Below are 72089 nucleotides of genomic sequence, written 5' to 3' on the forward strand. Positions count from 1 at the left end.
CTCTAAGTAATAGGAGTGAAGTTGCAGCCCCATCCACTATATAGTGGTGGATGGGAACTGTTCAGGATTCCGGTGTCAAAGTAATAGGAGGGGAGCTGCAGCTCCATCCATTATATAGCAGCGGTGACAGGGAACTGTGTAGGATCCCAGTGTCAAAGTAATAGGAGGGGAGCTGCAGCTTCATCCACTATATAGCAGCGTTGGCAGGGAACTGTGCAGGATCCCAGTGTCAATGTAATAAGAGTGGAATTGCAGCCCCATCCACTATATAGCAGCGGTGGCAAGGGAACTGTGCAGGATCCCAGTGTCAAAGTAATAGCAGTGGAGCTGCCGCCACATCCGCTATATAGAGGTGGCAGGGAACTGTGGAGGATCCCAGTGTCAAAGTAATAGGAGGGAAGCTGCAGCCCCATCCCCTATATAGTGGTGGTCCCAAGGAACTGTTCAGGATCCTGGTGTCAAAGTAATAAGAGTGGAATTGCAGCCCCATGCACTATATAGCAGCGGTGGCAAGGGAGCTGTGCAGGATCCCAGTCTAAAAGTAATAGGAGGGGAGCTGCAGCCCCATCCACTATATAGCAGCGGTGGCAAGGGAACTGTGCAGGATCCCAGTGTCAAAGTAATAGCAGTGGAGCTGCTGCCACATCCACTATATAGTGGTGGTCCCAGGAAACTGTTTAAGATCCTAGTGTCAAAGTAATAAGAGTGTAATTGCAGCCCCCTGCACTATATAGCAGCGGTGGCAGGGAACTCTGCGGGATCCCAGTGTCAAAGTAATAGGAGGGGAGCTGCAGCCACGTCCACTATATAGCGGTGGCACCAGGGAACTTCTGCTCCCAGTTTACTGCAGCAGCGTCTGGTGTCTGGAGGCTGCTGCAAAAACTGTGATGGGTCTGGCTGTCGGACCCCAGGGATCAGATACCTGTATTGTATGAATAGGCATCAGTATGAAACATGTCTTAGGGGACGGACAACACCTTTAACCTCACGACCACTCTATGCGAAATGCATGACATACTGCAGAGAGTATCTTGAATAATGGAGGGAGAAGGAGGGACAATTTGTGGTTTCTGTCTTGGGCACCACTATACTGCAAATCCCTTGGTAAACGCATTGCTGTTATTGCAGTGCGCCCAGATATATCATAGATGTCTCCAGTCAGAATACTTCCAATGTATACATCTCACGAAAGCTAAAGTCTATATGTAAGTAGAGCCTTATTACCCTGTTAGGTGTCAAGTATATTAGACCTCCTTCCTTTCATGACATCTCAGAATAACCATCTTGCAATTCCGAATGTCAGCTTTAATATGCACCGGCGATATTTCCAGATTATTTATAGACCTGTCAGTGTAATCCATTTATGATTTCTAATAAAAATAGATTAGTGGTTTGTAATGTCACAATGTCCCAGATACATTATTATAAAATCAGGATCATTAAAAGAACAGGCAGACATGGAGGGCCGGGATGATCAAGCCCTCTCTACGCCGAGCAGTCTGGTTAAATATCTCATTAACTTTCTGGTTTCCTCTCGTTGTGTGGCATCTTACAAGCAAAGCCTGCAAACCCTATTATTTTACAGAATGACACGAACATAGTCTGGAACCTGTGATGAAGAACGCGTCTACCCTTGTGACCTTGCTGCCGTTCAGATCTGTAAAGCCCGATGTAGAACTTTCTGGTGCACTTTTTTGGTGCGCAGTAAACTCTTGTATCTGAGGAGGCTTTGTAAATAAGAACATTGTTATCGATGGTCTCCGATAGAACATACATTTTTTGAAACATGTAGATGATGTTTTTGAAAGTTTTTCAAAGGAAAGTTTAAGCAGAACTTACACAATGTAATTTTGTAAGAAACTCATCAATAAAAGGAAAGGAATAAAATGAGCGAAATGATTTGTATCGGTTTGGCCCAAGTTTTACAAAAGTTGCGGGTTCTACTTGGAACCAAAAATTAAGGTGTTCATCATACCCAAATTACTATTATGCTTTGGGGTCTTCTCAAATTACAGACTATAATAGGTGGAGGCCCAGGGAAGGTGAGTAAAACTAACAAATAGTTATACTCACCTCTCCTTGCTGCATCTGATAGTTCCCCAGTATATCCTATTCTGGCTTCTTGCCGACATCATGACATGGGCATACCCAGTTGGAGCCCAATCACAGGCCTCAGCATTGACCCTGGAATACATAGCATCAGCCACAGGCTGGAAGAGGCTGAAAAAGGACACCAGGAGACTGTTGGATATTGTGAGGATGCCAAGGAGAGATGAGGCAAGGTGAGTATAACAGTTTGCTGTGTTTACTCACCTCCTCTTGACCTCCACTAGTTATATTATGGGGTCTGAGGAGCCAACAAAGCACTTTCCAAGGGTGGGACTCAAATGTTATCATTTGACCAATGAGTCAAAGTCTGGTCAAAGTTAACAGATAAGGGGGGCAACACGGTGGCTCAGTGGTTAGCACTGCAGCCTTGCAGCGCTGGACTCCTGGGTTCAAATCCCACCAGGAACAACATCTGTAAGGAGTTTGTATGTTCTCCCCATGTTTGCATGGATTTCCTCACATTGTACAAAGACTTACTGATAGGGAAAAATGTACATTGTGATCCCTATTAGAGATGAGTGAATACCGTTCAATCAAATAGGTATTCAATCAAATACTAAGATATTCAAATGTAATCGAAAATGACACGATAAATGCAGTATAAATTTGATTCCCCTCCCACCTTCCCTGGTGCTTTTTTTGCACCAATAACTGTGCAGGGAAGGTGGGACAGGAAGCAGGAAAATGTAGGCATCGAAAAAAAATAGGAAAAAGTCATTGGCTGGCTAAATCAGGTGACCTCCGATTTATAAGAATCTCCAAACTGATGGCCCTGGAGATATTGTCGTTCATGCTTGTGGAGACTCAGGTCTTTCGTGACCTGATGGCAGCTGCGGCACCTCGCTATGCCATCCCTAGCTGTCACTACTTCTCCTGGTGTGCCGTCCCTGCCTTGCACCAGCACGTGTCCCATAACATCAGGAGGGCCCTGAGTCCCACGCTTTGCACTAAAGTCCACTTGACCACCGATGCGTGGACAAGCGCATGAGGACAGGAACGCTACATCTCGCTCATGGCACACTGGGTGAATGTAGTGGAGGCTGAGATCGGGTCGCTAACAGGGGCGGCCTACCTCCTTTTCCCGCCCAAGATTCCTGGTAGGGGTTCTAAATCACCCTCCTCTGACTTCCTCCGTCATAACATTGACCCCAGCTGCAATCTGGAAACGCTGCAGCACTGGCGTGGGGAGACGTCAGCAGGCCATGCTGAAGCTCATCAGCTCGGGCGACAGACAGCACACTGCCCCCGAGGTAAGGGATGCCATCCTCGAGGAGACGGCACTGTGGTTTTTGCGGCTGCACCTGGGCCCAGGCATGGTAGTGTGTGACAATGGCCGGAACCTGGTGGCCGCTCTGGAGCTTGCTAGCCTCCAACACGTTCCATGCCTGGCCCACGTTTTCAACTTGGTGGTGCAACATTTTTTATAAACCTACCCAAATGTGCCTGAGCTACTGGTGAAAGTGCGGCGCTTGTGAGGCCACTTTCGTAAGTCTACAGTAGCCGCTGCTAGCCTCAGAACCCTCCAGCAACACCTACATCTTCCCGAACACTGGATTTTGTACCCACATGCTGGATCTCAACACACCATATGTTGAGCAGAGTGGTTGAGCAGCAGAGACCTTTGATGGAGTACCATCTCCAAAACTCTAGAGTGCCACAAAGTCAGCTCCCTCAGTTTCTCAACCATGAGTGGCCATGGATGGAAGACCTATGTGAAATTCTACTGGTCTTTGAGGACTCCACCAAGAGGGTCAGCTGTGACAACACATTAGTGAGCGTAACCGTCCCACTCCTCTGTGTGATGTGAGAATCCCTCATCGCAATCAGGAATAACGCATTGCACGCTGAGGAGTTGGGGATAAAAGCAGACCCATCACAGCAGGATACTCAGAGCACACTCCTGTCTGCTTCTCAGCATGGGATGACGGAGGAAGAGGAGGAGAATGAAGCGGCAGAAAATGTGGTTGTCACACACGAGGCTAGCGGGGAAGTTCAGTACATCCCATTGCTTCAGCGCGGATGGGGCGAAGGGGAGGAGGAAATGAAGAGTGACCCTTCCGGTGGGGGCAGCGAAGTCATGCCAAATAACAGTCTGGCACACATGGCTGACTTCATGTTGGGCTGCTGTGCCAGTGACAAACTCATTGTACACATACTGGAATATCGGAATAAAAATAATATCTCTGCTTTCATTCCAGTAGAGGGGAGGACCAATCGCCTAAATGATTTCCAAAAGCTACTGGTGCAGAATATGATGGAATTGTTTCCATCAACTCTCGCTGGCAGCAGAGAGGAGAGTTCCTCCAAGAGGCTAACAACTGCCATCCAGTCCACACCCACCAGGGGCACACTCTGCAAGGTCTGGGACACGTTAATGGCACCCCCTCGCCAAATTACTGCCACTAAGGGGCCTAGTGTCACCAGGAGGGACAAGTATAGGCGCATGTTGCGTGAGTACCTGGCCGACCACAGCCCTATCCTCTCCGATCCCTCTGCGCCCTACACGTATTGGGTGTTGAAGTTGGACCTTCGGCTGGAACTGGGACTTTACGCCTTGGAGGTGCTGTCCTTCCCTGCCGCCAGCGTTCTATCTGAAAGGGTCTTCAGTGCATCCGGTGGAATCATCACTGATAAGCGCAGTCGTCTTTCAGCTGACAGTGCTGACCGGCTGACGCTGGTCAAAATGAACATCCACTGGATTGACCCTGGATTTGCATGTCCACCAGTGTCAAGCATCCCAACATGAAGTTCCATGTTTGTGCAGTAGCTCACCAGTTCATCCTCCTCCTCCTCCACCATCACCATTGAAAAACAACATTAAAAGTGCAAAGGCTCAACTCACATCAAGGGCCTAAAACTCTGCTGGTACAAGGCTCAACTCTCTTAAAGGGCCTAACACTCTGCTGGTGCAAGGCTCAACTCACTTTAAGGGCCTAGTACTCTGGTCCTACAAGGGCCTAACACTCTGCTCCTACAAGGCTCAACTCACCCAAAGGGCCAAAAACTCTGCTGGTGCAAGGCTCAACTCATGTCAAGGGCTTAACACTGCTCTTACAAAGCTCAAGTCACCCAAAGAGCCAAAAACTCTGCTGGTACAAGGCTCAACTCACGACAAGCGCCTGAAACTCTGCTGGTGTAAGGCTGAACTGACTTAAAGGGCCTGAAACTTTGCCAGTGCAAGGCTCAACTCACTTTAAGGGCTTGTTCACACGGTGTAACGTGCCGCGTGATGTTGCACGTGTACGCCGCGTGACCCTTTGCGTGCCATACACACTCCCATTCATTTCAATGGGAGTGGGGATCGTATGCGCCGCGCTAGTTTGCGGCCATGAATAAATGCACGGCCGCAAACTAGCGCGGCGCATACGATCCCCGCTCCCATTGAAATGAATGGGAGCGTGTACGGCATGCAAAGGGTCACGCGGCGTACACGTGCCACATCACGCGGCACATTACACCGTGTGAACGAGCCCTAAGGGGGAGTTCACACGGAGTAACATGCCGCATGACCTGGCACGTATACGCCGTGTGAGATTTTGCAGGCCGTATACGCTCCCATTGATTTCAATGGGAGCGTGGATCGTAAACTCCGTGTTATTTTGCGGCCGTGATTTTGCGTCAGCAAAATCACGGCCGCAAAATAACGCAGTGTATACGATCCAGGCTCCCATTGAAATCAGTGGGAGCGTATAAGACGCTCAAAATCTCACACGGCGTATACGTGCCAGGTCACACGGCACGTTGCTCCATGTGAATGCACCCTATAACACAATTTTTTAAAACATTTTTCAGTGTGAATTTGGGAGGTCTGTTCCAAGAGATTTCACTATTGCAAATTTCAACGTCTTTAGGGATTTTTTGCATTCATTGAAAAACTCATTCCCAGCAGCTTAAATATTTCCGATGATGGTCTATATGAAAATCCCATACTTACAGTCAGTCTCCAAAATCCCCGGGACTTCTTGCATTTAGCAGAAGAAACCTGAATGTCTATACACTGGCTGATCTATTTTTAGAGATCCTTATGTGATTTAATTTTAACATCTGTTACAAAAAGTCTTTTGTAATCCTAACTGGAAACGAAAACGCAATATCGGCGGAGTTTCAGAAGCGCTGCGGCCATATAATGACTTGTTACGGGAATCTGACCTGATTAGGCGGCACCTTTAAAGTCACTCTATTGCAGTCAGCATTTAGGATGTGTGGGCTCGAGGTTGACTGTGGTTATGTAGCGGTTCACTGAAGTTGCATAAAAGGAAGAAAAAAAAAAGCCGGGAAACTCCTAATAATTTTCTGTGAGATCCAAACTGAGTGGGAAAAACTGCTGCTATTACAGCTGGACTCATCAGCTTTCTCAGGCTTAGATTTCATCTTCACCGGGTCTAAAAAGAATCAAAAACACCAAACTGCACGAGTGCAGGTTCATGGACAGTATACGAGCCTACAGAGGGACGCGAATTTTGGAAGGAGGTTCAGAATTTTTGGCATTTTTACCAAAATAAATAAAAAAAAAAAAAAAAAATTCAGTTCAATAGTTTATTCGTTATATCTGTTTCAAAGAAAATAAGTGACAACTTTTCAGCTCAGAGGTTTGTTAGTCCAGTTTTGAGAGTCTTTAACCCTTAAATATAATATTCATTGTATAGATTGCAAAAAAAAAAAAAAACATTAAAAAAGTTTATTTACTGTATAGGCAGATTAAAGAAAGATACAGTAAAGAGTTAAGGCATTAGCTTATAAATATTGGCGCCACCTGGTGTTCAAAGTGTATAACAATGGACATGTCCACTTAATAAGCTGAGTGCTGGTGGACACACATGCTCAGTGTCCTCGTAGCCAGGCAGCCAATAGAAATATATTTGCTTGTTAGAAAGGAGCAGCCTCTGTAGTACATGGCAATAAAGCTATGATCTCCTTCATAGAAGTAAGAAGAGAATAACGAGGGGAAGAAACCTATAACCCAGCCTACTTGATTGGCAAGAGCAATGCTCCAGGGAGCTGTAGTCCCTCCCCCAGTGCACCAATTGCCAATTTCCATTTTTTTTTATTGATGACCCATCCTCAGGATAGTGCATTAATGAATGACCAGTAGGGTTCAGATAGCCAGGACTCTCACTGATCAGCTGTTTGAGGGCCACTGTGCTTGTGACCCTTTCACTGCTTACATCACACGCCATTGTTATCATAGTTAGAAATGAGCGAGTAGTACTCGATCGAGTAGGTATTCGATCAAATACTACGGTATTCAAAATACTCGTACTTGATCGAGTACCACTCGCTGTTCGAATGTAAAAGTTTGATGCAGAACCAGCATTGATTGGCCGAATGCTATACAGTCGGCCAATCAACGCTGGTTCTTCTCCTACCTTTAGAAGTCTTCTCCGTGCAGCTTCCCCGCGGCGTCTTCCGGCTCTTCATTCACTCTGCCAGGCATCGGGCCTGGGCAGAGCCGACTGCAAATGTCCGCTTCTAGTGTGGGCATGTGCAGTCGGCTCTGCCTAGGCCCGATGCCTGGCAGAGTGAATTCAGAGCCGGAAGACGCCGCGGGGACGCTGCAAGGAGAAGACTTCTTGGAGGATCCAGCCCGACCCTCACTCGTGGACTTGGTAAGTATAATTTGATCGAACGTTGCCTACCCCTGAAACGAGCATTTTCCCCCCCATAGACTATAACAGGGTTTGATATTTGATTCGAGTAGTCAAATATTGAGGGGCTACTCGAAACGAATATCGAACCTCGGACATTTTACTGTTCGCTCATCTCTAATCATAGTGGTCATGTAATATTATTTCAGCATTCCCTACCAGGAGGCAAGGCTGTAAATACTTTGCATGACTGCTATGAAGTAGGCGATATAAGCTGCAGGAAAGCTTCAGCCCTTTAACCCCTTCCCGCCGATGGCATTTTTTGATTTTCGTTTTTCGTTTTTGACTCCCCTCCTTCTAAACCCTATAACTTTTTTATTTCTCCGCTCCCAGAGTCATATGAGGTCTTAATTTTTGCGGGACAATTTTTTCTTCATGATGCCACCATTAATTATTCTATATAATGTACTGGGAAGCAGGAAAAAAATTCAGAATGGGGTGGATTTGAAGAAAAAATGCATTTCTGCGACATTCTTACGGGCTTTGGTTTTACGGCGTTCACTGTGCAGCCAAAATGACATGTCCCCTATATTCTGTGTTTCGGTACGGTTCCAGGGATACCAAATTTATATGGTTTTATTTACATTTTGACCCCTAAAAAAAATTCCAAAACGGTGTTAATTTTTTTTTTTTCTAAAAGTCGCCATATTCCGACGGCCGTAACTTTTTTATACATAGGTGTACGGGGATGCATAGGGCGTCTTTTTTTGCGGGGCCGGGTGTACTTTTTAGTTCTACCATTTTCGGGAAATGTTATTGCTTTGATCACTTTTTATTCAAATTTTTATCAGAATTAAAACAGTGAAAAAACGGCGGTTTGGCACTTTTGACTATTTTTCCTGCTACGGCGTTTACCGAACAGGAAAAATATTTTTATAGATTTGTAGAGCGGGCGATTTCGGACGCGGGGATACCTAACATGTATATGTTTCACAGTTTTTAACTACTTTTATATTTGTTCTAGGGAAAGGGGGGTGATTTGAACTTTTAATACTTTTTATATTTTTTTATATTTTTTTTACTTTTTTTTTTATTTTTTTTTTGCATTTATTAGACCCCCTAGGGGTGTTGAACCCCAGGGGGTCTGATCACTAATGCAATGCATTACAATGCTAATGCATTGCAATGCATTGCAAAAAATCATCATCTCTTTTGCAGGCTGCATAGACCAGCCTGCAAAAGAGAGAATTTGCAGACTGGCTGGGAGCCCTTAACAAGGCTCCCGGCTGTCATGGCAACGGGGGGTCGGCCCTGGAGCATGCTCCAGGAGCCGGCGATCCCTGCCAAAATGGCGGCGCCCATGCGCCGCCGGGAAGATGGCGCCTCCGGCGCCTTTGACAGCAGCGCTGGAGGGGTTAATGCCTCCGATCGGTCCGGGGACCGATCGGAGGCATTAGAGCCGGTTGTCTACTGCTTAAAGCAGTAGACACCCGGCGGCTATGACGGCCGCCCGGCTCCCGGGCGGTTGCCATAGTTACAGACCCGACACGCGCCGTACTATTACGGCGCATGTCGGGAAGGGGTTAAAAAGAAGCTGATCAGTGAGGGTCCTGGCTGTCAGATTCTCATTGATCTTCTATTAGTGAACTATCCTGAGCTATTCCAGAAAAAATTGAACAATCCAAGAGATAAGTGTGAGATATCCCGCAGATAGCGGCAACATTGGCCCATTCGATGTATTCTAATTACCATTGCATGTAATCGGGGCACTAGAGGTCTAAACTGGAAAGATTAGGGGAAAAATCTTTGTGGGAGCCTGGCGATACTGAGTTAGTAACCAATTCTATTAGAAAGTGAATCACCTACATGAAGTGGTGAATGCTGAGCTCTCTACTAGGGTTGAGCCAATCTTGAGATTTCAGGATCGTTTTTAAAATACGATTTTCGATCATTTTCCAGCCGATCCCGATCGGGAAATTTGCTCGATCGCCGATTGGGATCCGATCTTTCCCAATCCCAGTCTTTCAACCAAACCAATGGTCAGTAGTCAAGCATTGTGGGAACTAACGTGAGACCTCGATCCTGCCGAAAATCGTTCATCGTTCCACCATGACATACAACAATGTCCTGCAGTGCAAGATGCAGATCAGATTAAACATGTACTATTTGGGAAGCTATTGTGTTTGGCACTGATGGCTTGCAGCGCTGGAGTCCTGGATTCAAATCCTGCCAAGGACAACATCTGCAAGGAGTTTGTATGTTCTCCCCGTGTTTGTGTGGGTTTGCTCCCAATATTCCGGTTTCCTCCCAGGTTCCAAAGACATACTGATAAGGAATGTACATTGTGAGCCCTATATGGGACAGTGACTGTCAATGTCTGTAAAACGCTGCGGAATATGATTGTCAGTATATAAGCAGGAAAAATAAATAAGTCAGTAACTTTCCTAACCCCTTGCTTACTAATTTGTTTCAACACGTGTGTCTGCAACCTGCTAATCGAAATAAGCTCTTCATACCTTGACCTCCTACTGCACTTAATAGCCCCTGTCCTTTCAACAATCTTTGCATAAATGAACAATACAGGCAAATCTAAGAAACTTTGTAATATATCATATCTGAAACTATTTTTATTTTTTTTGCTCTTATCAGGTTGGTCCCTGCTCCTGCTCCCTTTGCTAAAACAACTTTCACTGTGAAAATCACTGCTACATCCATCACGAAGTGGAATGCAGGTCAGATGACTCATGTCTATTAGAGATGAGTGAGTAGTACTCGATTGAGTAGGTATTCGATCGAATACTACGGTATTCGAAATACTCATACTCGATCGAGTACCACTTGCTGTTCGAATGTAAAAGTTCGATGCAGAACCAGCATTGATTGGCCGAATGCTATACAGTCGGCCAATCAACGCTGGTTCTTCTCCTACCTTTAGAAGTCTTCTCCGTGCAGCTTCCCCGCGGCGTCTTCTGGCTCTTCATTCATTCTGCCAGGCATCGGGCCTGGGCACAGCCGACTGCGCATGTCAGCTTGTAGTGCGGGCATGTGCAGTCGGCTCTGCCAAGGCCCGATGCCTGGCAGAGTGAATTCAGAGCTGGAAGATGCCGCGGGGACACTGCACGGAGAAGACTTCTCGGAGGATCCAGCCCGACCCTCACTCGTGGACTTGGTAAGTATAAACGTTGCCTACCCCTGAAACGAGCATTTCCCCCCATAGACTATAATAGGATTTGATATTCGATTCGAGTAGTCGAATATTGAGGGGCTACTCGAAACGAATATCAAACCTCGAACATTTTACTGTTCGCTCATCTCTAATGTCTATAGAAGTCTGTTGGTAGGAGAGAATTATGCAGAAGATAAGGAAAGGAATACGCCTTCTATCACAACCAAAACACACCAGTACTTCTCTATGTATGTCCTGCATGGCCCTATGGTGAGATAGACAGTTATAGAGCAGATTCTCCTCTATGTACTGTGTGAAGTGAGCTAGCCTCCACCCACTAGAACTCGGTGGAGAGAAAAGTAAAGAGGCAGGAGGCAGGGAAAACTGCAAAATAATGCAAAATATGTCACATAGTATAGTAAAATAATGTTACTTCTCATGTACATACACAAAAAGTCTCCTGTAAAAGAGAAACACTTTATATATACAAAACAAGTAGCCCCAAACTCAGAAACTGCAAGCTATGCTGCAGTATAAAGCATGCAGGTTGATACAATGTATTCAAGCTGGAGCCACCAAAGATCACCCTAATAGATCGGTACTAGAAAGCTGCAACGTAGAATACTGTTAGCAGGTGAACATTACCCAAAGCTCCCAGTGAGAATTTCTAAGCTGAACATCTGCTTTGTACGTAACACAAATACTGCACGACCCCGAACAATGTTCAGGTTAAAAGAGCAAGCAGCGAATGTTTCTAAGAATGACTCCGATCTGGGTCAACGAATGATTCACTGGCGCTAATATTCCACTGGTAACGTTTCATAATGATTTTCTGGCAGGTGTTCGGATTTACGTAAACTCGCCTCAGCAGATGTTTTACTCATAACAAACTTTCTAATTAATTTTACTCCGTCAAAAACAAATCTTGCCGAGCATACTTATCGTGTTTAGATTATCCTCTCATCTGTGACATCGTGTTCCTGAAACCCTGACAGAACGAATCCCGAAAAATAATGAACGTCGACCCAAATAAAACAAAAAAATAAATAAACTCAACCACCGGGATGTAATTGTGGTCACATACCTTTAAGAAGAACACCTAAAAGCAAACTGGTCCGGGACCGGCTGTAGATTATAAAGCAGAAGAGGGGAAATATTCAGTTACAGATGTAGCAAATGTTATCTTGACATTTAAAGGGAGGGTTCCAAATCCATTTTTCTACCCCCTATCAAAGCTTAATATAACAAACACTATGTGTCAAACTTTCCATTTGGGTAGGGATTAGAGATGAGCGAGTAGTACTCGATCGAGTAGGTATTCGATCAAATACTACGGTGTTCGAAATACTCGTACTCGATCGAGTACCACTCACTGTTCGAATGTAAAATTTCGATGAAGAACCAGCATTGATTGGCCAAATGTTATACAGTCGGCCAATCAACGCTGGTTCTTCTCCTGCCTTTAGAAGTCTTCTCCGTGCAGCTTCCCTGCGGCATCTTCCAGCTCTTCATTCACTCTGCCAGGCATCGGGCCTGGGCAGAGCTGACTGCGCATGTCTGCTTGTAGTGCGGGCATGCGCAGTCGGCTCTGCCCAGGCCCGATGCCTGGCAGAGTGAATTCAGAGCCAGAAGACGCCGCGGGGACGCTGCAAGGAGTAGACTTCTCGGAGGATCCAGCCCAACCCTCACTCGTGGACTTGGTAAGTATAATTTGATGGAACATTGCCTACCCCTGAAACGAGCATTTCCCCCCCATAGACTATAATAGGGTTCGATATTCGATTCGAGTAGTCGAATACTGAGGGGCTACTTGAAATGAATCTCGAACCTCGAACATTTTACTGTTCACTCATCTCTAGTAGGGATCCATTGAAGAGTCTCCATTGGGTCTTTGTTCACCTTCTTCCTGCATGCCCTGCCCACTGGTGCTCTGGAGTGAGATATAACACTATTGTAGTGTCCCAATGGAAGACTGCCTGTGTCCAAAAAAATGGAACTCAAAGCTGAAGCAGTCCAATAGAAAAGGGTCGGAAGAGTAGATAAGCGACTGAGGACCATACACAACTCCGGTCTATGTTGATCTCCATGTTTTGTGCCTGGAAAATAATTTGATTGGTAATATGGAGGTTGGGATTAGTCCAGTCATGATATGGCTGGACAGGCAGGGGTTAAGTTAAAATACAGGGTGGTGTGAGTTGGGCGGTGGAGTAGTAGGTTGGGATATGATAGATGGGTTTAGTGAAAGGGGGTTGGAAGTAGGGGATGTTAACTGAGGGGGTTACGCAGGGTAGCTATTAGGGTTGAACGATCGGGATCGGAAAAGATCAGATTCCGATCGGCGTTCGAGTAAATTTCACAATCGGGATCAGATGGAAAATGATCGGAAATCGGATTTTAAAATCGAACCTGAAATCTCAAGATCGTCTCAACACTAGTAGCTGTTTTTGGTGACAATAGAACTGATATGGCCGACTCTTTCCTTACATTCAGGGAGTCGGATATAGGCTAGATTAGGTGGTTCGTAGACAGGTCCTGGACAACTACAGTAGATACACAATACTTACATAGCAAGATGTTAAAGTTGGATGAGATGGTCTGTATGATATGTTTGGTCTTTTTTTTAAGGGATGGACCTGGGAAACAAGGATGTGGTTACCACTGGTTACACCACCATAGCTTGGTAAGATTAGCAGCCAGTGGTTTGAAGGATGACACCATTTGCTGATATGGACGACTCAATGAGTCGTTGTCAAGGGCTCCGCTTCAAGAGTCTGCAAACATGATGTACCCAAGGGGAAACTATTATCACATCCTCCATAGTGGTGAATCCCCGTTATCACCCTGACCACATAGGGTCTGTGAGAAGTCTTGGTGGGACTAATTCAATTACCAAAATAGAAGGCCATTGGCCAATAAACTGATACCAAAATCCTGTAATTATTATATAATAGAGATCAAACCGACTATTGTACAGTAATTCGGGATGACTGACACATGGCAAATGTCATAAGATCTGGAAAATGTGTACTCAGTATGTTAAAATATGCACATGATTATACATATCAATATACGAGCATGAGAACAATACACAGAGTGATCTGGTGACACGTCAGCTATTATTGTTGATCTATGAGCTCAGCCAACACGTTGCTTGTATATTGATCAAACCAAAAAATGAACTATTCTGTAATATTCTGTCCTGGTGTACTTTAGGTCAATCTAATACAAATTAATAGAGTGGCGGTACGTCTGCCTGGCCACTGGTTCACGAAGTAGGGGTCCCAATAGTTGGGTCCCAATAGTTGGGTCTCCCTGATTTGCTACTTATTCCCTATCGTGTGGATAAGTGATACATTTAATTGGTGGGAAAACCCCTAAAAAAAGAATTGCACGTTCCCTATTGCTGATGCCTTACCCCCTGGTTACCCCTCCAGTTACTTTAGGTGTTGCCTTGCCGATGACCCATCAAACTTGGGTTTGGGTTTGTTGGTTCATTCTAATTCTAATTGTTCAAAATTGGTTTGGCTCAAACCAATAATGCTAATAAGTTGTTTTAAAAAGTTGTGTATGACCTGTGAGGGCTCCTCCGACTCCCTTACTAGCTCTCTAACACAAAAGTAACAGCTATGGGTGACGGTGGGGGTTCATAATCCATGAAACTTTGGAAGTTCGTCACTTGAGGACCGAAAGTAAAGTCTGGTATCCTATCTCTCTAATCTCTCCCCACAAAATGGACATTTTCTTTTTCTACCTGGGCTTATTTATGCTGCCTATAAGACAACAGTGTCCATAGACCTATTGACCCTCACGATAGACTATCTTCTGCCCTGAGGGATGCTTGTAAGGAATTATATCCAAACCTGTCTGATTCATGAGGTCATGTGATTCTGTGTCTTTGCACTCTCCATGCTTTCACATGACACAAGACATTTTAGAAGGTTTGTGCAAATGATATGGGTTCGTTCTAATCCAAGAATCCATAGATGTGTGTTAGTATAGATGAAGGGCTTAGTCAGATAATGCTAAATTCAGCAATTCCAGGATATCCTCATACTAGATATGGGAGAACCATTTTTGATTTCAGCAGTCTATACCAGAAGTCCTATTATTATACTCTGGGATCCCTTTGGACCTCAGATTATCATAAGTGGAAGACCAGGAGAGATGCAAAACATAATATAAAGTCTTACTTGTCTTCCCCCCACCTGTCTTCATGGTCCTATGGGGTGTGTCAATGTCATAAGGCTTTGTCATAAGTTGAACCAGATATTTTTGGAAAATTCATGACAAACCCAACTCATCCCGAAATCCTGATATTATTATATAATAAAAACATATTGAAATTTTTACAGTAATTTAGGATTAGAGATGAGCAAGTAGTATTGGATCGAGTAGGTATTCGATCAAATACTACAGTATTCGAAATATTTGTACTCGATCGAATACTTCTAGCTATTTGCAGTAAATATTCGATTCAGAGTGTAAAGCATTCGGCAAATCAATGCTGGTTCTGCAGCAGGCTCATCCTTGCTAGTCAGGAGAGCTGGCAGCTTGCTGTTACGAGGGAGCTTACTTTTTATCAGCGCAACTGCAAGCGCTGTGCAGTTAAATCGCACGGTCCCCATAGACTATAATGGAGTCCATGCACTTCAACTGCACAACGCTCCTCCTAAACACTCTCCTCCTGCTACTCGTGGACTTGGTGACTCTCCTTTAGTCGAATAGTGGTTTCCCCTGAAATGAGCATTTTTTCCCATAGACTATAAATGGGATTCGATATTCGATCGAGTAGTCGAATATTGAGGCTCTACTCGAAACGAATATCGAATCTCGAGTATTTCACTGTTCGCTCATCTCTAGCATTCAGTATATTAAAATTTATATGTACCTCATTGTAAATCACGAGCCCCATAATAAATCTGTGTGGTGGTTGAAGACGCTGGAGGTCACGGATATTTTACATTACATGTTTTATTATACTATTACAATATTGGATAAAAAATAGCTCCTCAATAATCACATGACCCATCAGTAAAATATGACACACTCTGCAGCGACGCGATTCTGAGTTTCTTGCAGAAAAGTCTAAGTTTGCAATTTAAGTTGTCAAACCATCCAATAACTGCTATACATAGTACTACATTAGAGATGGGCAGATTCTTCAAATTTGGGGAATAGTTTAAAACACTTTCTTCACGCTGCCCACGAATTCATTTCATTGCTGTAGGTTTCCTTACACAAGAAAGACGACTTGTAAGGCATCATAAGGAAGCACACTTTGTCTTTAAGTCACATGATTCTTCTTCTCCGTATTCTCCATGAAATCACATGGTAGCCACTAGAGATGAGCGAGTAGTTAAATACTCGATATTCGATATTCGTTTCGAGTAGCCCCTCAATTTTCGACTACTCGAATCGAATATCGAATCCTGTTATACTCTATGGGGGAAAATACTCGTTTCAGGGGTAGGCAACATTCGATCAAATTGAACTTACCAAGTCTACGAGTGACGGTCAGGCTGGATTCTCCAAGAAGTCTTCTCCATGCAGCGTCCCCGCGGCGTCTTCCGGCACTGAATTCACTCTACCAGGCATCGGGCCTGGGCAGAGCCAACTGCGCATGCCCGCACTACAAGAAAATGGCCGCTTACAGTCAAAGCGGCCATTTTCTTGTAGTCCTGGCATCCGCAGTCAGCTCTGCCCAGGCCCGATGTCTGGCAGAGTGAATTCAGAGCCGGAAGACACCGCGGGGACGCTGCACGGAGAAGTCTTCTAAAGGTAGGAGAAGAACCAGCGTTGATTGGCCGACTGTATAGCATTCGGCCAATAAACGCTGGTTCTGCATCAAATTTTTCCATTCGAACAGCGAGTGGTACTTGATTGAGTACGAGTATTTTGAATACCGTAGTATTTGATCGAATACCTACATGATCAAATACTACTCGCTCATCTCTAGTGGCCACCATTGTAGAAGGTTTGGGTAAAACTTTGGGTTCATTGAAACCCAAATTTTTTGGAAGCCCGATTCGTTCCAAACCACTTTGCTCTCTCTCTATCAATAACCCAGTCTAAAGTCTTTGGGATCTTTCTGTTATTTCTCCTGTTAACTCTTCCATTATCTTCTCTCTAAACGGGATTTATTGTCACATCCAGCACATGGACATATATACTCTATACACTATATAGCGTAGACGAAGAACTTACTCAGATACAAATAATGCTGATACAATTAAATGTATGTATATATATATATATATATATATATATATATATATATATATATATACAGTCCTATGAAAAAGTTTGGGCACCCCTATTAATCTTAATCATTTTTTGTTCTAAATATTTTGGTGTTTGCAGCAGCCATTACAGTTTGATATATCTAATAACTGATGGACACAGTAATATTTCAGGATTGAAATGAGGTTTATTGTACTAACAGAAAATGTGCAATATGCATTAAACCAAAATTTGACTGGTGCAAAAGTATGGGCACCCTTATCATTTTATTGATTTGAATACTCCTAACTACTTTTTACTGACTTACTGAAGCACAAAATTGGTTTTGTAACCTCACTGAGCTTTGAACTTCATAGCCAGATGTATCCAATCATGAGAAAAGGTATTTAAGGTGGCCAATTGCAAGTTGATCTCCTATTTGAATCTCCTCTGAAGAGTGGCATCATGGGCTACTCAAAACAACTCTCAAATGATCTGAAAACAAAGATTGTCCAAGATAGTTGTTCAGGGGAAGGATACAAAACGTTGTCTCAGAGATTTAACCTGTCAGTTTCCACTGTGAGGAACATAGTAAGGAAATGGAAGACCACAGGGACAGTTCTTGTTAAGCCCAGAAGTGGCAGGCCAAGAAAAATATCAGAAAGGCAGAGAAGAAGAATGGTGAGAACAGTCAAGGACAATCCACAGACCACCTCCAAAGAGCTGCAGCATCATCTTGCTGCAGATGGTGTCAATGTGCATCGGTCAACTATACAGCGCGCGCACTTTGCACAAGGAGAAGCTGTATGGGAGAGTGATGAGAAAGAAGCCGTTTCTGCACGTACGCCACAAATAGAGTCGCCTGAGGTATGCAGAAGCACATTTGGACAAGCCAGCTTCATTTTGGAAGAAGGTCCTGTGGACTGATGAAACAAAGATTGAGTTGTTTGGTCATACAAAAAGGCGTTATGCATGGCGTCCAAAAAGAAACAGCATTCCAAGAAAAACACATGCTACCCACTGTAAAATTTGGTGGAGGTTCCATCATGCTTTGGGGCTGTGTGGCCAATGCCGGCACCGGGAATCTTGTTAAAGTTGAGGGTCGCAAGGATTCCACTCAGTATCAGCAGATTCTTGAGAATAATGTTCAAGAATCAGTGACGAAGTTGAAGTTACGTCGGGGATGGATATGTTAGCAAGACAATAATCCAAAACAACGCTCCAAATCGACTCAGGCATTCATGCAGAGGAACAATTACAATGTTCTGGAATGGCCATCCCAGTCCCCAGACCTGAATATCATTGAACATCTGTGGGATGATCTGAAGCGGGCTGTCCATGCTCGGCGACCATCTAACTTAACTGAACTTGAATTGTTTTGTAAAGAGGAATGGTCCAAAATACCTTCATCCAGGATCCAGGAACTGATTAAAAGCTACAGGAAGCGACTAGAGGCTGTTATCTTTGCAAAAGGAGGATCTACTAAATATTAATGTCACTTTTCTGTTGAGGTGCCCATACTTTTGCACCGGTCAAATTTTGGTTTAATGCATATTGCGCATTTTCTGTTAGTACAATAAACCTCATTTCAAACCTGAAATATTACTGTGTCCATCAGTTATTAGATATATCAAACTGAAATGGCTGTTGCAAACACCAAAATATTTAGAACTAAAAATGATTAAGATTAATAGGGGTGCCCAAACTTTTTCATAGGACTGTATATATATATATATATATATATATATATATATATACACACTGTATAAGCGATTAATATATTGAGAGCCTGAAATTATTCTAATGTAAATCCTAGTGACATATTTACAGATAACCGACTCATGACAAACATAACATGTGGCAGATGTATACTCAGTATATTAAATATGTACATAATGTAACTCACGAGGCTCACAATACACAGATGTGCATGAGAACAATACACAGAATGGTCTAGTCACAGTTTAGTCATCAATATTGATTTATAACCCCAACCCCCAAGACTTCGGTATATTAGGCTGCGCAACCCAAGTAGTCAACTATTCTGAGATATTCTATCTCCTGTACTGAGTGGATTGAGAATCCTGCGGTAAGTATTGCTGCAGTACTTTACATTGACACAGCCGTTAAGTTTTATTTTATGCATATTGTACTTTATGTAGGTTTTTTTTAGCTGCACCATTTTGGAGTGGAGATATACTTACTGTAGGACTGGATAGAAACCTGACAGTGGCAGGTCTGGGAACCTTCACAAGAATCTTTGCAATCCTAATGGCTCTTCTGATCTTACTGCGGGGAAGGGTCTATAAGAAGGAGCCCTCCATATATAAATCTGACATCCCATATACAAAAGATAAACAGTTGTAAATGATGCACATGACCAAGTTTGCTTCTGATGTGGGGCCGAATTTGCAGCGGGATGCGCTCAGATGACACTCAAAGTGATACCCTAGTAGGTTCCATGATGCATGGATGATTATAAAGCAGGTCGAGTATTATCTGAGTGCAACCCAGTGGCCTAACTACCGCCATAGCAGCAGAGGCAGCTGCTACAGGGCCCGGGACATTAGGGGACCGGTGATAGCTGCTACCGCTGCTATCATTATACTCGGGTCTTTTCGGACCAGGAGAGGTAAGAAACATAAAAAACACTGTTACTTACCTCTCTACGATCCGTGCAGACTTCAGCCTAGTCCCTGCGTCCCGGGTCATGTGACATCTGACGTCATTGAAGATCGACTACTTCGGAGGCCAACAGCGTAGGAGACAGGCGATATGTGAGTAACAGAGGTTTTTTTATGTTTTTCTCCCCCTGGGTCTCCGATTATTATACTCTGGGGTCTGGTTTATGGGTGTCCACAGTGGGAAATAATACTGTGTGCAGGGGCCACTATTGGGGATAATACTGTGTGCAGGGGTCACTATTGGGGATAATACTGTGTGCAGGGGCCACTATGGGGAATAATACTGTGTGCAGGGGCCACTATTGGGGATAATACTGTGTGCAGGGGCCACTATTGGGGATAGTACTGTGTGAAGGAGCCACTATGGGGTACAATACTGTGTGCAGGGGCCACTATGGGGCATAATACTGTGTGCAGGGGCCACTATGGTGCATAATTCTGTGTGCAGGGGCCACTATGGGGGATAATACTGTGTGCAGGGGCCACTATTGGGGATAATACTGTGTGCAGGGGCCACTATTGGGGATAATACTGTGTGCAGGGGCCACTATTGGGGATAATACTGTGTGCAGGGGCCACTATGGGGAATAATACTGTGTGCGGGGACCACTATGGGGGATAATACTGTGTGCAGGGGCCACTATGGGGGATAATAAAGCACGCAGGAATGCGTAGGAGGGGGTCGGTCGAGGTCTTCGGCGTCGGTGTCAGTCGGGGGGGGCAGTGTCAAAAGTTCCATTCCTAGTTACACCACTGGTGCAACCTGCTACAAACTTGAAGCAAACATGGCCGTGTGAATGTTTTTTAAGCATTTCTTTGTCTCATAATATTGTATTCATATTTCTGACAGGCTAAACATGGCTTTCTTGAAGAAATCTCTTTTCCTTGTATTCTTTCTTGGATTAGTCTCTCTTTCCATCTGTGAAGAAGAAGAAGAAGAGTAAGTCCTTAACATATATTAAAGTAGATACATAAAGTCATTTTTTGCTTCCTACTAAAATTGTCTATTTTTATTGACTATGTCTGATATAGTTTTTTTTTAGAATGTGCCCAAATTCTCAGTAAGTGCCAATGTACCATTCATGTTGGCGCTACATACCAATAAGACGAATGTATACATCCTCAATTAAGCCCAAATTTGGTTAAAGGCAGGTCCTCCAATCCAAGCTTGTCCAATGGTTTCAGTCCTTGAGGAGACAACTGTAAATATTACTTTGTGCTAAAAAAACAAAACTATGCTACAATGTTTTCTTGTGGCGGAAGTCCCCATTGACTGTGATGTTCCAAGGACCTCAGTGGCCTAAGGAAAGGACCCAGGACGTCACAGGTAGGGACATCCCATGTCTTTGCTGGGGCTGCTGACTGGCCTCAATGGTCACATGAAGTTTTGGACTTCTTCCAGAAAAAAACACACGAGCGGAAGGACCATGCTAGGGGACAATAAGCACCGAGGTCAGGTGAGTTTGTTTTTTTTTATATTTTTTTCCCTGTTTAATTTAAGAAAAAAACAAAATATCCTGGACAACCCCTTTATATGACCACTGAAACCAAATAGAACCTAAATTTTTGAGGAGGCGGACGACCCCTTTCATTTTCTGTAAACCTTCTTAGGTTACTTTCATATGTTAGTTATATTTTCTGGCACCAGCTGAGACCTCCAGAGAAATCTCCATCAAAGCAGAACAAAAGTGAAATAAATCCCAATATATTATTGATGGAGCGTGTAGTATAATGGGTATTACATTTATATTGATTCCTATTACAGGAAAAGAGAGGAAGAAGAGGAGATGGGCGAAGAGGAAGAGAAAAGAAGTGAAGAAGAAAATGAGGAAAATGAGGAAAATGAAGAACTGAGTAAACTAAAGCCTGAGCTCCGTAGCCTACCAAGGCCTGGACAAAGATGAACGGGAAACGAAAAAACGGGAAAATCTGGACCTCAACAGCATTAACAAAATGTAATAATCTATAACTCCAGAGATGGTTTTGACCTAAATATATTAAAGCATATGTAACTGATACGATGGTCTGTCTTTTTCACTCAGCATGACACATTCAATTCTTAGTACCGTATATACTCGAGTATAAGCCGACCCGAATATAAGCCGAGCCCCCTAATTTTACCACAAAAAGCGGGGAAACTTATTGACTCGAGTATAAGCCTAGGGGGGAAATGCAGCAGCTACTGGAAAATTTCAAAAATTAAAATGGTCGGAGTTTTTGGGTGCAGTAGTTGCTGGGTGCTGGGGGAGGGGAGGGGGTGTTTTGGTTGTCTGTCTGCCCCTTCCCTGAGCTTGAGGACTGTTTTTTCTTCCCCCATTTGGAATTCAGCCTGGCTGACTATAGGGGATCTGCATTGCTCCTATTAACCCCTTCCCGATGGAACAGGAGCACTGCAGATCCCCTATATTCAGTAGACCGGGCACTGTCAGACACAGGGATACCTAATGTGTATGTGTGTCACAGTCATTTTCTACTTTTATATGTATTCTAGGGAAAGGAGGGATTTACAACTTTTTTTAAAAAAAATGTAAAGCTTATTTTTTTCCCACTATTTTATGGGAGATTCTATACATTGATATTGCGGCTGGTCATAGACCCCCACCCCTCCTAAAAAATATATACTGTATATATATATATATATATATATATATATATATATATATATATATATATTTTATTTTTTTTTTCCGATTCGAGTATAAGCCGAGGGGGGCTTTTTCAGCACAAAAGCTGTGATGAAAAATTTGGCTTATACTCGAGTATATACGCTATATATGTATCATTTAAGCATTTCTAATCCTGATCATTAAAAATGTCCTGGCGTTCTCACGGCAAGTAGATTGGCACACGACAGCAAAGTTGCCAAAATATAGTAAGAAAAAATTTGGTACGAAACTTTTTTGAAAATTTACGGAGGTAAAGTATGCCAAAGTCACGGGTATCTTATGCAATAACAGACAACAACTTCACAGGTGGTAGCACGCTAGGAACTTTATTGCTCAGGCATCTTCCCATAGCAGACGGCAACCTAAAAAACTAAATTAAATAATAACTTGACACGACCCTGGGGTATGTCCCTTCGATGTCTGCTGCAGGAATGTTAATATTTTTTCTTTACATTGTCAATCATACATTGAATTTAACACTATATAAAACTAAATTAGGGATAGAATGATCTGGATTCACCCAAATTTTGGAAAATGTTTGAGTCACCCTCTTTACGTTGCCCATAAGTTAATTTTGTTGCATTGGATCCAACCCTTTCCTCCAATAAACATTTATAGAAATAATATGCTACTCAAAAATCAATAGGTTGCCTATGGAAAGAGGGTCATGCGCTCGATTGAAGAAATTGTTTGCACCTTGACTCAATACCAGTAGACTGGCTTCTTCACATCAATCAACAGGCCCTCAACAAATTTGCAGTAAAGTAACCATTGATGGTGTTAAGAAGATCTCCACCGCTACTGAGTGAGAACCCATATCCATTGCCAGAATTTGCCCAGTAGTCCCCCAAAGAAATGACCAAGGTTATGCCAGGGAATGGGATTTGGATCTGCAGTTGCCCCGCACTCACTACAGAGAAAAGGGTAAAATGACTCTAAGAGGAGCAGATGCCATTCCTATCCATGTCGCGGAGAAAATTTACGTGACCTAACCTCCATGTTGTGTGACTGGAAGATTATTTGATTGTTTAAGTAAAGTAAGACACAAGCCATCTTCTACAAGACTCTTGTCTCCTTATTGTACCTAACACCAAGAGTACCCAGACTTCCACCAGCCACCATGCGGGATCTACAACCACATTGTCTACACTGGTCGACCCTCCTTGGTAGGCTCCAAGATGGCATATGGCCTACTGTCATGATGACTGAGGTGTTGAAACTGAACCCCTTTGCAGGCCAAAAGGTGATACAGTATCATCTTTTGGCCTGCATGGGGTTTCAGTTTGAATACTTCAGTCATCATGACAGGAGGCCATCTGCCATCTTGGAGCTTGCCCATCGCCACTACTACACTGCTCAGCCCCAGGACACTATACAACTCCAAGGTAATGGTCTGTTTGCATCACACGTGATAGGAGAAATAGATAAGGAATTGGGGATATGTTGCATATCACTGGAGATCCTACTGATGGGACCCCAAGCAAATGAGAAAGGAAGAATGGGGGCCAGTTGTAATAGAGAGGTCCAATCAGATTATAGTTCAAGTGACCCTGGTTCTTATGATTAGTATGGTTTCAATCAGTGAGACCCCACCAATCTGTAACTTATTTTTTATCCTTCAGATCGTGGATAAATTACACTGATGGGAAAACCCATTTATATGGAATGTCATAGGACTCCCAGGTTCCTGCCTCACCAAGGCATATACTGCATATGTAGAGCTTTCAATAGCACCTTGTTAACAATGCACGGCTGAAATCCTTCAATTATTATATAATATAAATCATATTGACATTTTATGGTAATTTAAGATGACAAATTCAAGGCAAATGTCATAAGATCTGGCAAACGTGTACTCAGTATATTAAATATGCACATAATTATAAGCTATGTGACCCACAATAAATATATGTGCATGAGAACAATACGCAGAGTGATCTAGTCATTATTATTGATTCTAGAGCCCAACCACCAACTTACTGGTATCTGAACAAGATGGCTCATCCCAAGAAGTGAACATTTCTGTGTTGTCCGCCCTCCTCAGATATAGGTAGGCACTGTACTTCTCCATCTGGCATTCTCATACAAATTGATGGCTTGGCAATGCATGTGTCTATTTGGACTGGGATCCAACTGAGCCTAGTTTGTGTAATCTGTAGGGATCCCAACAGTGAACCTGCACCCATTTGTAACATACTCCCTATCCTGTGGATAAGTATAGGCATTGGTAAGAAAACCCCTATAACTAGAATGTGATGAGACCCCAAGGTTTCCTGGTGCTGGTGCGTTACCCAGGCTGACATTGTAGGTGTGGTTCTTTCCATTGCACCTTGTCAACCGCTACCTTTTGAAATTCAATTTGGTTTATTTTTTTAAGTTCCAAACCTCTTTGGAAGTTTTGTTTAAACACTGTGAAGGCTCCGAGGACTCTAACACAAAAACAGCCTTAGCCGTGTCAAAGTGACGCAACCAGATATGTCTATGGGTAAAAAGACGAAGGTAACAAACAACCCTCAATAAAAACACTGCACTGTAGGATTTTTTTACACTTTCTAAAATATCACTGGGTTCTTCACTGTGTAAGGTAAGAACAAAAAAGTCAAATATTATGGCGTTACTTATAAGAAAGAAAACTACAACAATTCAATAGGTTATGTATATAACTTCACTGGGATTTGCCTTTTGCCAAGAAAAAAAAAATGGCCAAATTATGCCAGATACATACAAAAGGAGACATGACATTACTAAATATTTTATTCTTGGACGTGGACACAGTACAGATTGAATTAAAATATTTTGACTCTGAGAATTGTGATTGAGATTGATGCATCTGCTGAAGTCACAGTCACACTAGTATATAACTTGTAAGCCGATGGCTGGTCAGGTAATGGAGGGGGTATACATCTCACCCAGACTACTAAGGTGGGTGAGTTGAGAAAACTCCAGAAGGAATGTTTGTTCTCAGCAGACAACTTCCGTCTGCTGAGCATTTTGGTAAATTGACAATTCAGGGAGGAAACAGAAGAGTAAATAGTATCTATCTACTAGTGAACTTCGCTCAACTTACCTGCACAGATCCGCTGCCGCTGCCATTCCCCATTCTTCTCGCTCCTCTTCTCTCTCATTGACATGCCTTCAGAGCACTGTGCATGCCCCGCCTCCCTAGGCTAGTGTTAGAGATGCTGAGAGAAGGCGGGGCTTGTGGCTTAAGAGAGTGTGGGCGGGTACTGGAAGGGGAGATGTGAGTGATTCACTTGCCCAGTACCCCCCACTCTCTCCTAAGGCACAACAAGCCACAAGCAGAAAAGAACCTGATTTGCTCCATTGCCTAAAAAATAAGATTTAACCCACAAAATAAATTATTCATTTCTCAGCTACTGTATCTTTTTAATACCATGAGGTTAGGGTACAGATGTGTCCATACTCAACTGACCCAAACTTGGTTTAAAGATATTAATTTGTCTTGAAAGCAATTCAACAAAATAACACAACATTCTAATAAAACTATGAAAATCTACAATTCACAAAAAAAAAAAAAATCACAATAGGACCAATGTGACGTAGACTATCCAAGGGTCACATAATAGGTAGAGATGAGCGAACAGTGTTCTATCGAACACATGTTCGATCGGATATCAGGCTGTTCGTTGTGTTCGATTCGAATCGAACATCACGTGGCAAATTCCAAAAAAATTTGATTCCCCTCCCACCTTCCCTGGCGCTTTTTTTGCACCAATAACAGCCCAGGGGAGGTGGGACAGGAACTACGACACCGGAGGCATCGAAAAAAATCGGAAAAAGTCATTGGCTGCCGAAATCAGGTGACCTCCATTTTAGACGAATAGTGGATTTCAAATCCGGGTCATATGAGAATGTGAACTTTGTGACTATGAGACAGGGATAGCTGTACAGGCAGGGATAGCTAGGGATAACCTTTATTTAGGTAGGAATGTTATTAAAAATAACTTTTTGGGGCTCTATCGGGTGTGTAATTGTGATTTTTGTGACATAAACTTTTTCCCATAGGAATGCATTGGACAGCGCTGATTGGCCAGAGTACGGAACTCAACCAATCATCGCTGGCTCTGCTGGAGGAGGCGGAGTCTAAGATCGCTCCACACCAGTCTCCATTCAGGTCCGACCTTAGACTCCGCCTGCTCCGGCAGAGCCAGCGCTGATTGGCCGAAAGCTGTCCAATGCATTCCTATGCGAATGCAGAGACTTAGCAGTGCTGAGCCAGTTCTGCTCAACTACACATCTGATGCACACTCAGCCCTGCTACATCTGATGCACACTCGGCTCTGCTGCATTAGATGTAGCAGAGCCGAGTGTGCATCAGATGTAGCAGAGCCGAGTGTGCATCAGATGTAGCAGAGCCGAGTGTGCATCAGATGTAGCAGAGCTGAGTGTGCATCAGATGTAGCAGAGCTGAGTGTGCATCAGATGTAACAGAGCCGAGTGTGCATCAGATGTAGCAGAGCCGAGTGTGCATCAGATGTAGCAGGGCCGAGTGTGCATCAGATGTGTAGTTGAGCAGAACTGGCTCAGCACTGCTAAGTCTCTGCATTCTCATAGGAATGCATTGGCCAGCCTTCGGCCAATCAGCGCTGGCTCTGCCGGAGGAGGCGGAGTCTAAGGTCGGACCTGAATGGAGACTGGTGTGAAGCGATCTTAGACTCTGCCTCTTCCAGCAGAGCCAGCGCTGATTGGTTGAATTCCGTACTCTGGCCAATCAGCGCTGGCCAATGCATTTCTATGGGGAAAAGTTAGCTTGCGAAAATCGCAAGCTGACAGGGATTTCCATGAAATAAAGTGACTTTTATGCCCCCAGACATGCTTCCCCTGCTGTCCCAGTGTCATTCCAGGGTGTTGGTATCATTTCCTGGGGTGTGATACTGGACTTGGTGACCCTCCAGACACGGATTTGGGTTTCCCCCTTAACGAGTATATGTTCCCCATAGACTATAATGGGGTTCGAAACCCGTTCGAACACTCGAACAGTGAGCGGCTGTTCGAATCGAATTTCGAACCTCGAACATTTTAGTGTTCGCTCATCTCTAATAATAGGTTCTTCATTACCATGAATGAGGTAAAGAAACCAAAGGAAATAATTTACCAATACAGTGAAAAAATAACTAGTAACGAAAATATTACAGATCCAACAATCTAATATCAAGCATTGGTTTAAAAAATATATTATTTTGAAAAACATTTTGACTCAAAATCTATACTTTGCCCTCAAGGAACTAAAGTACTTTACGAAAGGGTTAGAGAAACACGAGGGCTATGAAAACAGCAGCTCATGTGTCTTACAGGTTGTGTAGTATTGCTGTTCTGAGTTATTCTGATCGGCAATGTCATCCTGAGTATTTTTGATTATCCAAATCTGTTCAGCCATTCCACAGCTATAAGCCCTGATAATGTTGACCCAAATTAGGGACTACTAGCCAGTAGAGATGAGCGAACACTAAAATGTCCGAGGTTCGAAATCTGATTCGAACAGCCGCACACTGTTCGACTGTTCGAACGGATTTTGAACCCCATTATAGTCTATGGGGGGAAATGCTCGTTTCAGGGGTAGGCAAAATTCGATACAATTATACTTACCAAGTCCACGAGTGACGGTCGGGCTGGATTCCCCTTGAAGTCTTCTCCCAGCGCAGCGCCCCCGCGGCGTCTTCCGGGTGGAATTCACCCTGCCTAGGCATCGGGGCCTAGGCAGAGCCGACGGCGCATGCGCGGTCGGCTCTGCCCGGCCCCACGCCTGAGCAGAGCCGACTGCGCATGCGTGGGCATGCCCGCGCATGCGCAGTCAGCTCTGCCTAGGTCGGATGCCTAGGCAGAGTGAATTCCACCCGGAAGAAAACGCGGGGACGCAGCGCGGAGAAGACTTCGGAAAGGTAAGAGAAGAACCAGCGTTGATTGTCAGAATGTATAGCATTCTGCCAATCAACGCTGGTTCTGCATCGAACATTAAACTTTGAACAGCAAGTAGTGTTCGATCGAGTACGAGTATTTCGAATACCGTAGTATTCGATCGAACACCTACTCGATCAAGTACTACTCGCTCATCTCTACTAGCTTAGTGGGTGGTAACATTGTATGACATACAGCACACAGAGAAACCACCCACTTGGCTAGTAGACTCTAATGTGCACTAGAATTAAAAGGGCTTATATCTTTCGAATAGCTGAACTGATCTGGATAAACAATATGCCAAAACACTCAGGGTGACAGCGCCGATCAGATGAGGTATACCATTCGGCTTTTCGGACCTGGTACAGGTCCTCTATAAATAAAGCAGAATTGCGATACCACTTGGTAATAACAGACAGAACACTTTGATATCTTTCTGTTATAAACTTTCTATTTCGGGCCAGCTCCTTCTTGACATCTGTGTGCTCAGAATAAAGGGCAAGACATTTGAGTATTTTTTAATTGTATTTATTTTACTTTGTTCATGTTAATAACTTTTTTTTCCACAACTTTCCTTAAAAAAAAAATTAATAAAGGTCTTAAGATTTTCCGGCGGGGCCGCCAACTCCCACATGCTGCTCGGAGAGGCTGCCTCCAGCTGTCCCGGCATCGGGGTGTGAATAGAAAACCTTCTCACAGTCTAAAGTCACAGTCAAGGCTAATTAGTTATTAGTATGTAATTATGGTTATTTCATTTCATCACAATGCCAGCGTGATTTGTTTCCTGGTACTTGATCCTCTGGAGAGGTTTTCTTAACACTAGACGGTGGAGAGTAAAGCTGTTATTTGCCTTCTCTTTAAATTATATACTTACCCATTCTTAGGCCATGCTCACTTGTGTAAACTATATTTGTTTCATTCAGAAAACAGTAGACTTGGATTAAACTAATGAGATTGTTGGCCAGCTTGATAATATGGAGCCTGCAGAAGGCCTCAGGGGGCCGATGTTTTCTAATGGGTCCATAATCCCACCCCAGTGGAACATGCAGAAGATGGGGGGTGTATAGGAAAAATAACCATTAGGCCTGACATCACCACGTCCCTAACACCCACGATAAGTGGTCTTGGAGGCCCACAACTGATTTTTATAACTTACGAGTTTTATCCACCAACTTGTAGCCACATTTTGTTACATATGTGTTATGCAGCTACACTGAGTCAAGCGCATTTTTAAAGGGGTTGTCCAGAAATTGGAGCAACCTGTGGGGTGATATACAGGGGTGTAATAAAAAAGCATACTCACTTGTCCCCGATGCTCCATTGTCCACCATTGGTGCCCTTTCCTTCCCGTACCAGGACAATGTCATTATGTTGCCAAATACTAGACGCTACAAGGAGGTGAGTATGAATTTTTTTTTTGTGGTCTCTTCATTCTTTATAACAATGTCATTTTTACTTTGACATAACTTTGGCTGTGTTTGCTTTAGAAAAATTGGATAGATAGGTTCCCAGGGAGCCCTGACAGTGTTATACACTATGTATTATAGATAGGTTCCTAGGAGCCCTGACAGTGTTATACACTATGTATTATAGATAGGTTCCTAGGAGCCCTGACAGTGGTATACACTATGTTTTATAGATAGGTTCCTAGGAGCCCTGACAGTGTTATACACTATGTTTTATAGATAGGTTCCTAGGAGCCCTGACAGTGTTATACACTATGTATTATAGATAGGTTCCTAGGAGCCCTGACAGTGGTATACACTATGTTTTATAGATAGGTTCCTAGGAGCCCTGACAGTGTTATACACTATGTTTTATAGATAGGTTCCTAGGAGCCCTGACAGTGTTATACACTATGTTTTATAGATAGGTTCCTAGGAGCCCTGACAGTGTTATACACTATGTTTTATAGATAGGTTCCTAGGAGCCCTGACAGTGTTATACACTATGTTTTATAGATAGGTTCCTAGGAGCCCTGACTGTGTTATACACTATGTTTTATAGATAGGTTCCTAGGAGCCCTGACAGTGTTATACACTGTGCTTTATAGATAGGTTCCTGCTAGCCTTAAGAGTGTGCTACATCATATTTTAAGGTGTGGTTCGTACAAAACTTTTTCGACCCAAAACAAATCTTGGTCCCGAACCACCTGAACCCAAAACAAATGCTTTTTTTTCATGCTTTTTACTGTATATCCCTATTTTTTAGTAAATAGAATATAATAAAAGTTGATCAGAACATCATTTATTTAGCTTTCATCAAAATGAGATCCGAAATTAATTTATGAAATCCTGTTTTCAGTCTGTTGAGGTTTTTAATGTCCGAGCTTCTCCTGATCCCAATTAATTAAAATTCTAATCTCCATAGAAACATAAAATGGCAGACAGCATCATTCGGAAATAAGGTTAGATGACGGATAATAGCCTGTTGGCCTGTCTGTTCTGCCTTTTATTCTGCATTGTTTTCCTTCTCCATTCAGACTGTCTGTTGCGTTTCGCCTTTCTTTATGGTATTGAAGGAATTTGCTGTATTCATATATTTTCCTCAAATAACTCTGGAGAGTTAATTGGGCATGTAATTGACTAGTTCAATTATATTAATAATACCTAGTGTGGGCTAAGGACGGGATGAGCTGTTTCAGGTTTCATTAAAAGAACATTATATTCATCAAAGTTTTAGAACTTTTTCAGATGTCTATAACTTCTATCAAATATTGTAATGATGGCAAGTTAGTCCGCACAACTTTTAGCCTCTTCCTCAGGTGCTGAGACATGATGACTTATAAGGCGAAGATGAATGTTTCCGGTCTACTTTGGGACATCTTTCTTGTTTAAACCCCATCCACTACACTGTTATTGTACACTGCCTGGCCAAAAAAAAAAGTCGCCTTGTGCAACAAGGTACCGTTCCACCCCTGATATAATTATGAACTGTTCATGTCAGGAATTTCCATATATTCTTGAATATATATAATTGAGCCTGTCAAATGCAGATCATAATTAAAGGTGTGAAGCGATGTCTACCAATGGAAGAGCTACCAGAGGAAGAGATGTTAGTGCCTTCAAGAAGGGGCAAGTCATTGGATTGCATCAGGCCAACAAATCGACCAAGGAGATAGCTGAAGTAACTGGTATCGGACAGAGAACTGCTCAGCGTATCATACGAGCATGGCGAGATGGTGGAGAACCCCCCCTCCAAAAAAGTGTGGAAAGTGTGGGCGTAAGACTATACTCGAAACTCAAGGTCGTAGGTTCCTAAAGTGACTGGTGAAAAATAACCGCCGGAAAACCACCTTTGAGCTCACACAGATGTTCAACTCGACGGAGCGACACATTTCGGAGCGAACGTGACGAGAACTCAAAGGAATGGGTCTCAACAGTTGTGTCGCCACACGAAACCCATTGGTGACAGAGACCAACAGACGTCGGCGCCTGTCATTTGCAAGAGACCACAAGGATTGGACCCTAGAGCAGTGGAGAAAGGTCATGTGGTCACATGAATCACGTTTCATTGTTCCAGAGTGATGGTCGTGTCCGGATGCGACGAGAAGCACACGAAACACTGGAATGTGCTGGAAAGGAACCTGCGCTGTCACTCACCACCCCCAACGAATCTGCGTAACCTGGGCTCCCTGATACTCAAGAATTGGATCAAAATCCCTGAGTCTACACTACAGAACATTATAGACTCCATGCCGAGACGGATGCGTGCTGTTATTCGTGCTCATGGTGGCCCAACTAAATATTAACACTAGCGACTTTTTTTTGGCCAGGCAGTGTACTTAGTAGTGGGTAGGGTTGAGCGATTGGGATCAGAAAAGATCGGATTCCGATCCACAGTTGAGTAAATTTCATGATCACGATCAGAATTCCGATCCAGATTTTTTAGGTAGGATCGAGGTCGGAGGTTATTTCCCACAATGCTTTGCTACTGGCTAAGCATTGTGAGAAAAGCTGACAATGTTAGCTACTAGAGATGAGCCAGTACTATTTGAAGCTTCCATTTCAAATAGCGCGCTCCCATAGGAATGAATGGATGCAGCCGGCACACAGCCTGTGCCGGCGTCCGACCGCTTAACCTCAAGCGCGCCGGCTGCATCCATTCATTCCTACGTCATAGCAGGGAGGAAACAGAGGGGTATACTGGACTCTGCTACATCTGCATTACTGTACATTGACTTGTCTATCTACTCTTCTGCTTCGTCTCTGCTTTACTGTATACTCAGCTCTGCTACATCTGAGATCTACAAACAAGAGCAAACAAGAGAGGCGGGAACTGAAACTAGAGACAGCGGGAACTAGGCTTCAGATCAGCACGGGAGCTGTGCAGGAGGCTGAATAGTTCAGTTGGATGAGTTACAACCTGGGACATCGAAATCCCTGGGTTCAAATCCTGCCAGATGACTTTGACGTCTACCCTACTATCATTGGGCCTCAGCGATCACATGGAAATTATCAATGTCATCATGATGTGTACATGATAAGGTCAAAGCGTGATGGCTTTTATGCCCCCCATATAACCAGGTGGCTAAAGCTGATGATAGATGGCCTGGTAAGAAGACCAGGGAATCCCTCAGTGGAGCCCGGAATTTACTTTTTTTTTTTTTTTAATTTTTACGTGTTCTTCAATTATTATAATCTGGGAACTGAAGAGTCCCCAAGGTATAATAATCAAAATTACCCCGCACTTCTAATTCCATACAAAGAAGTTCGGTCCGAAATGAAATTTACTGGAGAACCTCAAAAATATTCAGAAATTTGAATTTTACAAGTTTTGCCCGTCGATATCTATTAGCAGTGAGCCCAGCAATATTTCAGTATGTGAGATCTCTGTATATGAAGAACGTGCACTGTATATAGAGCTATGGAGGAAAGCATATAAATATACAGTCTGGGATTCCGAGAGCAAAAACTCAATAACAGTGTATTTTTTTTTCTAACAGGTGAATGTTGCTGACCAAGTTATCCTGATCTCCTTCCAAGTGTCAGACTGCTAGACAGGAATCTGGAAGCCGGACTGGCATACACAGCTGTAAGGGAATCCAAGAGGAAATTCTTATGAAAGAGACACCTGCTAAAGGGTAAATAGACAGTCTGTGGGCAGAAAAATCATGTAAAACTCTGCAATAAAAACAAATATCCGGCTACTTTAGGCAGTCTATCATGGGCGAAAAACTGCTCTGGATATGTCAAAATTCTCATTTTATGTTAACCTCTTCAAGACTCCAGATATTTTGTTTTTTCACAGACTTCAAGAGAATCTGAAGTGGCGTCTGACTTGTTTGATATGGTAAATATTTATATTCCTTATAATAGAACACTTAAAGGGATTCTACCATTAAAGCAACTTTTTTTCTAATTACCACGTCGGAATAGCCTTAAGAAAGGCTATTCGTCTCCTACCTTTAGATGTTGTCTCCGTCACGCCATTCCTTAGAAATACCGGTACTTACCGGTATGCTAATGAGGTCACGACAGCAACGAGGGCATCCTTCTTCTTCATTTGCCTCCTCCCCTTGTCTGTCGTCTTCTTTCTTCGTCATGTCTGACGCCTGCGCAGTCGGCTCTGACGGCCGGCGGCCATATTTCCAAGGCTGCAATTGCGCGCATGCGCAGTACGCTCCTCACATCTTCCCTGAACAGAGTGTACTGCGCATGCTCAGTAAGGTCCGTACAGCCCTCCAACACCTGGATGAGTTAACTCGCGCGTCGGAGGGCTGTACGGACCTTGCTGAGCATGCGCAGTACACTCTGTTCGGCGAAGACGTGAGGAGCGTACTGCGCATGCGCACAATTGCAGCCTTGGAAATATGGCCGCTGGCCGGCAGAGCCGGCTGCGCAGGCATCAGACATGACGAAGAAAGATGACAACAGACAAGGGGAGGAAGCAGATGAAGAAGAAGGACGCCCTCATTGCTGTCGGGACCTCATTAGCATACCGGTAAGTATCGGTATTTCTAATGAACGGCACGATGGAGATCACATCTAAAGGTTCTCCTACCTTTAGAAGTCTTCTCTGTGCAGCTTCCCCGCAGCGTCTTCCAGCTCTGAATTCACTCTGCCAGGCATCGGGCCTGGGCAGAGCCAACTGCGCATGTCCGCTTGTAGTGCCGGGGGGACGCTGCACGGAGAAGACTTCTCAGAGGATCCAGCCTGACCCTCACTCGTGGACTTGGTAAGTATAATTTGATCGAACGTTGCCTACCCCAGAAACGAGCATTTTCCCCCCATAGACTATAATAGGGTTCGATATTCGATTCTAGTAGTCGAATATTGAGGGGCTACTTGAAACGAATATCGAACCTCGAACATTTTACTGTTCGCTCATCTCTATTGATGATATCAACTGCCAGTTTGTGGCACATTAGCATATGGGAGGGGGAAAACTTTTCAAGATGGGTGGTGACCATGGTGGCCATTTTGAATTTGGCCATTTTGGATCCAACTTTAGTTTTTTCAATGGGAAGAGGGTCATATGACACATCAAACTTGTTGATAATTTCACAAGAAAAACAATGCTGTGCTGGGGTTTAACGTAACTTTATTCTTTCATGAGTTATTGACAATTTTATCTTTGTTTACAGCCATTGACATGTTGCAGAGGTTAACACGTGAGGAGCGGATAGAAATTTTGTTGAGGTCTGGTGAACGCAGTACCCGGGTCATTGCAGCTCACCCTGTATAATTCCCCCACATAGTATAAGGTCCCCCCAATTTTTGCCCCATTCACATCAGCTGTAAGATCATGGCACTGCCACCATGAAGTGGCTTCAGGGACAGCTGCACATTAGGTCACCTCACCAGGAGGTCATGTCCAGGAATAGACTGTGCTGAAGAAGAGACCCCAGGAGCAAGGAGATGTTACCCATAGAAATAATCTGTCATGCAGTATGTGGTCAAAAGAGAACCCCCCTGATCTCTGCTTGGGTGGCATGGTGGGTAGCGCCTACCCTGCCGGTGGCTGCAGACATTAGTACAGTGCTCCAAATCTGAGCCTGTCCATTTTTTGTCCCAGTTTACCCTTTTTCACAGCACACTGCACTGTAGGCCAGACTTGTCAATACGGTAACTCTGAAATTCATCAGAACTTATGTTCTGAGATCCTAATCTTTTGTTGAAATGGGCTGCTTTACCTCTCAGCCCTGCTTAGTAAAACAGTTGCAGGCTTCAACCACTCGGCATCCTGAGCATGACCCCATAATGGTTAGCGAGCGCTGCCAGTAGATACATACCAATGTGTGCTGCGATGCTTTATATGCACAGGCTGCTGTTTTTCAATCCAACCTGTCAAGAACTGGATGCAGAAAGAAATTTGTCATTTAACTGCCTATGGATCATGGTAAGGCTTAGACTTCTGGTGGAGCTTTTGCTGTTGTTAGACGAGGATTTTATCTGTTTCTGAGATAGAAAACTAAAGTGACAACCAATAAACTATGAATAACATCAATATATCTGTAAGAAATGACTACACAATAATAGAGATGAGCGAGTAGTATTCGATTGAGTAGGTATTCGATCGAATACTACGGAATTCGAAATACTCGTACTCGATCGAGTACCACTTGCTATTCGAATGGAAAAGTTTGATGCAGAACCAGCGTTGATTGGCCGAATGCTATACAGTCGGCCAATCAACGCTGGTTCTTCTCCTACCTTTAGAAGTCTTCTCCGTGCAGCTTCCCCGCGGCGTCTTCCGGCTCTGAATTCACTCTGCCAGGCATCGGGCCTGGGCAGAGCCGACTGCGCATGTCCGCTTGTAGTACGGACATGCGCAGTCAGCTCTGTCCAGACCCGATGCCTGGCAGAGTGAATTCAGAGCCGGAAGACGCCGCGGGGATGCTGCAAGGAAAAGACTTCTCGGAGGATCCAGCCCGACCATCACTCGTGGACTTGGTAAGTATAATTTGATCGAACGTTGCCTACCCCTGAAACAAGCATTTTCCCCCCATAGACTATAATAGGGTTCGATATTCGATTCGTGTAGTCAAATTTTGGGGGGCTACTCAAAACGAATATCGAATCTTGAACATTGTACTATTCGCTCATCTCTACACAATAACAATTGCTTTATAACCTACAGATATGTCCATCCTTGCACTCAGCATTTGGTGAGTAGAGATGGGTCAACCTCTCAAGATTTGTTTGGTGAATATTCACAAAGTTCATCTGCCATTTTCATTTAGGGACTGGAAGTTTACTATTAAAACATGAGGTCACATGTTTGTGATGTTAATGTGGCCCACGTCACTGGTGGGGCCCAACCACAGACCTCAGTGGTCCTCTGGGGACTCTTAGGGTGCATTCACACGGAGTAACGTGCCGCGTGACCTGGCACGTATACGCCGTGTGAGATTTTGTGGGCTGTATGCGCTCCCATTGATTTCAATGGGAGCGTGGATCGTAAACGCCGCATTATTTTGCGCCCATGATTTTGCAGCCTCATCATCCATGAGGCTGGAAGAGGCCAAAAGAGGACCAAAGAAGGACCACAGGTCACAGAGAGAACTTTGGGTCTCCGCTTATTATATTCTGAGGTCTGAACAGGTCGTAGAGTATAATAATGACTCATGGGTGGAAAACTCCAAAAACTTGGGAATGGGTATGAAGTGGTTTGACTATCTCTGATCTAATGTGTTTATTTGTGGCCATCCAGTTGTTGGGTTTTTCATTGCGTTCCATCTATATCAAAAATGAATTGCAGCCTGCCCACAATGAGTTAAATCTGTTTCTGAAGAAAAGTCAGTAGACCATGACTACCACCCAATTGCAAATTGGAGATCTCTTTCCTTTAAAAATATATCTTCTACCCTTGCCATGATGTCTTCTGCCTCTTCCATGATGCCTTCTGCCCCTTCCATGATGTCTTCTGCCATGATGTCTAACTTTCCCTTTGCCTTCCTTTCCAAAGTTTTTCAGAGTCCTTTTGTAGGTAATGATAGACTAAACCCATATGGTTCCACCAAAGAAGTTAAAAGATGAGCTCTAGGGTGGTCCAAGTTGCCACCTCTCACCCGTAGTACATGGCCATTTCAACCATAAATAAACTATATGTAATGGTTTATGTGAAGGATTTACCGACCCATGAACCATATTTTTTCCTCACATTTTCCATATGGGCTACGATCCATCTTTTAGAATCCCATGAAATATTCCTCCTCCTGACATGTGATCTCTCGTGTCCAGGCTCTGACTGAAGTATTGAGTTCATTATCGGAGTAGATGACTAAACGCATCACATAAGCCATTAGTTAGTGTGTAAGATTCCTGAACTCTTTGTACCCCTTTACTTGTTCCTTCATGCATGGTTTTAACACGTGCTTCGGAGTGTACATGATTTGAATATTGCTGACTTTAGATGAAATATGCTTATACGCAGCTGGAGCGCATTAAAAGTGCCAATTACCAAATGATATACAAAGTGCGTGTTTATAGTAAGAAGCTGGAGAAAACAGCAGTGTACGGCTTAGTGGAATCATTCTCGAAAGCTTGCGGATTTAGAACGTAGGGTCAAAAATGTGCAACAATGAAAAAAAGGTTCTTCATAATTGTCCTGGTTACCTTATATTCAATGCAAAATGTTCTCCGGTAATTTCATGGAGTTTAGTTACAACAGGCAACATCAAGGCGTGGACCAAATAATTTCTCGACATGTTCAGTACTGTAGAAGAGATTTAGGCAGGTGTGGAAAAAAATTCAGCAATTTACGAAAGCTTCAAAAATAGAAGGTTTCATGGTTCATTTTTGTCAATTTGCAAAATTAAGTGGGTGACCAGTTTTATGGGTTAGCATCGTTGATAGTGGTCTTGGTTTAGAATATCATAATCAGAAGGTTGATCTTCATTGGGGTCCTTCAGGAGAATAAAAATACTTGACTGGACAACCAAGAAGCATCTAAAGGATTTTTGGAATATTTTAGTGGTCATTAATACAAATTAGCAGATGTGGGACACTGAAAATGGATGGCCCATCTTCAAAATGACTGGACTGAAAACCAACCACTTGTTGAGAACCAAAGTTATGATCTAGGTTCTCTTATGATAATGGTATCATATCACCTATCTAAACATTCTACAGACCATGAAGCCACTTCATGGCATCAAATGTAACCAATGGCAGTGAGATAAGCAGAATAATAGGATTGGTCATACTGCAAACATCACTTGGGAATGGTTCAAGGAACTTGGAAAAATTTCAAGGTGTTGATTTGGCCTCCATATTCCCCAAATCTTAATCTGATCAGGTATCTGTGGGATGTTCTGGAAAAATAAGTCAATTTATAACATATATTTTGGATCCAGATACCATGAAGGAAAATAAAACAAAGGGGACATCACTCTCTAGCATAACTCCAAGGTATAGGTGTGTGGACAACATGGAACGGTCACCACAGGCAGGCATAACTCTTTGGTGAGCACTAAACGTTCCCTGCATGTTCCTTACTGTAGCTCCTCTTCAGTAGCATCTTAGACTCTCAGAATTCATTAATCATGGTGATTAGAGATGAGCGAACACTAAAATGTCCGAGGTTCGAAATCCGATTCGAACAGCTGCACACTGTTCAGCTGTTCGAACGGATTTCGAACCCCATTATAGTCTATGGGGGGAAATGCTCGTTTCAGGGGTACGCAAAATTCGATGAAATTATACTTACCAAGTCCACGAGTGACGGTCAGGCTGGATTCCCCTTGAAGTCTTCTCCCGGCGCAGCGCCCCCGCGGCGTCTTCCGGCTGTAATTCACTCTGCCTAGGCATCGGGGCCTAGGCAGAGCCAACTGGGCATGTGCGGTCGGCTCTGCCCGGCCCGACGCCTGAGCAGAACCGACTGCGTATGCGAGGGCATGCCCGCGCATGCGCAGTCGGCTCTGCCTAGGCCGGATGCCTAGGCAGAGTAAATTCCAGCTGGAAGACGCCGCGGGGACGCTGCATGGAGAAGACTTCTAAATGTAAGAGAAGAACCAGTGTTGATTGGCAGAATGTATAGCATTCTGCCAATCAACGCTGGTTCTGCATCGAACCTTAAACTTTGAACAGCTAGTAGTGTTTATCGAGTATGAGTATTTCGAATACCGTAGTATTCGATCGAACACCTACTCGCTCATCTCTAATGGTGATCCCAAAAAGAGGAAAAGTTGATCTCATTTGAAAGAAAACATTAAAGATTGAGTAATATCTAGGGCGACGTTTTGCAATGGGGATCCCTCCTCTTCATCCTCTTCCTCCTCTTCATCAAGCACAAGGGACTGCCATAGGACACCTTCAGAGGTCCCTTGGAGTCCATACCTTGATGGAGCCAATCTGGTTTGGCAGCATGAAGCCTACATATATTGGGCAGGTGGTTTTATGGGAAGGATAATTGGTGTACGCCTATACTGTAAATGTAATGCATGTGGATATGGACAATGTTGGTTGACGCAAATATTTTTATAATATATACAATTGTTATGTCCCAAAAAACTTAATTTGTGTGTTTAATTTCTGCTTTTATTGTGTTTAATGTTGCAAAGGTATTAGTACGAGCCCTCTTTCCAATAATCCCATATAGTAATGTATATCTCCAATGTCCAGATCTTGAATTCTGTCTGTTGATAAGACTTGGACATTTTTCCAGACTAAAATAAAAATCCACTTTTATTTTGTTCCTAAGCCATTAGAAAGCATGGCTTAAGTTCAGCTTTGTCCTTCAGATCTGTCAACAACTCAGAAGGGAGACATTTTTAGAAACCACCCTCGGAGCTTCACACGCCATGGTGACATTAAATGTTCTGTATTAGAACTTTTCAAAGTTAATTCAGACACTTTGTGAGGCGAAGGAAGCGGACACCTGGAGCATTTATATGCAGAAGATACCGGCGCAAGAAAGCCAAGACTGACATTGTGAAGTTCTAAGGAACGGTACTGGTCTAGGAAGACTCTTCAAGATAATATGGGACACACTGTTTCAGTTCTGCATGAGGCTATGTTCACACTTCCTCTCTTTAACCCTTAAGTACTATCATGGTGTCTATCATACACCACTACCATAGACATACCATTATGATAGAAACCATGCCAGAACTTAAGGGTTAAATCTGTGAACTGGTTGGACTCTCCATAGACACATATCACATTGGAAGACTACGACTCCAACCATTCTCTTTTGAGCTTGCTAGTTATTTTATTTATTTGCAATAATACTGAGATCCAAATAAGGCAGAACATCCAATTCAGAAGTTGGGGTGTGTGTGGCATGCAGGACAATGTTACGGCAAGACTACTCTTACTCGGACTACACGTCTTGGATAAAGAGTAAAAGAAGGCTGATAAGGAAGGACTGGGGAGGATCTGGGTGTATTACCTGTATGCTGCCTCTTTCCCATCTACTCCTACAATATAGGTTTTACACCTGGGGCTTCCTTATCAGCCTATTTAAAGGGATTCTATCATTAAAAGTACATTTTTTTTGTCCCTAACACGAAAGAATAGCCTTAAGAAAGGCTATAATTCTCCTACCTTTAGATGTCTTCTCCAAGCCGCCGTTCGGTGTATAATTCATTTTTTGTCGGTATGCAAATGAGATCTCTTGCAGCACTGGGGGCGGCCCCAATGCTGCGAGAGAACTCTCCAGTGCTGCATCCATCTTATTCAGGAACGGCCTATCCCTGTGTCTTATTTTTGTGGTGGCTTCAAACTTCTAGGCCTAGGGCAAAGCCGACTGCACATGCCTGCCGGCCAAAAGAAAGTGGCCTCTTACAATACTGTGCAAGCGGCCATTTTCTTGTGGCCAACGGGCATGCGCAGTCGGCTTTGCCCTAGGCCTAGAAGTTTGAAGCCACCACCAGAAGAAGACACAGGAAGAGGCTGTTGCTGAAGAAGATGGAGGCAGCACTAGAGAGTTCTCTCGCAGCATTGGGCCCTCCCCCACTGCTGTTTGAGCACTGGGAGTCTCCCCCAGTGCTGCAAGAGAACTCATTGGCAAACCAGTTATATACCAAACGGCGGCCTGGAGAAGACATCTAAAGGTAGGAGACAAATATCCTTTTGTAAGGCTATTCCTACATGTTAGAGTAAAAAAAAAAAAAAAATGACTTAATGATAGGATCCCTTTAAGCCTATCCATGTCAATGACTATATGTCTTTCATTTTCTAGTAAAATGGGATGAGTTTAGGTACCAGATATGGCGCCATGGAGTGTGGCATTACAGTAGGCTGAACACTAGAGTAAAGACTCTTGTACGAATAGATATTTGGGGTGACACCAAGACGACGGCCACTGACCACAGATTGACAACCCAATCATGATCTATTTCTAAAAAGTACATGACTATGAAGCCTCCTATAAGAATGCCATTTAAGGGTTAATCCCAATCTCAATAAATCATTGTCTTTAACCTTTTTACTTAAGTGTTTTCTGAGAAATTTGTGAATGCTGGAGCGATGGCTCTGAGTGCCGCTAATGGATTGGGGTCCGGATCTATTGACTCTCATATGAATTTATATCCAGGAGATTTTCTGCCATCATTTATACAAATGGCAGAATGTATCAATGCCTATTGTCTTAATGCTCAGAAGCGTCGGGCTGTTCTGTATCCTACAAATTATCATTACAAAGGCAACCTTGGAATATAAGGCTAAATAAAATAAAAGGATAATGATATTGTAATAATTTCTCAGATAAGAACTGAGATTCATAATAGGACACAATATTAATATATTACATCTACTCAGAGTAAGACATTATGCAGAAACCTAACACATCATATAACAAAAATAGTTAAAATTTTAAGGAGATGTTTTACTGCAAAAAAAATTTTTATGCGAAACAAATATTTTAATTCAATTTTTGATGACGTCATTTTTCCATGTTACTATCTATGTTTAGATTCTGCAATTTTTACTCTGGCCACTAATAATAGACTGACACTTACTAATTCTGAAGGGGTTTTCATTTCAGCAGACAGGATCACAATAGAAGATAACACCTCTACAAATAACTAGAGATGAGCGAGTAGTATTCGATCGAGTAGGTATTCGAAATACTCGTACTCGATCGAGTACCACTCGCTATTCGAATGGAAAAGTTTGATGCAGAACCAGCGTTGATTGGCCGAATGCTATACAGTCGGCCAATCAACGCTGGTTCTTCTCCTACCTTTAGAAGTCTTCTCCGTGCAGCTTCCCCGCGGCGTCTTCCGGCTCTGAATTCACTCTGCCAGGCATCGGGCCTGGGCAGAGCAGACTGCGCATGTCCGCTTGTAGTGCGCACATGCGCAGTCGGCTCTGCCCAGACCCAATGCCTGGCAGAGTGAATTCAGAGCCGGAAGACGCCGCAGGGAAGCTGCAAGGAGAAGACTTCTCGGAGGATCCAGCCCGACCCTCACTCGTGGACTTGGTAAGTATAATTTGATCGAATGTTGCCTACCCCTGAAACGAGCATTTTCCCCCCATAGACTATAATAGGGTTCGTTATTCGATTCAAGTAGTCGAATATTGAGGGGCTACTCGAAACGAATATCGAACCTCGAACATTTTACTCATCTCTATAAATAACACTAAGCCGTCAATGCATCCTCTACAGACCATACATGATATCCTAGCTTATCTGCTCCCTCTCCCTTCCATTTGTCACTAAGTTGCCATCTAATGATAAGGAGATGACTTCATTGGTTCTGTCTCAGGCTACACAATAAAGCTAAAGATTCAAATGTAGAAAACAGAAAACGTGAGACTATTGTACGAGATTCTGAAGTCGTTGAAATAACAAGTTACAAAAGTGACTTTCAACATTTAAAAAATCATATTTTTTATTAGAAAGAAACCACTCATTTAAATAATGTGTACAAATATATCTTTAAGGGGGAGTTCACACGGAGTTACGTGCCGCGTGATGTGGCACGTAGACGCAGCGGGACCCTTTGCGGGCCGTACACGCTCCCATTGATTTCAATGGGAGCGGGGATCGTATGCGCCGCCCTAGTTTGCGGCCGTGAATAAATGCACGGCCGCAAACTAGCGCGGCGCATATGATCCCCGCTCCCATTGAAATCAATGGGAGCGTGTATGGCCCGCAAAGGGTCCCTCGGCGTCTACGTGCCACATCACGCGGCACGTAACTCCGTGTGAACTCCCCCTAAAGGGGTTTTCCAACATTGAGATACTGATGACTTTTCCTTATTAAAAGTCAATATCAGATCAATGGTGTTTGACCCCGACCCTCCCCCCCATCTTCACTGCTTACTAGAGATGAGCAAACCATATCAGAAGGAGAATGGTTTATTGAAATTTTTTCAAAAATCTCAGGTTCTGACTAACTGAACATGTTTGGGCATTTTCCACCCATGAACTATTATTATAGACGCCAGAGTATAATAATCAAGACCTAGGGGAGGGGCATAAAATTAACAAAGAAGTCTTACCTCTCCTGGGCTCCATCGCGTTGTCTGCCTGGTTCCCCTCATCTTTGAGCCTCTCCTGAATGACATCAGCATTCTACCGAACTCTGAGGCCTGTATTGTACCTCAGTGGTCAGATGGAGCACACCAATGTCATGACGCTTAGACAGAAGTCACTGCTGGTGATGACTTATCTCCTTTAAGAACAAATGATCGGACATGTTTGTATTCAGCATACCTGGCCCTTTAGTCCCTACACATCTGCTCTTGTGGGTGAGCTGGGATATCAACGATGACTATGAAATAGTTGGTTCTGCTGAAGTTCACCAGCAATCAGGTAGGTCCACCTTAAGTGACATTGGGTGAAATTGGGAACCTCATTCATTTCCATAAAATCCATGTTTTATTACTATTTTATTTTGAGTAATCCAATTATTAAATTGCCAAAACTTCCTTTTACTATATAACAAGATATCTTGATAGTACAATATGTTGGGAAACTGAAAACCTTTTTAATAACTACAATGAAAACCAGCGATGTAGCAGATATTTTATGGCTGTAGACAGTGATGACAGATGGTAGGATTTGCATCATAGTCAGGAATGTGTCTGAGAAAGGATAGGAGATCAGTAGTTCTCCATTGACTGAAATGATGATGTGAAGTCGTTCTGTTTCAGAAGTGATAAATTGTTTCTCTATCACCACCTCCAGGTGACTACGTCTGACACTGTCTCACAGTGTAACCACCTATTTGAGGTTGCTGTGGACTTCCATTTTAAAGTCATCTCCCCTCCAAAGTACATACATCCATCCTCCAGGTGCACCAGGTTGGCCACTTTTATTGTCATCTATGGCCATGCTGGTCCTGTTTTGGGTATGGTCCATTGATCTACTGGCTTCATCAAGTTGCAAGAGGAAGGAGATTATGGTTTCTTCATTCTTAAAGGGGTTGTCCAGGTAAAAATGGACAACCCATTTAAGGTTTAAATAGGCCAGGGCAGAGAAAGGAATAAAAAAAAAATAATAATCCCCATTCCACATGGCTCTGGTGCCTCCCAGCATGGTCTAGTTTTCTTGGTCCAGTGCTGGAATGTGGTGGAAGTCCCAGTCACATTTGACCACTGAGGTCAATCAGTGGCCTCAGCAAAGGACGAGTGATGTCATTACTTGTGACATCACTGGTCTCTTCCTGGGACCTGCTGAGGCTGCTGATTGGTTCAATCAGTGGTTTCAGTGGAACTCAGGAAGAGACATGTGAGAAGACATGTCTGGAGGACACCAGAGCATCAGGGACAGGTGAGGACAACCTCTCCCAGTTGTTCAGACATTTAATAAAAATCCTGGACAAGCTTTTTAAGTTTTTTTTTTAATGCTTTTTACTCTGATTATAACCCTGACCTTAACTTTTTTCCCCTAATTACTTCTTTCTCACCCCATGGTCTTTATGTCTGGTGCCTGTTGTTGGTTCTGTCCTGCGAGCTGTTTTCTGACAACTTTTCCATCTTATCCTTAGACTTTCTGACACATTCTGACCACTTTTCTGGTTGCAACCTTTGCCTATGTTCCTGACCTCCCAATTCCTTCAAGGCACCTGTGACCAGTTATGGCTACAATATATTGGAGATGGTAACCTGGATAAACAACTGGTTCAAATCCTGTTTGTGGGGGTTAAGAATGAAGAACAGGGATAGTCTGTAGAGATGAGCGAACACTAAAATGTTCGAGGTTCGAAATTCGATTCGAACAGCCGCTCACTGTTCGAGTGTTCGAATGGGTTTCGAACCCCATTATAGTCTATGGGGAACATAAACTCGTTAAGGGGGAAACCCAAATTCGTGTCTGGAGGGTCACCAAGTCCACTATGACACCCCAGGAAATGATACCAACACCCTGGAATGACACTGGGACAGCAGGGGAAGCATGTCTGGGGGCATAAAAGTCACTTTATTTCATGGAAATCCCTGTCAGTTTGCGATTTTCGCAAGCTAACTTTTCCCCATAGAAATGCATTGGCCAGTGCTGATTGGCCAGAGTACGGAACTCGACCAATCAGCGCTGGCTCTGCTGGAGGAGGCGGAGTCTAAGATAGCTCCACACCAGTCTCCATTCAGGTCCGACCTTAGACTCCGCCTCCTCCGGCAGAGCCAGCGCTGATTGGCCGAAGGCTGGCCAATGCATTCCTATGCGAATGCAGACTTAGCAGTGCTGAGTCAGTTTTGCTCAACTACACATCTGATGCACACTCGGCACTGCTACATCAGATGTAGCAATCTGATGTAGCAGAGCCGAGGGTGCACTAGAACCCCTGTGCAAACTCAGTTCACGCTAATAGAATGCATTGGCCAGCGCTGATTGGCCAATGCATTCTATTAGCCCGATGAAGTAGAGCTGAATGTGTGTGCTAAGCACACACATTCAGCACTGCTTCATCAAGCCAATACAATGCATTAGCCAGTGCTGATTGGCCAGAGTACGGAATTCGGCCAATCAGCGCTGGCTCTGCTGGAGGAGGCGGAGTCTAAGGTCGGACCTGAATGGAGACTGGTGTGGAGCGATCTTAGACTCCGCCTCCTCCAGCAGAGCCAGCGCTGATTGGCCGAATTCCGTACTCTGGCCAATCAGCACTGGCTAATGCATTGTATTGGCGTGATGAAGCAGTGCTGAATGTGTGTGCTTAGCACACACATTCAGCTCTACTTCATCGGGCTAATAGAATGCATTGGCCAGCGCTGATTGGCCGAATTCCGTACTCTGGCCAATCAGTGCTGGCCAATGCATTCTATTAGCTTGATGAAGCAGAGTGTGCACAAGGGTTCAAGCGCACCCTCGGCTCTGATGTAGCAGAGCCGAGGCTGCACAAGGGTTCAAGCGCACCCTCGGCTCTGATGTAGGAGAGCCGAGGGTGCACTTGAACCCTTGTGCACCCTTAGCTCTGCTACATCAGAGCCGAGGGTGCGCTTGAACCCTTGTGCACACTCTGCTTCATCAAGCTAATAGAATGCATTGGCCAGCGCTGATTGGCCAATGTATTCTATTAGCCTGATGAAGTAGAGCTGAATGTGTGTGCTAAGCACACACATTCAGCTCTACTTCATCGGGCTAATAGAATGCATTGGCCAGCGCTGATTGGCCAGAGTACGGAACTCGACCAATCAGCGCTGGCTCTGCTGGAGGAGGCGGAGTCTAAGATTGCTCCACACCAGTCTCCATTCAGGTCCGACCTTAGACTCCGCCTCCTCCAGCAGAGCCAGCGCTGATTGGTCGAGTTCCGTACTCTGGCCAATCAGCGCTGGCCAATGCATTCTATTAGCCCGATGAAGTAGAGCTGAATGTGTGTGCTTAGCACACACATTCAGCTCTACTTCATCAGGCTAATAGAATACATTGGCCAATCAGCGCTGGCCAATGCATTCTATTAGCTTGATGAAGCAGAGTGTGCACAAGGGTTCAAGCGCACCCTCGGCTCTGATGTAGCAGAGCTGAGGGTGCACAAGGGTTCAAGTGCACCCTCGGCTCTCCTACATCAGAGCCGAGGGTGCGCTTGAACCCTTGTGCACACTCTGCTTCATCAAGCTAATAGAATGCATTGGCCAGCACTGATTGGCCAGAGTACGGAATTCGGCCAATCAGCGCTGGCCAATGCATCCCTATGGGAAAAAGTTTATCTCACAAAAATCACAATTACACACCCGATAGAGCCCCAAAAAGTTATTTTTAATAACATTCCCCCCTAAATAAAGGTTATCCCTAGCTATCCCTGCCTGTACAGCTATCCCTGTCTCATAGTCACAAAGTTCACATTCTCATATGACCCGGATTTGAAATCCACTATTCGTCTAAAATGGAGGTCACCTGATTTCGGTAGCCAATGACTTTTTCCAATTTTTTTCAATGCCCCCAGTGTCGTAGTTCCTGTCCCACCTCCCCTGCGCTGTTATTGGTGCAAAAAAGGCGCCAGGGAAGGTGGGAGGGGAATCGAATTTTGGCGCACTTTACCACGTGGTGTTCGATTCGATTCGAACATGGCGAACACCCTGATATCCAATCGAACATGTGTTCGATAGAACACTGTTCGCTCATCTCTAATAGTCTGGCCTATTCTACCCAGTATTTAGTGGATCTGTTTTTCTACCAAACCTACATTCACAACTGGAGTCTCTATTACCATGCCCACAGAAAGTCGGTGGTGGAAAGAGTCCTGCACGGAGAACCCCATAATAGTCCATGAGATCTGCTGGGCTCCACATGTAACCGCTATTTGAGCAGTCCACCTCTCCGTTGTTTTGGTCTTCCAATGGCGGCGTTAGTGTCAAAGGGTCCTGCACCAAAGATGTAGCACTTCATATCAGAAAACTGGAGAAAATGTGTTCACAATACCCTCCCCCCCCCCAAATGTGTACTAAAAACAGCCATGTTACAAAAACGTCATGGGTTTTGTCGTGTGAACAAGGCCTCGGTGAAAATGGTGAACAATTAGTTTCACAACTTTTTACTCCACAATTATTGCAATGTTTTTCATCTGATTGTTCCATATGTTGTGATCGGATGGGCCCTAGAGTGGTGATCATGGAGTCTTCTTTTACAAGGAATCGACTGGATTCTGGTTGTCTGCGATCATTGTTAACAAAGGAATCGCATTGTATCGAAACAATTGTACAGGCAAGCCCGGACGTGGACTCCCAGGCTGACAGTGCAATGACTCCACCAGTCAGATATTTCTTTGACATGATACCCTGTTAGTAAATTATCTCACCCAACCACAGTGTAGGATTCTTGTGTTTCTGGAGATGTTATCTCTCGGATTGCCAGGATACCATTTATCAGAGCTTTGCTGAATGAGTGAAGTCAGATCTGTCCAACATCTGCACCGCGTTTATAGACTGTACACGTGGATAATTGAAACCTTTTAGCTTTGGTCTCCATGTTTTACTAGATCCATGTCCGTGATTAAAAGTTCAGCTAAACCATCACTTGTGTATACCTCTAGTAATACGGTGGTGATTAGGTCTATTAGAACACGTGCACACCTGGCTTTACTAACAGATAACACGGCCCATTACACAAGGGTTACTATATATCCCCCTCGATGACGTGACTCTAATGCCTTTGTTAGGGAATAGCCAGATGATAATTCCCCAGAAGCTGCTGGTGAACCCTGGAGGGAGGGGCACAAGGGACAGTGAGCCCTAAACTGAAGCCCCCCCCCCCGCTTTCCCTTCCTATTGCCAGACCCTATCCTAGGTGATAGGCGACAACCACGAGGACAATCCCTCCCTGAATACGTGAAACACAAAACGCAGACAAGACGTACAACAACAAAGGGAGGTCAGGTAGCCAGGGTTCGGTAACAAGAGAGCGATGCAGTGCCAAATTGGAGTCAAGAGAATAGTCAGTAGGAAAGCCAGAGGTAAAGGATTAGAGTACAAGTAATATAACAGCAAGAAAAACCAGAAAGCTAGGGCAATAACCGGCACCAGTGTGACTGTGAGCCAAGACTAAATAGGGAAGGAAGAACCCGCCCAGAACCTGACAGGAAGAAAGGCTGTCAATCACAGGCAAGACAGATTAACCACTTAATGAACAGAGGCAACCTTGGCAGAAGACGGGTGTGGTGCAAATCCAATTAAGGACTAGAGCCGTGTTCACACAGTGCAACTAAAAACCTTAAGCAAATTGTCAAACTGCACACGCCTCCGGCGCCGCAGCATGCGAGCAGAGGGTGGCGCAGAGGCCCGAACAGGCAGAGATGTTACAGCCTTATATATAAGGTAATTTGTCAAAATGGCAGATCTAAGTTTAAAAGGTTTTCCAGAATTGGAATTTATTTCTTCCAAAACAGCACCACACCTGGCCACAGGTTCATTCTCATGCTTAGATCCCTCAAAAATCCACCTGCAAAAAAGTCAATGTCAACATATCTTTAGGGGTCTCCTAGGGATGGGTTATAGATTGGTGGGGAGTTGGGTGGATTTAGGCTTGTCCAACCCCAGACACAGACTATATCCAAAAATTGTAGTGTGAAAAATCTGCGTTCTTAATGAAATTCTTGGAAAGGTACGGGCTAGTGACTTCTCCTCGTCCTTGGCTTCAGTTGGACAAGAATTCTCAGCACACTACGCCTATAATATTAGATAATACATGGAATGAATTCCATTTGGTTACCCTGATCTATTATGGGGACATTTATTGTTTTCCAGCGTATCAATATCTACATAATCTTTGCTTACTGCTCACACAAGTCTAGGATAAATCTCAGACCCCGGGGAAATTAAAGCCCATTCCTTAACTGAATTTTTAATCTATATCAGATCACTTGGGGACGATGGTTTTGCCTTTTCGTTACAATTACTATAAATATAAGTCGTTATTTCTCCTCTTTTATACAGTTACGGTAACACAAAACCGTATGGAAAGGACGTCACTTCATATGTGGCAAGAATAGTTAATAAAAATAAGCTTGTAAGGAAAAATCTGTTTTTCTTAACCTAATATTAAAGGATATCACCAATTGGTTTGGCATTTTGGTAAAAATTAATAGAATTTCACAATCTAAGATGATATTTCACACACAGAATAAGGTAACAAAGTATATACACCTATAGCTGATAAGCCAAAGCCATAATTCCACCATGTTGATCCAGAGTAAGGAGCCATAAGAGTAGGTACAATGATGGGATTCAATCTTTATCAACTTCTTTTCTCACCCTGCATAGTTGGATATTGAAAGTTGTCTCATATCTAGAAGTATGTTTATGGAGACGTTGTCTCTAATGTATGGGTCCCAAGTTGTTATCTAATACACTCCTATTATAGGTGATATAGTTCATGTGCTACCTTTAAATGGATTCTTCTTCCCCACTTGGGGTTTCCCAATACTCAACGCCATTAGCATTTCCCTGTCTTTTCTTGCACCGAGCACAGGCGTTGCTGTGATGTAGTATATACCCGCACCAGGAGCAGAGAAGGAATGGTGAGTCCTAAGAGAGGTAAGTACTGAGAAGCGTACTCACCTTCTGAGCCCTGTACTGTTTTGGGAATGAGCAGGTGTATTATATCGTGTGGGGGCTGGAGACATTATACTGTGTAGGGGGTAGAGATGAATAAACCTTGTGAGATTCTTTTTGTGGATGGTCGGTCAATTTTGATAAGGTAGATAGATTTAGGAGTCACACCCATACCCTGAGGGAGCCAAAAATAAAAGCATCAATGATGCAGAAGGTTGGTGGGATCGGCTGCTTCAGCGCCTAGAAATGTCAAGCTACATCATTGCACTTACAACCCAACTGACCACACATAGACACATATAGCATGACATTTTGTGATACAATATCACAAAACCAAATTCTCTGGAGAAGATGGTCATCTTATGATATGTATATCCAGGTTTATAGGGAATGCAAGGAAGATCACATCAGTACCATTGGTCTACCTAATATGTGATATACTTATAATATGTTCGTTCAATAGGATAGTGTGCAGAAAGATTAACTATTACATGTGATTGTAGACAAGTTACCCAGAATTACAGTATCCATAGTCAATTAACATCATGACAGTGGCACGATGATGAAAGATCCCAGCTGGCCTAGTGATGTCACTGATGTTGATATCACACCATGTGAGATGTAGAGTAATGTGAAAATAAAAATGTATTCACTAACAGCTTTATCTGGGGATTTACCTAATCCACTATAATGGGGTAAACAGGATTCCTTAATTTTTTAAAGGGGTACCCCCAAAACAAGAATCATATTTCACATAAAAGTACTTTGCAAAATATTACTGTCACCCATTAAAGACTATATATTAGTAAAAAAGCCCAATGAAATTCCCCCTTTCCTTACCACTGTTTGAGCCCTACCGCCATTTATTTTGACCTGTAGTTCGTCCATCCTGGACAAGTGTTGTGTCAGGATTCTCAATCCGACATCTTTACCTTTAAGGTTACCATGTCAACTTGGGAAGCTTCTACAGTTTCAGAAGTTTTCTGTGTTGATCCAATTAAGAGTTGAGGAGTCCTATATGAGATCCCTCCCTCCTGACACAGGCGCCGACTAATTGTTGGTCCTTCCTGGTTTGGCTCTGTATCCTCTTGTCTTCATTTGCTTCATACTGAACTCTTGGTTTGCCCTACTGATTTTGCCCGTGAAGTGCCCATTTGGATTTTGACCCTTGGCCTCTTTCCGGATTTTGCAATAGTTTTCTGATTTGGTCTTTGATGTCCACGCCTCTTTCTGACCCATGGTTGTACGACTTTTCACCTGCTTCCACTCCATTGTGTAAATCAATGGTGGGTTTTATTTTGGTTCCAGCCAGCAGTGCATTTATTATTGGAACATCCTTTGGTTAGTGACAATTCAGACTCCAAGAATTAGCAAAAGTCTATCTGGCCTCATGAAGGTAATTTTTTTAAAAAAATGGTATGTCGAGAAAATCCCTTTAAGACATTGTTGGGATAAAAATAAATCCTGCCTAGGATTTTTTCCTCCAGACTCTCATCCGGACCCTAAGTGAAGACTCCAATGCAGATGTGAGTGCAGATCTAGTACAATGTAGGCGTATTTACTTTCCAACTAGCTAAAAATAATTGTAATGATATTAATTATATATCTTCTCCGCAGAGTTTCATCTGCAGTTTTTTGACTCCGGCTCCGTAGCAGAGTAACACAGCTAGGCGGTAATATTTCATGAAATCTCGTCCGTCATTCCTGAAATAATAATTACTTCCACCATTATTAATATCATTCAATTCCTCTGTAAACTTCAGATAATTACAGCCAGATATAAAATGATACTTTATTGGTTCCTTGGAGGCATCTTGGTGAGCGTGATCTGAAGTGCTGAGTCGAGTGTAATTCTGGACCATTCCGTTTTTTTTTTCCCTTTTTGCAAGGCCTGCACTTTTAATGACAGGGATAAATAATTCCGTTTTTCTCTAAAGCATATTAAAAATATCACAAGATATTAAAAGTCAGCCTAAAATCGATTTACAGCGTATCATCATCACCCGGCCACAGACTCCAGTGCACTTCTTATTTATATCACCTTCCAGCCTTATATACTTCTGCTAGAATATAACAGACTAAAATAAGAGTACGAGCGTCTCCATATATCTAGATAACATTCTCAATGCTGTATTCATGACTCCAGGGAGATAGAAGCAGCTGTCCATTGACAATTGAAACTTTTGCATTTTTTCCTTAAAAGATAAATCCTCTCGAATACGCTTGCTTCAATTCTCTTGCATTTTCTGCTGGTATAATGGGCTGCTATTGCTAGGACAAAACTTTGGAAAACCAGGTGTCTAGAAGATGACATAACAGAGGCGATCTAATGGGTGCACCTCAATGCTCTAAATATGGACTGTAGCTTCTATCCTCAATTAAAGATCAGCTGGAGAATGACCTGGTGGATCTGGTGGATGCCATCAAGATTGTAAGCTCATGCGGACAGGGCTGTCCATCCTACTTTACCACTTGGTCATTGGTACAGAACCATGGAATTAATGGTGCTCTAAAAATATTATCAACTTTTTGAAGCAGTAGGGACACTCCATGAGGTCCAATGATGTCATGTTCATCAGTGACATGATGTGTTCACAGATCGGTTCCACTGCGATCTCCTCAAACAAATGATTTTGGGTCCTGGGTGTTGGACTACAGCTGATCTTTAGCTGAAGACCATCTTAGGTGGTGTTGGCCAAACCTTGCAACATTTGTTTCGCGAATATTCTCGAGGAGGACCAAGGGAGGTGAGTAAACATAAAAAATAGTCCTACCCAGGGCCGGCTCCAGGTTTTTATGGGCCCTTGGGCGACAGAGCCTCAGTGGGCCCCCTTGTAAAGGAGGTGGGGGAGTCGAGACACTGCGTTGCAGATGAAGCGAGTGACGTCATGCAGGAGTGTGGCGTCACCAACGCCATACCTCCCAATCTTTTAAAGAGTAGAAAGAGGGGCAAAATGTGCGGCGCGCTCTGCGCGCCGCGGCAAATTTAGCTCCGCCCTCTTTTATGTTGATTCCACCCATTCTCATTCATTTATTATGTGCTCCCACACAGTATAATCCTCCTACAGTCACCCGTAAATTATATGCCCCCCTCCATCTCTCCCCCAGTTTCATATACACCCTTCCTCTGCCCCCAGTTTCATGTCTCCCCTCCATCTCTGTCCCCAGTTTCATCACGTTCTCCCCCTTCATCTGCCCACAGTTTAATGTCCCCCGTCTCTGCCTCAGTGTCATGCCGTTCCCCCCCTCCCCTTCATTTGCCCCTTCAGTTTCATTGGGCCCCTCCATCTCTGTCTCCAGTTTCATGCCGTTCTCTCCCCACTCCCTTCCCCAGTGTCATGACGTTCCCCCCCCCCCCTTCATTTGCCCCCTCAGTTTCATTGGGCCCCCTCCATCTCTGTCCCCAGTGTCATGCTGTTCTCCCCCCCTCCATCTGCCCCAGTGTCATGCTGTTCTCCCCCCCCTCCATCTGCCCCAGTGTCATGCTGTTCTCCCCCCCTCCATCTGCCCCAGTGTCATGCTGTTCTCCCCCCCTCCATCTGCCCCAGTGTCATGCTGTTCCCCCCTCCCCTTCATTTGCCCCCCAGTTTCTTTGGGCCCCCTCCATCTCTGTCCCCAGTTTCATGCCGTTCTCTCCCCACCCCCTTCATCTTCTCCAGTGTCATGCCGTTCCCCCCCCTCCCCTTCATTTGCCCCCCAGTTTCATGGGCCCCCTTCATTATGTTTCACCTTAATATGTAATACAAAACAAACACTTACATCACTCACCTTCCCTCGTTCCCCCGACGCTCCTCTCTCCGCTCTCCCTCCAATCACATACGCGATGCAGGAGCTGTGAGATCAGCTCCTGCTTAGCTCCGGACCGGCTTGCGTGTGTAGGCGTGATGCGATGACGTCATCGCGCCTACACACGCAAGCCGGGGCCGGAGCTTTAAAGCAGGAGCTGATCTCACAGCTCCTGCATCGCGTATGTATTTCAGCTCATCGGCGGCCGGACAACGATGAGCTGAAATTGTGACAGGCAAGTGGGCTCTGTGGGCCCCGGCACTTGCCCGACTATGCCGTGCGCTGACGCCGGCCCTGGTCCTACCTCACCTGGGCTCTATTGGCCATATCCTCTTTGGACTTTTTCTGGCCCACAAGTGTAATAATGATGGTGCACACCATATGACCACTGAGGCCCAAAAACAGATATTAGCAGTTCCTGGCGGCCAATGACATCATTCAGAGAGCCGGAAGAGTCTTGAAGAGGATGAGGACCTGAACCGGATGGTGTGATGGAGCTGAAGAGAGGTGTCAGAGCTCCAGGCCAGAGCCTTCACTGTGCTGTACAGAGGCTTGCTCCGCTGGGTCGGCGCATCCATTACCTAGTGAAGGTAGGCCAGAACCTCCGCAATAGTCTGTGGGGGATTCCAGTCTCCTCCTGGGAACTTTTACTTCAGGGGTCAATGGGTCAGTGGCAGGCTGGAGGCTATTTAGGCCTCATTTTGGCTCCGGTGCACCGCTGGTTATTCAGTATACCTGGTGACAGCTGATCCTGACCCCTGAACCTCCTATTTGTCCTTCTGTGTTCCTGTGTATGACCTCAGCTTGCCTTCCAGACTACCTCTCCTTGACCTCCTGATTTGGCTACCTTCTGACCTCCTGTAGATGACCTAGGCTTGTTTCCTTACTACTACTGCCTGACCTCTGCTTGGTTGCTCCATTACCTCTTGTGTATGACCCGGCTCTCCTGAATACGCATTTGCTTCTCTCTCCTGCTACCTCGTGACCTCCTGTGTAACAACCCAGCTTGATTGACTTCGTTATGGCTATCTCTGAAACTTGCAAGACCTCCTGTGTACCAACCTGGCCTGTACGACCTTCCTGCGGTGTTTTTGACATCTCCTAGCATACCTCAGAACATCTCTCTCCGTGCTGACCAGCTCTCCCATTTATTCATCCGCTGAGATTAGTGTTTCTGAGTTTTCTGGGACCTCTATTATTTGGGATGCTCTGAGTGTGCGGTATTCTCTGGACAGTTGCATTTCTGGGTCCCAGAATTTTCCAAGTCCAACTCCAGCATCAGGAGCTCCGGCGAAGACCTCTGGGGCCTGGTTCCACTCTGGTTAGGAGAGCGTTGTACACTCAGGACTGTTTTGGCCTCAGTGTTTGGGGATTCTGGTTCCTAACAAGAAGTGGGTAAGGTTGCTTGTTATAATAGTGGTTCAAAGACTATATTAGTGGTTTGTAGGTAGCAAACCCCGCTCTCCCATGTGGTCCTTTTTGATAGTCTTTTAGCATCTTCTGGCCTTCTGGGTGACACTCCCCGGAGGAACAAGGAGGCCTGTTATTGGTTCTCAGTGGTCTCACATTAACAGTGGTCTCACTTTTGTTTTTTAAAGTTCAACTTTATTTCACCTTTCTGTGATTTTGCATTATCACTCATGGCCTGCATCTCTGTCTAATATAAGATATAGAGTATATCATCTAACATGCCATTGCTAAACTATAAATCAAATATTGAGTCCCCAAGAGCAATTCCAAAAATTAGACTTTTCTACTTTTCATGGAATTGTAGCAGACCCTAAACCTGGGAATTAGGTGAATGGTTTTCTTCACTCGGGAGCCGGGGGTATCTAGATTACTGATGTATATCAGGAAAGAAAACATCTGAAATAGACACAAAGGAAAAGACCTGGAAAATATTAACCCCGCTTTAGTCATCGACGCAGCTACTGGAAAATAGAGGAAAATAGAAATCAATATTATGTGTCAGACTTGTCATTGAACGGTCTGATGTCCTTCACAAAGATCTTCTGGGTCAATTGTGGGTCATAGTCATTAGAAAGTCTAAGACGTAGCGAGTGTCTTACAAGACATAGAGGTTTGATTTTCACAAGACTTGAAGAAATGGAATAACATGGAAAGAATTATTAAAATTCTAGTTCATAAGAGAATCTGATCTAAGGCCCCGTCATTGTGGTAAGAAGGAGGTGAAGGCAGCACTCAATGTACAATGAGACATTTCATCTACACCTTATCCGACTGCCACCGAATGGATGTTCGAGGAGGTGGTGGAGCGCCAACCCATGTATTCTGCCTTATAGGCCATTGAAATTATGTTCATCATTTAAGTGGCTTGTTTACAGCTCAGTCCCATTAAAGCGTTATGGACCGAGCTGCAATACCAAACACAACCACTATACAATGAACGGTGCTGAGGTTAGTAAGAAGTGACAAGACCACAACTCTAATCTGAAAGTAGCAGCTTCTTCGAAAAGCCTTTTGTGGTTGTGGGGCCGCTATGGGACATTATACTGTGTGGAGGGACCGCTATGGGACATTATAATGTGTGGAGGGGGCACTATGGGACATTATACAGTGTAGAGGGGCCACTATGGGACATTATACTTTGTGGAGGGGCCGCTATGGGACATTATACTGTGTGGAGGGGCCGCTATGGGACATTATACTGTGTGGAGGGACCGCTATGGGACATTATACTGTGTGGAGGGGCCGCTATGGGACATTATACTGTGTGCAGGGGCCACTATGGAACATTATACTGTGTGGAGTGGCCGCTATGGGACATTATACTGTGTGGAGGGACCACTATGGGACATTATACTGTGTGGAGGGGCCGCTATGGGACATTATACTGTGTGGAGTGGCCACTATGGGACATTATACTGTGTGGAGTGGCCGCTATGGGACATTATACTGTGTGGAGGGGCCACTATGGGACATTATACTGTGTGGAGGGGCCACTATGGGACATTATACTGTGTGGAGTGGCCGCTATGGGACATTATACTGTGTGGAGGGGCCACTATGGGGGATAATACTGTGTGGAGGGGCCACTATAGGACATTATACTGTGTGGAGTGGCCACTATGGGACATTATACTGTGTGGAGTGGCCGCTATGGGACATTATACTGTGTGGAGGGGCCACTATGGGACATTATACTGTGTGGAGGGGCCACTATGGGACATTATACTGTGTGGAGTGGCCACTATGGGACATTATACTGTGTGGAGTGGCCACTATGGGACATTATACTGTGTGGAGGGGCCGCTATGGGACATTATACTGTGTGGAGGGGTCACTATGGGACATTATACTGTATAGAGGGGCCACTATGGGACATTATACTGTGTGGAGGGGCCACTATGGGACATTATACTGTGTGGAGTGGCCACTATGGGACATTATACTGTATAGAGGGGCCACTATGGGACATTATACTGTATGGAGGGACCACTATGGGACAATATACTGTGTGGAGGGGCCACTATGGGACATTATACTGTGTGGAGGGACCACTATGGGACATTATACTGTATGGAGGGACCACCATTGGACATTATACTGTGTGGAGGGACCACCATCGGACATTATACTGTGTGGAGGGACCACCATCGGACATTATACTGTGTGGAGGGGCTTCTATCGGACATTATTCTGTCATAAGGAACTTTGGCACGAATGGGGGGCTGTGTGTTCTGGACAGGGTACCTTACAGGGTATTTTGTGGAGAGGATATAATTTGCTCTTGTGACAAAACCAGCTGAGCAGCATTCAGAGCTACGACTTTTGATAGCCACATGCACCATAGGAAACAGTAGTCTTGTGGGCATGCTCTGTGACCTGTGCTTCAGAGAGTCATTGGTGATAGGGGGAGGAAGTGATTGGGGTCCATCGTGAATTGTTAATCCTATACTATCGATATATAGGTGTTACCTGTCATTGATCAGATATGAGGACATTTGACATCGCACACTACATGCTAGACGTTCTTGCTATGGCCGAGACCGGCCCGTGGAATGGTTCCCGTTTTTCGGAGCTTGCAATATTAGTGGTAAATTACAAAATAGGATAAAAAAGTGATGATCATCATCAAAACTGAAAACATAATTTCTTTGCTATGACACAATTACATGTTTTTCACATTACTCAGAGCTCTATCTCCACTTGAACTTTTTTACTCTTTCATTGGCAAATTTTTGTGCTGAAAATGCAGTTTACAAGTCCTAAGTTTCTGACTATTTTTGCACTTTCTCTGACTTTAGGCATTACTAATGGTAGCGCTTAGGACAAAATGTATTTTGACTAAATGCACGCAAAGCTATGAATTGCTCGCCAATTTTTTTTTTTTCCCTACTAAAAACAATTGTTTAGCTAAAATCCCATCCACTTTGCAGGTACTGTAAAACACTGCGGTTCTTGCATTGCACAGGGAAAATACAGAGGAGATGTGTAACCTTAACCCCCTGCGCGCAGGCTGCCTCCATTCATTCTAATGGGAGACTAAACTAACATCTCTAGTAGCTACTTACCTCCAGAGATCGCTGCTCCGGTGCCTGGTATTCTCCTTCTTCTTCGCCTCACTGCCATTCCACGCTGCTCTTCTCGCCTCACTGCCGCCGCCTCCCAGGTTGGTGTTTAAAGAGCTAGGAAGGTGGGGCTTGTGGCTTAGGAGAGTTTGGGCGGGTACAGGGCAGGGAGACGTGACGTCTCCCCTCCCAGTACCTGCCCACACTCTCCTAACCCACCCACACTCTCCTAATCTGGGAGGCAGGGGGCAGCGAGTCGAGAAGAGCACCGTGGAGCGGCAGCGAGGCGAAGAAGAACACCGGGAACCGGAGCAGCCATCTCTGCAGGTAAGTGGACACCAGGGGGAACTAAGTAGCCAGAGGATTAAAAAAAAAATCCTCTGGCTACTTAGTGATTCACTACACAGCATGGATTCTAACAATTAAAGCGTTCAATTGTTAGATTCCATGCTGTATAGTGAATAGGATTGCTTTTAAAATCTGATCTCCGATTAAAAAAAAACCCCATTGACTTGCATTGAGATTGGAATTGGAATCGAGATCGGGTTAGAATGAAAAATGATCGGAAATCAGATTTTAAAATCGATCCTGAAAAGTCAAGATCATCTCAACCCTAGACATCACCAGACAGTCTCTAAGACATTCGAGTCATGGGTTGATATATTCTGTGAGGGGTTTACTTTCCAAAACAAGGCCAATTTTGGGGGGGTTCCATTGTGTAGGTACTCTGGTGGGTTTTGCAAATATGACATAGCCCTTAAAAACTATTCCAGCAAAATCTGCCGTCCAAATGCCAAATAACTCTCTTTCCATTCCGATCCTCGTTGTGTACCCAAATAGCAACCCCATATGGGGTATTACCATGGTCAGGGGCATATATTTAACAAATTGTCGGTTTTTTTTTTCTCCTTTAACCCCTTGTGAAAATTAAAACTTTGGTGATAAAGTGATGTTTTAGTAATTTTTAAATGACATGTCCCAATGTTGATAAAATCTGTAAGCATTTTGAAAATTGTGAATTTTACCAAGTTTCCATCATTTCAGGAATAAATACAAAACTAAATTTTCATTGTTTACCACTAACGTGAAGTTCAGTATGTCACAAAAAAACAATCTCAAAATGACTTGGTTAAGTTAAAGCATCTCAAAGTTGTCATATAAATTGACACGTCAGTTTCGGAAAATGGGGCCATGTCCTTAAGGCATTTTTGGGGTTAAATAAGGTTTCTAATGTCTAATGTGTTGCATAATAAAAAATTAGATTTATTTAGAGAAAGCTTTAATGTATCTTAGGCATGTTACATAAACATTTGGACCTGAGAATCCGCACTTGATGTGATGATATCGATTAGTGGTCTGTCGGGCTCCTTATTACAAGATGGATTTGCTCTGATGCGGCTGACATAACTCTTATCATATTTTATTCCATTGTACTTTCAAATGATGAAATAGTAATGTTTATGCAGCAAGACGTCTCCGACTATTCCAGACCGGGGACCATTAATCATATACAGAAGCTGACAAGTTCTCCTAATACAATCTTGTAGCCAAGAGTACAGACGACAGAAAGTCCAACTCTAAAATCTGACTTATATAAAAGGAAATTGCAATAATTAGAATATAAGCTAGGGTCTATGGTTAGGAACATTTCATAATGTAATAAAACTAACTGTAGTATAGAGGTAAATATTTATGTCAATGGTTAAAAAACATCCTGGAAGGTCAACAATTAGCGAGGACCATCCTCCATGAAGACTGGATATTTCTGCACCAGAGATGGAGCATTACACTTTGGACAGTGCCGTAACTACCGGGGTAGCAGTGGTAGAGGCCGCCACAGGGCCCGGGACATTAGGGGGCCCGGAGACAGCCGCTACCGCTGCGTTTTTTTCTTTTTTCTTAATAGGCCGTTACCAGCTGGAGTTACTCAAGCCGGTAATGGGCCCTATTTACTTACCGATCCTGGCTGGGCCGGGATCGGTAAGTGACACTGCAGGCCTGACAAAGACTATCATTATACTCGGGGATCTTTGCAGACCCCCGAGTATAATGATCGGAGACCAGGAGAGGTAAGAAACATAAAAAACACTGTTACTTCCTTCTCCATGATCCGGGCAGGCTTCAGGCCTAGTTGTCTGACGTCTCTGACATCACATGAACCCGGCCTGCGTCCCTGGTCATGCGACGTCTGACGTCTTTGAAGAAGGATGACAGCAGAGGACTGCAGCGGAGACAGGGGACAGGTAAATAACAGTGTTTTTTTTTATGTTTTTAATCCTCCTGGGTCTCCAATTATTATACTCTGGGGTCTGAAAAGACCCCAGAGTATAATAATTGTTTATGGGTGTCCACAGTGGAGCATAATACTGGGTGCAGGGGCGACTATGGGACATACTACTGTGTAGTGGGGCCAGTATGGGGACATAATAGTGTGTGCAGGGGCCACTAATGGACATGATACTGTGTGTAGGGGCCACTAGGAGCGTAATAAAGCGCACAGAGATGCAGAGGAGGGAGTCAGTCGAGGTCTTTGGCATCGGTGTTGGTCGGGGGGGGGGGAGATGTCAAAAGTTTGCCACGGGGCCCCGCCATTCCTACTTAGGCCACTGACTTTGGATATAGTGCACATGAGATCAACTTCAGGCATATAGGCAGAAGTATACATTACCAGTTTCAGTGAATAACTCTATTCATACTAGGTTCACACTACCATTTTACATGTAGCCTTGCCATGTATGACAAGTATGTTCACCTTTGACCTGGTTACTTGGAACCACCGGGTTTCTGCCTGGTTTCTGCCAAAAATGCCTTCTTGCAGTACTCTTCTTTCCACTAATTTTAAGCGGAATGTAGGACGGATTCTCATTCCAAGTGTTGGGACGAGCCGGGGCCTCCGCTGTACTGCATGGAGGCTCCCAGCGCACTCCGTAACCAGTGCCGGAATAGAGTGACTGGTCCCGACGCGGGCTAGTCGCAAGCCTCCGCTTGAGTTTGTGAATGTTTCGGTTTTCCCTAGTGCCGGGACCAGCACTTCTGGGGTCGGGGAGGTCAGCGGCGGGCTGGAGGCTTTTTAGGCCTCATTCTGGCCCTGGCCCGCTGCTGGTTATTTGTTTCACCAAAGCATCAGCTCCCCTAGTGATTTTCTCTCTGCTTGTCTCCTACCTCCTGTGCCTGTTACTCCTAGATTCTCTGCACATGTATGACCCGGCTTGCTTTACGGACCTCTCCTTCATGATCCTTATTTGACATCTCCCTGACCTCCTGTATGACCTTCCCTTATCTGGATCCTGATTTGGCCACCCCACAAACCTCCTGTGTATGACCCGGCTTTCCTGACTATGCTTCTGCCTCTTCCTTCTGCTACCATGTGACCTCCAGTTACCAACTCGGCTTGATTGACTACGCTTTTGTTTCCTCTGAAACTTGCTTGACCCCCTGCCTTGTATGTCTGTTTCTCTATGCGGACCTAATCTCTTGAACTTCTTCCAATGAGGTTAACGTCTGGGTATTTCTGAGTCCAACTTACTTGGGGCTCTCTGGGTGTGCGGCGCTCTCTGGGTGGCTGTAGATCTGGGTCCTGGATTTTACCATGTCCAACTCCACCATCAGGAGCTCTGGCGAAGAATTCCATGGCCTGGTTCCACTTTGGTTAGGAGAGTGCATGCAGGACTGTTTTTGCCTCGGTGCCTGGGGATTCTAGTTGCCCAAGACTTACAGAGATTATGGTTTTATCAGGTTCCTAACACTGAGACTCAAACGCTAGTGTGAACCTAGCGTAACTCTGCACTGCCACCAATAGCACCAAACATGAGTCCAATAAAACTCAGCACTGGAGATGAGCGAGTACGATATTCGTTTTGAGTAAACCCTCAATATTCGACCGAATATCGAATCCCGTTATAGTTTATGGGGAAAAAATTCTCATTTCAGGGGAAACCAAAATTCGACTAATGAGAGTCACCAAGTTCACAATGACACCTTAGCAAATGATGCCAACACCCTGGAATGCAACTGGGACAGCAGGGGAAGCATGTCTGGGGGCATCTAACACGTCCAAGTCCCAGGATTATGCCACTATCACAGCCTATCAACTAGACACTCCCAACTCAATATAACCAATATAACCATACAGAAGTACGGCATTCGGCCAATCAACCTGCTACACACTCAGCTCTGCCGATGTAGCAGTGTCCGATGTAGCAATCTGATGCAGCAGTGCTGAGTGTGTAGCAGGTTCAGCTCTGCTACATTGGACACTGCTATATTGCCAGCACTTAGGATTGAGCCGATTTTGACATTTCAGGATCGTTTTTAAAATTCAATTTCCGATCATCCGGAGATTGGATTTTAAAAACGATCCTATTCACTACATAGCATGTAGTCCAAAAATTGCTGGACCCCACGCTGTGTAGTGATTAACCCCCCCCACACGCACTGTTATCCACTTACCTGCATAGCTGCAGCTCCAGCTCCTCTTCTTGGTCCAGTCCTCTGTCCACATGTCTTCAGAGCGCCCTGCCACTCTTAGGAGAGTGTGGGCGGGTACTGGGAGGGGAGACATGAGTGATGCACTCACGTCTCCCCGCCCATACTCTCCAGCTGCACTAAGCCCCGCCTACTCCCTGCATCTCTACAATACTACAATATCTTTTTGATTGAATACTATTCGCTCATCTCTACTCAGCACCCATCATCTAGTATAAAGGTTTTCTTTTTACATTGTTGCTGTTATGGAACCTTTTACACAAAACCAAGATAATCCATCTCTCAGGTGGATAAAGTGGATGCAAGTTTATTTAGAAGTGAGATTACAGCGAAGTGTTATAGATGGAGATAAAACGTGGAATTGTAGCTACGGAAGCCTCTCGTAGGGCAGAAAAGTCTGGCAAATGTCCTAAAAACAGGGGTTCTTCAGCCAAATTTCTGGCAATCAGCCATCATAAATCCCTCTAACAGCCCACGTCACTCTCATAGGAGAATTAACATCATTATATACGCTATAGAACGTTATGTGGCCTAAGCATCGGCCTGTATCTCTTCAAGGTAACTCTTATCAAACTGTTTTGACTCATCTATTGAAGACATTGCTTCTGGACTCGTGAGGTTCCAAGTAACCGGGGCATAGGTGAACATTCTTGTAACATGTAAAACTATAAGTAATACAGGGCTTGTCAGTATACATATATACCATGGGATTACAATATATTAGTAATTCATTATTAGGAATGATTATAATGATTATTTTTCTTTATCACTACCGTGGATAGTCTATGTGTAGGGCTATTTCACACACTAAACCATAAGGATCTCTGGGTGGTTTAGTGTGCAAAATACAGACTCACTGCCAAGGGCCATCAAAAATACTCATAAAAGGCTCAAATTGGTATCAATTTAAAAAAAATATATATATATATTACACTTCTCTGATCATCTCACCACAGAGTATATGACGTTGGCGCTCTCCATGTGTCTGCTAATGCCCCATGTAACTATTGAGCCCTCTTCATTGCCCTGTTGCACATGATGTCACCCAGGAGTCTAGAAGAGGCGGAAAGAGGACCCTGAGGATGCATCGGACACCACAAGGATACCCAGGAGAGGTGAGAAAATTATTATGATATTTCAGTACCTCCCCAGGGGTCTTTAATAGAGATGAGCGAACACTAAAATGTTCGAGGTTCGAAATCCGATTCGAACAGCCGCTCACTGTTCGACTGTTCGAACGGGTTTCGAACCCTATTATAGTCTATGGGGGGAAATGCTCGTTTCAGGAGTAGGCAACATTCGATAAAATTATACTTACCAAGTCCACAAGTGACGGTCGGGCTGGATTCTCCTTGAAGTCTTCTCCCGGCGCAGGGTCCCCGCGTCCTGTTCCGGGTAGAATTCACTCTGCCTAGGCATCGGGGCCTAGGCAGAGCCGACTGTGCATGCGAGGGCATGCCCGCGCATGCACAGTCGGCTCTGCCTAGGCCGGATGCCTAGGCAGAGTGAATTCCACCCGGAAGACGCCGCGGGGACGCTGCACGGAGAAGACTTCTAAAGGTAAGAGAAGAACCAGCGTTGATTGGCAATGTATAGCATTCTGCCAATCAACGCTGGTTCTGCATCGAACCTTAAACTTCGAACAGCTAGTAGTGTTTGATCGAGTACGAGTATTTCGAATACCATAGTATTCGATCGAACACCTACTCGCTCATCTCTAGTCTTTAATCATTGGTAAAATGACGCCCTCCATTATACGTTAAGGGGGTCCTTCAAGTAACACTGGCGCCCATCATATGATATACAGTATCTGTAACGTGGTTGTGGCTCCTGTAATACACATGTGAACATAACCTAAAGGGAGTGTTTGCTTAACTGGTAACGCGCCGCTCATTCTGACACGTAATCACGTTTCAGAGTGAGCGCTGTAAAACAGAATCCCACTGACTTCAATGTGTCTTACACATGCTACACATTGAAATCAATGGGTTAAAAAGATTTGCATTGATTTCAATGTGTAAGACGGCAATCATTGAAGTCAATGGGATTCTGTTTTAAAACGCTCACTCTGACACATGTTTATGTGTCAGAATGAGCGGCGCGTTACTCCGTGGGAACGGAGCCTTAGTGTCTATTGTTATCTAAGGGCTGAAATGTGTCTTGAGACAGTCGCTCCGCACGAGACTCTCCAGCTTCCATATTTACAGCTACAGATAGATATTTGCAATAAAACTATAGAAGATAATAAATATTGCCGCCCTTGTATTTTATAAAGCTACGTCTTATTTCCATTTTTACTGGATGGAAAAATATAAGAGAAAAGGCATTAAATTGTCAGCAGAAACAGAGACGTCTTTCATCTTTCCACTCCACCTTCTCACTACCAATAAACTATTACAGAAAACGAATGGCCTTTAAAATTGTCTTGGACTCACTTAAATCACGAGCTCAGACGTGTGTGTGGTCCGGCCCGGGCTAAGAACATTTATTTTTCCACAATTGGGCAGACAATATTTCTCATTAGGAAAGCAATATGTTACATATTTGATACTGTCACATCGGATAAATTGCGGCTGCCGAGAAGGGTTTTATATTAGAAATATCAGAATTCACTGCTGGGCAAACGGAGCCGAGCTGGGATAATGTGGAGGTACATTGTAGGAACATCTGGCCTAACACATAGGAGAAGTGACCCGGACACGGCAGGAAGTAGCTGCTCGGGCTTGCAGGTGTATACCAGACAGCCAAGACTTCTGTATACGGCACAGAGCCTGCACGGAAGAAGATGGAAGCCTGCAGCATGGCTCTGTACTGCTCTATGATGCTCATATCTATTTTAGGTCTAAATCTAATTTTAACCTTAATATTTGGACCAGTCAATTTTTCGTGTAGGGTTACTCCCCACGATCCTGTCTTCAGCACTTATAGGATGATGCACAATGTGGCGCTCACCTGGCCGCACCCAGAATCATAGTCTTCCGTGACCGAAGCATCCTTCACCAAGCAGCAGTTCCCCTGTAGCTGAATCCTTTCCCTGGTCATCCAACAGTTCATGTAGACCAAGGGAAGAACGGCCAACAAATGAAGGTGTACTGTCATACCACCTAACCGTGGCATTGGGTGGTGATCACAGGAAAAAAGGGTCCTCTGACAGGAGCGGTCATACCCAGGGCACACCAAACAGACCTCAGAGTATAATAGGCCCAAGGGAGTGGACAAAAATTTAAAAAAAAAAAAAATTACCACCTACCATTACCTCTTCCAGGGATTCCCCACGGCCTCCAGCGATCTGTGTCTTCCATCTTTTGGCAGATGACGTCACAGACCAGCATCAGACACTGCCAGGAGAGAGACCTCAGAGAATAATAATTTCCCTTCAGATCTATCTGAACAACTTCGGGGGGTTTGCTTCATCTGAACACAGAACGATACAAATCTTATGGGGTTCGTCCATCTTTTTTTTTTACCCACTTTTTACATTCTGCTGCAGCAGTGACTTTGTCAGTTATCCATATGTCTCCACTGCCAAATTCTGACCCCAGTGGATCACTGCTGAGGCTCAAAGTAGTCACTTGGGTAGTCAGGCAGTTCATTGCAGCAGATCAAATCGGAGATGAAGTTTACATCTATCCCTATGCATATTTGCAGATAATAAAGTTCTGATCACTGATTTGGTAATAAACAAAATAATAAGATGGTGATGTAAAGACTAACAGGACAAACCACAATGACTCTGTACATAAAAAGTAAAACTTTTTCTGGCCATCATATGACCTTGTAGTTTTCCCCTCTGTAGTTTTCAGTTCTCCCTGAGCTGGTTGATGGAAACTAGTTGCCAAACACTACACACAGTAAGTAGAAGAGAACCTTTCCGCTTATTTTCTCTCTCACACTCAGAAACATTCCCAAGATTATACAGAATATATAGAGCAGCGGTTCTCAACCTGTGGGTCGCGACCCCGGCGGGGGTCGAACGACCAAAACACAGGGGTCGCCTAAAGCATACCTCCCAACTGTCCCGGTCGGTGGGAGGTATGTCCCTGTTTCAACTTATTGGCGCCTGGAGGACGCTGATGAGTTGAACACACAGGCGATTAAAGCAGGAGCTGTCACAGCCAGCTCCTGCTTTAATGCTGCGCTGCATGTGTAGCCGCAATGTGATGACGTCACATCACGCCTACAACTATATGAGTAAGCAAGACTGCGGAGAGAGCAGCGGGGGAGCATTGGAAGGTGAGTATAAGAGGGTTTTTTTGTTTTAAACATTAAGGTGGAACATGATGAAGGGGCAGATGAAGGGGGGATGGCATGACACTGGGGACAGAGATGGAGGGACATGAAGCTCTGGGCAGAGATGGGGGAACATGAAACTGGGAAACAGATGGGGACATGAAACTGGGGAAGAGATGGGGGGACATGAAACTGTGGGCAGATGAAGGAGGGGTATGGCATGACACTGGGGGCAGAGATGGAGGGACATGAAGCTCTGGGCAGAGATGGGGGAACATGAAACTGGGGGAAGAGATGGGGGGACATGAAACTGTGGGCAGATGAAGGGGGGTACGGCATGACACTGGGGGCAGAGATGGGGGACATGAAACTGGGGAAGAGATGGGGGACAAGAAACTGAGGACAGAGATGGGGGGGCATGAAACTGGGGGTAGAGATGGAGGGGTTATATGAAACTGGGGAGAGATGGCGAGGGAACATATAATGTACGTGTGACTGTAGGAGGATTATACTGTGTGGGAGCACATGAAAAATGAATGAGAATGGGCGGAGTCAACATAAAAGTGGGCTCCGCATATTTTGTCCCTCTTTCTAATCTTCAAAAGTTGGGAGGTATGCCTAAAGCCATCAGAAAATACATATTTCCAAAGGCTTTAGCCACTGAGAAGCTGCGCTACTGTCTGCAGCAGCGCTATTCAGCTGGAACGCACGCCGTTATGGATGCACATTCCAAACTGAATTGGGTCACCGTAACATGAGGAACTGTATTGCGAGGTCATGGCATTAGAAAGGTTGAGAACCACTGATATAGAGAGAAGTACTGACCTGTAGTGATGGGAATGAAGCACTTGTGCGATGATAGAAACTTCTTATTTAGCTGCAGAATCTGGCTTAGTCCACACATTCTGTCAGACTTCCCCTCCCCTCTACATTGACTTCTATGGACATGTGCAGTCTGATATACGTGAGCTGTAGCCCATCATAGGATGGATATTCTAGAACAGATTTCAGAGTGAAAGTCAGTTTAGCTGAAGGGTGAAGGGGGGGGGGGGGAGGCCTTTAAGAAGAGAAAAAAAAATCATTTTTTATTGTACAAAGATTCCTATATTTGCCAGACCTGTTCCTGACCATATCATTTCCGACAACTTCTTGTAGACATCTTAGGTTATTTAGCAGTCGCCAACGTTCTTCCGCAGTCTCCAATTCCTTTTCACATCTATATCCGAACTATCCTGGCATTTCTACACTGGGGACTCCATAATTATAATGATGTCTGATAATAGTCCAATCTGAAATGATGTGATCATTACTGAAGCCGGCAGAGGATTAGTACAAGTCCAAGGATCAAGTATTTTCAGATTATTCCAGTTATTCAAATTCATGGCCAATTGAACAAGAAAATGGTGCCAAGAAGGAGGCTGAGCCTGGGCCTGTACGTGATACCTATAATATAAATGATGTAGCCACGCACAATTAGCCTCGGTTAGATGACAAGACGACTCGCACTATGAGGATGTACACACCGTAGAACAGAGCATTAGACAGAAGTTACAAAGCGAGGCTTGTCATTTGGCCCATTTTCATGATTATTCAGTTTCCACGGAACTCCATTATCTTAAAGGCCAGGAACATAAATTTTATAGCTATAAACGGTCTGAGCTTTATGTTTAATTCATATTTTCAATATACAGGTGCGTCATTCCTTGCCATCTGGGCTGGACCTATCAAGATAAGTGTGTGCCATGAAATGACCAACTTTTGATATTGTATCACATAGTGATATGCTCTATGCATCTACGGGTGACCACCCAGTGGTTATATTGTGAATTGCAGCCCATCAAGGGTCTTGTTAACCTGTTGCAATATTGTATTGAATGGGTTCCATGAGAAATTGGAAACCTTAGTCAAAGTTTAGCTAAGTTAGAGGATTATATCTGCATAGCAAAATATCTTTGAGCCACCAAAGTTTACAAAGAAAATAGACTTTTATCAAAAAAATAATAGAATGCAGGTTAAAGTGTAAGATTATACATTTTATGGTTGACATTGCATCAGATTATCACATAGAATTAACCTTAGACTAAGACCAAAGTTACCTCAACCAACACATGTAACCATAGGTGGCCCCTTCCCAATTCAAGATGACCCATCCCTGTATGGCTCACTTTTATATTTTGATACCCATTAGGGCATCCTTCTAATATTTAGTCCTACATGACTCCATACTCATTCCTAGTTCCCATTCTTATCCCTGGTCTTAGGTATAGCTCCTCAAGCCTCAGTCTTAGGAGACAGCATGGTTCATTTCTCATTCTTGATTCCTACTTTCATCCCGGTATGGATCACCTTTATATTTTGATACCCATCAGGGCATCCTTCTAATATTTAGTCCTACATGGCTCCACACTCATTCCTAGTTCCTATTCTTATTCCTGGTCTTTAGTATAGCTCCTCAAGCCTCAGTCTTAGGAGACAACATGGTTCCTTTTTCATTCTTGGTCTTCAGCATTACTCCTACTTTCATCCCGGTATTGCTCACCTTTATATTTTGATACTCATCAGGGCATCCTTCTAATATTTAGTCCTAAATGGTTCCACACTCCTAGTTCTCATTCTTAGTTTTGGTCTTAGGTATAGCTCCTCATGTTTCATTCCTAGGAGACATCATGGTTCCTTTCTCATTCTTGGTCTTCACCATTACTACTTTCATCCTTGGTCCTTAGAATGGCTTCCAATCTTATTTATGGCCCTTTCCCTTCTTTGATAGCCTCCTTCCACCATCTGTGATGCTTCTTAAGTAGTGGACCACTGCATGGGACATCGAGAAACCTTTAGCCACCCAAGATTGCTCTACCACCTTTCCTAAATCACATGGAAAATGTTTGTTTTGGTACCGTGTTAGCCAGTGGTTATGGAATATGAAAAAAAACAAAAAAACTTTTTAAGTCTTCAGTAGGTGATACCTTTTTTAATGGCTAACTCATAATGATGACAGAATATGATGTTTCGAAGCTTCCTCTGAGCTTCTTCTTCAGATATAACTAAAAACACTTTCTAGAGGCTGCATATTTATGTACAATTATTTGATTTGTATTTGATCATTTGCACCAAATGTTCCACTGAAAATCTGTATGTTGGAGAGACTGGACAGAAACTCAGAATGAGAATTAATTCACATCGCCATACAATCAAACAACAGAGAACTGATCTTCCCGTGCCAAAACACTTCTGCCAGGAAGATCACAACATCATCAATGACATGAAAATCTTGATCTTAAAAGGGAACTTTAAATCAAGGAAACAGCGACTGATTTATGAGTACAAGGCCATGACCCTATTCCAGACGCTGGACAATGGAATTAACATCTCACGTGGGTTTATGTCTTCTTATACAAATCATTAAGACAGCCATTAAGATAACCAGGGATCTGGCAATTGATTGTTTGTTGTTATAAGTATATAGTAATAAGCCTCTTCCCCCCTCCCTCCTGTAATCCTATCCCTATGTGTCCTGTTGTACATAAATATGCAGCCTCTAGAAAGTGTTTTTAGTTGTATCTGAAGAAGAAGCTCAGAGGAAAGCTTCGAAACGTCATATTCTGTCATCATTATGAGTTAGCCATTAAAAAAGGTATCACCTACTGAAGACTTAAAAAGTTTTTTTGTTTTTTTTCATATTTAAATCACATAGGAGATAGAGATAATATGACCTTTGGGCCTGCCTGGACTGAGTTGTCCCTTTGTATAGGTCCCATAGCAGCCTAGTTTGGGACCTTCTCATACACAGAGTCCACCTTTTACTTGTACCCCATGGGAATACCATTCCTTAGACGTAGATATTGGATATTCCACACGCTACCTGTTCCTCAGAATGTTAACAAGAACCACCTTCCCCTTTATGTTATATTGTATATATACGACGACATGACACAGCCTGACAAAGTACCAAATTTACTATTTGCATGCCCGAAAGCAATTTCTGCTCAGCTGAGTAAACAAGCAATGTAAATGGCTGACAGAATATTTAGTATTCCAAATATTAGCTTAATAACGAATTCATCGGCTTTGTTCTCGACTGTCAGAATGGCTAAATGTTTACAGCAGTCACAATCTGTCAGCATTCGCTTCTTTTCTCTCAGTCCATAGATTTAGGGGAGTTCAAAGTGTACGATAAACTGGTTATTGTGTAATTCCCATCTGCTCATGGTTTGGATTACAATAAGTGTTTGTATATACGATCATATCTCAGCATATGAAATTTTTTTTTTACTATTTTTTTGTGAAATTCCTATATTGTACGTTAAAGAGGGAACAGCTGAAAAGGGTGTAATGAAAT

The sequence above is a fragment of the Leptodactylus fuscus genome, chromosome 2, assembly GCF_031893055.1.
Source record: "Leptodactylus fuscus isolate aLepFus1 chromosome 2, aLepFus1.hap2, whole genome shotgun sequence".
NCBI lineage: Eukaryota > Metazoa > Chordata > Amphibia > Anura > Leptodactylidae > Leptodactylus > Leptodactylus fuscus.